This window comes from Triticum dicoccoides, chromosome 5B, assembly GCF_002162155.2.
Source record: "Triticum dicoccoides isolate Atlit2015 ecotype Zavitan chromosome 5B, WEW_v2.0, whole genome shotgun sequence".
Lineage (NCBI taxonomy): Eukaryota > Viridiplantae > Streptophyta > Magnoliopsida > Poales > Poaceae > Triticum > Triticum dicoccoides.
In genome coordinates, this window is record NC_041389.1 from 403,052,952 (window position 1) to 403,125,040 (window position 72,089).

Below are 72,089 nucleotides of genomic sequence, written 5' to 3' on the forward strand. Positions count from 1 at the left end.
CTAGAAGTGCTTTGCATATCTCTCATAGGAAAAATATCCTCAAAGAATGTAGCATCCTTAGACTCTATGATTGTAGAGCCTCATCTTTAGTATTTAACAGATACACATATCAATATCTAATGGAATCATCTATCAATGTCATGAAGTATTTCTTTCCACCTTTAGTCAATACACCGTTTATCTCACAAAGATCAGAATGTATGAGTTCTGATGGTGCCAAGTGTCTCTCCTCCGCAGCCTTGTGAGGCTGGCGAGGTTGCTTAGCTTGCACACATGACATGCACTTAGAACCTTTGGCTAAAGTGAAACTCGGGATTAAATCCAACTTAGCTAGCCGCGTCATAACACCGAAACTTATGTGACAAAGACGTGAATGCCAAACCTCAGATTCATTAACACTCGAATGAATATGGTTCACGACTTTATTACAGAAATCTGCAAGGGAAAGGCGGAACATCCCTCTGCTCTCATAACCTTTTCCAACAAATAGTCCATACTTAGTAACAGCTAATTTATTAGACTCGAATACCAACTTAAACCCTTCTCTACATAGAAGGGAGCCACTAACGAGGTTCTTCTTGATGGCGGGGACATGCTGCACGTTCTTCAGCTGCACGATCCTTTCCGAAGTAAAATTCAGATCGACCGTGCCAACACCATGAACAGAAGCACTCGCGCCATTCCCCATCATTACGGACCCGTGGCCTGTGACCTGGTAAGAAGAGAACAATGAAATGTCAGCACACACATGAACACCTGCACCTGTATCCACCCACCAATCGGTAGGCTGAAACACTGAAAAAACAGTAAATAAATTACCGTACCTAGATGCACCATTCTCATTATTGCCCACAATCATGTTGACAGACTTGGAGCCCTGTCCTAACTTCTTAAACTTGTTTGGGCACTGGTTGGCCCAATGTTCAGCCGAACCACAAGTAAAGCAGCCCTCATCCTTCTTGTTCTTCTTGAAGGTCTTCTTACCCTTCTTCTTGAAGTCGGTATTCTGTTGGACACCATTCTTTCCCTTGAACTTGTGGGAGTTGAAGTTCCTCTGGTTCACCATGTTGGCAACAGAAGTCCCTTTGGCCCCTTTTCCGTGCGAGTCCTTTGCCCTCGAATTCTGCTCAACACTGAGATGGCCAATGACATCCTCCACAGAGAATTCACGCCTCTGATGTTTCAGAGTGGTGGCAAAGTTCCTCCAGGAATTGGGGAGCTTAGCGATTATGCAGCCCGCAACAAACTTTCCCGGTAACTCGCACTTCAGAAGCTCAAGCTCCTTAACAATGCATATTATCTCATGAGCCTGCTCCAGTACAGGACGGTTCTCAACCATCTTGTAATCGTGGTACTGCTCTATAATATACATCTCGCTCCCTGCATCGGCGGCCCCGAACTTAGATTCGAACGCCTCCCACAAGTCCTTGGCGACATGCACATGTAAATATGCGTCGACCAGTTTATCTTCGATCACGCTAAGAACTGCTCCAAGAAACACAGTGGTTGCCTCCCTGAACGCCTTCTCCTGTTCAGGAGCAATCGTTCCTGTGGACACACCGGTGACCCAGAACACGTTCATAGCCCTGAGCCATAAAGTGGTCTTTGTCTGCCAACGCTTAAAATACGTACCAGTAAACTTATCCGGTTTTAGTGCTGCAGCAAAGCCACTTGCCGAAAAATTCCTACACATAATAGGTTTTTGGATCTGCTAAGAAAATAGGCAATTTTTCGACTAATTTAATCCATAAGTAGATAACTAGCATGGCATTCACAGAACTAACAACATACTGGTACTGATCTGAACGAGCACGTACTACACAAATAGTAGACAAATCTACACATGATGCTAGCACTGCTAATACAGAAATTATCATGAGAGGGATAAACACGGTATACCCTCCAGTAGGCCATGTAGAAGCCACCGCCGCGGTGGCAGCAACAGAAGCATCCTCGACGGCCTTCTTGTCGGCCTCGGTCTTCTCGGCGGCGACGCGTTCGGTGTCGCTGGACATGGTGATGACGGAGACGGCGCGGACGTAGAGGAAGTAGTGGATCAGAGACGAGCAGTCGCGTAGTCGCTTCCCAAAAACCTATTCGTCTCTCTCCCGTACAGGAACCAGAGAGACGGAGTTTCAGAGACCTTCTCTCCCGTTGACTGTGTACGTGGCGAACGGGATGGAGTCACCGACGGCAGCAACAGCAAAGGAACGACGGTCGGCGGTGCACGTGGAGCAGATGTGTTCTGATCGTGGCGGCTAGGGTTAGGGGACACAACACACTTATATAGACGCAGCCGCGTGGAGAGATGTGGGCTTGACCCACGTCCGAGTCCGTGACAGCCCACGATCCGACGTCTCGGATCATGGCCCTGCTGTCAGAACCTCTCCGTTAGTGACTGGCAAAAATAAGCGCATAGGTGTGAGCTCGGCTCGGCTCATTCCCGCAACCCGCGGTGCAGCGCATCGTGACGAGGCGAGGCGAGGCGAGGCGTGGCGAGGCGGGCGGCAGAGGAGGAGCGCGCGAGGGCCTCTTCTCTTCTCAAGCTCCAATAGCATGTAGAAGAGCCACCCTTATAAACCACTCCAACTTTCCTTCCACTAGCATGGTGGGACTAAACTTCCCACCACCTTGTCATGCCACCTACATGGGCCCTTAGAGATCAAATCTGAAATTGTCATATGGGCTCTAGGCCTATCTCACATTTCAACAATCCCCCACCAGATCTCAGGGGCCCACTTTGTCCTTTGTTCCAAACGCTGTTTTGATCTACTAGTCTTTCAGTGAAGACCTGTTAAGGTTGAGCTTCACCTAGAGCAAGTAGCTACACTCCTTCACAACTGAACAATGGACTATGCCTTGAATTGTCAGTTTGGCGGAAAGAAGTTTCACCACATGTCTTACTAGTACTGGGCTGCCGAAGGCTGACCCCTCGGGTGGAGCATATAAGTCACACTCCTGGCCTATTCATGAGCTTACTAGAGATCACCCCAATCTCATAGACTGTGACTAGCAGTCGGGCTCACATAGGTGTGTTCCTCCAAAGATCGCTCTGTAGGATAGCATCTTGCTTATACATATAAGCCTTGGAACACATTAAGACAGTAGTCATCCTTCCATACAGTTTCCGAGAGTATTGCATCTTCAACGGAGTGGGTTAGTAAAGTTACTCTCCTCAGTTCACCACTGGCTTGTTTCCTAGGTCCTACTTCACGGGATCTCCGATCACATAGGTTGGGTTACCACCATGGCAACTCATGTGGGTCTCATACCCATCTCCCTCGATGCACTATCTATCACTACACGTGATAGCCCTTTCATAAAGGGATCTGCCAGATTCCTAGCCGTATGGACATAGTCCAGCGCTATCACTCCGGAGTTTCTTAATTTTCTGACAGCTTTTAATCTCATTCTTATATGTTTGTTGGACTTCATGTTGTCCTTTGAACTCTTCACCTTGGTGATGACAGTCTGATTATAACCGTTCATAAGGATAGCCGGAACCGGTTTATCAATCAGTGGCAAGTCCATCAAAAGATCTCGAAGCCATCATGCTTCAACACCAGAAGTGTCTAATGCTGTTAATTCTGCTTCCATTGTCGATCTTGTTAAGATCGTTTTCTTGCAAGACTTCCAAGAAACAGCGCCACCTCCAAGAGTAAACATACACCCAGTTGTGGCCTTCATCTCATCAGCATCAGAGATCCAATTCGCATCACTATACCCTTCAAGTACCGGCGGGTCTCCGGTATAGTGAAGTCCATAGTTCATAGTACCTTTCAGATAGCGCATAACTCTTTCAACAGCATGCCAATGTACATCACCCGGTTCGTAAACAAACCGGCTTAGTTTGCTCACAGCAAACGCGATGTCAGGCCTCGTTGCGCTCGCTAGGTACATCAGTGAACCAATGATTTGAGAGTATCTCAATTGATCTTTAGCCATGCCTTTGGACTTTCGAATCAACACGCTAGGATCATATGGTGTTTGAGATGGTGTGCAGTCTGAATATCCAAAACGACTCAACACCTTCTCAACATAATGGGATTGCAGAAGTGTGATCCCACCCTCATTATCTCTCAGTAGCTTCATGTTCAAGATAACATCAGCCACACCAAGGTCCTTCATCTCAAAGTTCTGAGACAGAAATGATTTGACCTCCTCAATGACTTTGAGGTTTGTTCCGAATATCAGTATGTCATCAACATACAAGCACAGTATAACTCCTTCGTCCCCACCATGGCGATAGTATACACATTTGTCAGCCTCATTAACAACGAAACCAACAGATGTCAGAGTTGTATTGAACTTATCATGTCATTGCTTAGGTGCTTGCTTCAGGCCATATAAAGATTTCAGCAACTTACACACCTTCCTTTCCTGACCATCTATCACAAAGCCATCTGGCTGTTGCATGTAGATTTCCTCATTTAGCTCTCCATTCATAAAAGCCGTCTTAACATCCATTTGATGGACGAGAAGACCATGTGAGGCCGCCAACGAGAGTAATACTCGAATGGTGGTTAGTCTAGCCACAGGTGAATAAATATCGAAGAAATCTTCCTCTTCTTTCTGGTCATAGCCCTTAGCCACAAGCCTGGCCTTGTACTTTTCAATCGTACCATCGGGCCTAAGCTTTTTCTTGAACACCCACTTACATCCCAATGGTTTGCAACCATAGGGACGCTCAGTGATCTCCCATGTCCCGTTAGCCATGATGGAATCCATCTCGCTATGGACCGCATCCTTCCAGTAGTCAGCTTCTGGAGAGGCATACGCTTCTGAGATAGAAGTGGGAGTATCATCCATGAGGTACACGAAGAAATCATCACCAAAGGTCTTTGCAGTCCTTTGTATCTTGCCCCTACCAAGGGTTCCCTCGTCATCCTCCTCAGGATTTTCATCATGTGTTCATTCATAATATTCCATAGGAATGGCAGGCTCAGGAGTCTCCTCAGATTCCTGTCTAGAAGTGCTTTGCATATCTCTCATAGGAAAAATATCCTCAAAGAATGTAGTATCCTTAGACTCTATGATTGTACCGACCTTCTGGTCAGGTAACTCAGATTTCACTACTAGAAATCTATAACCAACGCTGTTCTTAGCGTAGCCCAAATTAACGCTGTCCACAGTCTTGGGTCCAAGCTTACGCTTTTTGGGGATCGGTACGTTGACTTTCGCAAAACAGTCCCAAGTACGCAAGTACGAGAGTGTTATCCTTCTCTTTGCCCATCACTCATAGGGAGTGATCTCATTATCCTTTATCGGAAATTTATTCAGGACATGGCATGCCGTCAATATAGCCTCCCCCACCATGCCTTGGATAAACTCGACGTATCTAACACGGCGTTAACCAGATCTGTTAGAGTATGGTTTTTCCACTCGGCAACCCCGTTTGACTGGGGTGAATAGGGAGGCGTCCTCTCATGAATAATGCCGTGTTCCGCACAGAAGGAATCAAACTCACTCGAGAAGTACTCTGCACCACGATCTGAACGGAATCGTTTAATTTTCTTTTCAAGTTGATTCTCAACTTCTGCGTTATAGATTTTAAAGTAGTGTAGAGCCTCATCTTTAGTATTTAACAGATACACATAGCAATATCTAGTGGAATCATCTATCAATGTCATGAAGTATTTCTTTCCACCTTTAGTCAATACACCGTTCATCTCACAAAGATCAGAATGTATGAGTTCTAATGGTGCCAAGTGTCTCTCCTCCGCAGCCTTGTGAGGCTGGCGAGGTTGCTTAGCTTGCACACATGACATGCACTTAGAACCTTTGGCTAAAGTGAAACTCGGGATTAAATCCAACTTAGCTAGCCGCGTCATAACACCGAAACTTATGTCACAAAGACGTGAATGCCAAACCTCAGATTCATTAACACTCGAATGAATATGGTTCACGACTTTATTACAGAAATCTGCGAGGGAAAGGCGGAACATCCCTCCGCTCTCATAACCTTTTCCAACAAATAGTCCATACTTAGTAACAACTAATTTATTAGACTCGAATACCAACTTAAACCCTTCCCTACATAGAAGGGAGCCACTAACGAGGTTCTTCTTGATGGCGGGGACATGCTGCACGTTCTTCAGCTGCACGATCCTTCCCGAAGTAAACTTCAGATCGACCGTGCCAACACCATGAACAGAAGCACTCACGCCATTCCCCATCAATACGGACCCGTGGCCTGTGACCTGGTAAGAAGAGAACAATGAAATGTCAGCACACACATGAACACCTGCACCTGTATCCACCCACCAATCGGTAGGCTGAAACACTGAAAAAACAGTAAATAAATTACCGTACCCAGATGCACCATTCTCATTGTTGTCCACAATCATGTTGACAGACTTGGAGTCCTGTCCTGACTTCTTAAACTTGTTTGGGCACTTGTTGGCCCAATATTCAGCCGAACCACAAGTAAAGCAGCCCTCATCCTTCTTGTTCTTCTTGAAGGTCTTCTTACCCTTCTTCTTGAAGTCGGTATTCTGTTGGACACCGTTCTTTCCCTTTAACTTGTGGGAGTTGAAGTTCCTCTAGTTCACCATGTTGGCAACAGAAGTCCCTTCGGCCCCTTTTCTGTGCGAGTCCTTTGCCCTCGAATTCTGCTCAACACTCAGATGGCCAATGACATCCTCCATAGAGAATTCACGCCTCTGATGTTTCAGAGTGGTGGCAAAGTTCCTCCAGGAATTGGGGAGCTTAGCGATTATGCAGCCCGCGACAAACTTGCCCGGTAACTCGCACTTTAGAAGCTCAAGCTCCTTAACAATGCATATTATCTCATGAGCCTGCTCCAGTACAGGACGGTTCTCAACCATCTTATAATCGTGGAACTGCTCTATAATATACATTTCGCTCCCTGCATCGGCAGCCCCGAACTTAGATTCGAGCGCCTCCCACAAGTCCTTGGCGACATGCACATGTAAATATGCGTCGACCAGTTTATCTCCGATCACGCTAAGAACTACTGCGAGAAAAACAGTGGTTGCCTCCCTGAACGCCTTCTCATGTTCAGGAGCAATCGTTCCCGTGGACACAACGGTGACCCAAAACATGTTCATAGCCGTGAGCCATAAAGTGGTCTTTGTCTGCCAACGCTTAAAATACGTACCGGTAAACTTATCCGGTTTCAGTGCTGCGGCAAAGCCACTTGCCGAAAAATTCCTACACATAATAGGTTTTTGGACTTGCTAAGAAAATAGGCAATTTTTCGACTAATTTAATCCATAAGTAGATAACTAGCATTGCATTGACAGAACTAACAACATACTGGTACTGATCTAAACGAACACGTACTACGCAAATAGTAGACAAATCTACACATGACGCTAACACTGCTAATACAGAAATTATCATGAGAGGGATAAACGCGGTATACCCTCCAGTAGGCCATTCAGAAGCCGCCGCCGTGATGGCAGCAACAGAAGCGTCCTCGGCGGCCTTCTTGTCGGCCTCGGTCTTCTCGGCGGCGGCGCGTTCGGCGTCGCTGGACATGGTGATGACGGAGACGGCGCGGACGTAGAGGAAGTAGTGGATCGGAGGCGAGCAGTCGCGTAGTCGCTTCCCAAAAACCTATTCGTCTCTCTCCCGTACAGGAACCAGAGAGACGGAGTTTCGGAGACCTGCTCTCTCGTCGACCGTGTACGGGGCGGACGGGATGGAGTCACCGGCGGCACCAGCAGCAAAGGAAGGACGGTCGGCGGTGCGCATGGAGCAGATGTGTTCTGATCGTGGCGGCTAGGGTTAGGGGACACAACACACTTATATAGACGCAGCCGCATGGAGAGACGTGGGCTTGACCCACGTCCGAGTCTGTGACAGCCCACGATCCGACGTCTCGGATCGTGGCCCTGCTGTCAGAACCTCTCCGTTAGTGACTGGCAAAAATAAGAGCATAGGTGTGAGATCGGCTCGGCTCATTCCCGCAACCCGCGGCGCGTCGTGACGAGGCGAGGCGAGGCGTGGCGAGGCGGGCAGCGGAGGAGGAGCGCGCGAGGGCCTCTTCTCTTCTCAAGCTCCAATAGCATGTAGAAGAGCCACCCTTATAAACCACTCCAACTTTCCTTCCACTAGCATGGTGGGACTAAACTTCCCACCACCTTGTCATGCCACCTACATGGGCCCTTAGAGATCAAATCTGAAATTGTCATATGGGCTCTAGGCCCATCTCACATTTCAACAATCCCCCACTAGATCTCAGGGGCCCACTTTGTCCTTTGTTCTAAACGTTGTTTTGATATACTAGTGTTTCAGTGAAGACCTGTTAAGGTTGAGCTTCACCTAGAGCAAGTAGCTGCACTCCTTCACAACTGAACAATGGACTATGCCTTGAATTGTCAGTTTGGCGTAAAGAAGTTTCACCACATGTCTTACTAGTACTGGGCTGCCGAAGGCTGACCCCTCGGGTGGAGCATATAAGTCACACTCCTGGCCTATTCATGAGCTTACTAGAGATCACCCCAATCTCATAGACTGTGACTAGCAGTCGGGCTCACATAGGTGTGTTCCTCCAAAGATCGCTCTGTAGGATAGCATCTTGCTTATACATATAAGCCTTGGAACACATTAAGACAGTAGTCATCCTTCCATACAGTTTCCGAGAGTATTGCATCTTCAACGGAGTGGGTTAGTAAAGTTACTCTCCTCAGTTCACCACTGGCTTGTTTCCTAGATCCTACTTCACGGGATCTCCGATCACATAGGTTGGGTTACCACCATGGCAACTCATGTGGGTCTCATACCCATCTCCCTCGATGCACTATCTATCACTACACGTGATAGCCCTTTCGTAAAGGGATCTGCCAGATTCTTAGCCGTATGGACATAGTCCAGTGCTATCACTCCGGAGTTTCTTAATTTTCTGACAGCTTTAATCTCATTCTTATATGTTTGTTGGACTTCATGTTGTCCTTTGAACTCTTCACCTTGGTGATGACAGTCTGATTATCACAGTTCATAAGGATAGCTGGAATCGGTTTATCAACCAGTGGCAAGTCCATCAAAAGATCTCGAAGCAATCCTGCTTCAACACCAGAAGTGTCTAATGCTGTTAATTCTGCTTCCATTGTTGATCTTGTTAAGATCGTTTGCTTGCAAGACTTCCAAGAAACAGCGCCAGCTCCAAGAGTAAACATATACCTAGTTGTGGCCTTCATCTCATCAGCATCAGAGATCCAATTCGCATCACTATACCCTTCAAGTACCGATGGCTCTCCGGTATAGTGAAGTCCATAGTTCATAGTACCTTTCAGATAGCGCATAACTCTTTCAACAGCATGCCAATGTACATCACCCGGTTTGGAAACAAACCGGCTCAGTTTGCTCACAGCAAACGCGATGTCAGGCCTCGTTGCGCTCGCTAGGTACATCAGTGAACCAATGATTTGAGAGTATCTCAATTGATCTTTAGCCATGCCTTTGGATTTTCGAATCAACGCGCTAGGATCATATGGTGTTTGAGATGGTGTGCAGTCCGAATATCCAAAACGACTCAACACCTTCTCAACATAATGGGATTGCAGAAGTGTGATCCCACCCTCATTATCTCTCAGTAGCTTCATGTTCAAGATAACATCAGCCACACCAAGGTCCTTCATCTCAAAGTTCTGAGACAGAAATGATTTGACCTCCTCAATGACTTTGAGGTTTGTTCCGAATATCAGTATGTCATCAACATACAAGCACAGTATAACTCCTTCGCCCCCACCATGGCGATAGTATACACATTTGTCAGCCTCATTAACAACGAAACCAACAGATGTCAGAGTTGTATTGAACTTATCATGCCATTGCTTAGGTGCTTGCTTCAGGCCATATAAAGATTTCAGCAACTTACACACCTTCCTTTCCTGACCATCTATCACAAAGCCATCTGGCTGTTGCATGTAGATTTCCTCATTTAGCTCTCCATTCAGAAAAGCCGTCTTAACATCCATTTGATGGACAAGAAGACCATGTGAGGCCGCCAACGAGAGTAATACTCGAATGGTGGTCAGTCTAGCCACAGGTGAATAAGTATCAAAGAAATCTTCCTCTTCTTTCTGGTCATAGCCCTTGGCCACAAGCCTGGCCTTGTACTTTTCAATCGTACCATCGGGCCTAAGCTTTTTCTTGAACACCCACTTACATCCCAATGGTTTTCAACCATAGGGACGCTCAGTGATCTCCCATGTCCTGTTAGCCATGATGGAATCCATCTCGCTACGGACCGCATCCTTCCAGTAGTCAACTTCTGGAGAGGCATATGCTTCTGAGATAGAAGTGGGAGTATCATCCACGAGGTACACGAAGAAATCATCACCAAAGGTCTTTGCAGTCCTTTGTATCTTGCCCCTACCAAGGGTTTCCTCGTCATCCTCCTCAGGATTTTCATCATGTGTTCGTTCATAATATTCCATAGGAATGGCAGGCTCAGGAGTCTCCTCAGATTCCTGTCTAGAAGTGCTTTGCATATCTCTCATAGGAAAAATATCCTCAAAGAATGTAGCATCCTTAGACTCTATGATTGTACCGAACTTCTGGTCAGGTAACTCAATTTCACTACTAGAAATCTATAGCCAACGCTGTTCTTAGCATAGCCCAAATTAACACAGTCCACAGTCTTGGGTCCAAGCTTACGCTTTTTGGGGATCGACACGTTGACTTTCGCCGAACAGCCCCAAGTACGCAAGTACGAGAGTGTTGTCCTTCTCTTTGCCCATCTCTCATACGAGTGATCTCATTATCCTTTATTGGAACTTTATTCAGGACATGACATGCCGTCAATATAGCCTCCCCCCACCATGCCTTGGATAAACCCGACGTATCTAACATGGCGTTAACCAGATCAGTTAGAGTACGGTTTTGTCGCTCGGCAACCCCGTTTGACTGGGGTGAATAGGGAGGCGTCCTCTCATGAATAATGCCGTGTTCCGCACAGAAGGAATCAAACTCACTCAAGAAGTACTCTCCACCACGATCTGTACGGAATCGTTTAATTTTCTTTTCAAGTTGATTCTCAACTTCTGCCTTATAGATTTTAAAGTAGTGTAGAGCCTCATCTTTAGTATTTAACAGATACACATAGCAATATCTAGTGGAATCATCTATCAATGTCATGAAGTATTTCTTTCCACCTTTAGTCAATACACCATTCATCTCACAAAGATCAGAATGTATGAGTTCTAATGGTGCCAAGTGTCTCTCCTCCGCAGCCTTGTGAGGCTGGCGAGGTTGCTTAGCTTGCACACATGACATGCAGTTAGAACCTTTGGCTAAAGTGAAACTCGGGATTAAATCCAACTTAGCTAGCCGCGTCATAACACCGAAACTTATGTCACAAAGACGTGAATGCCAAACCTCAGATTCATTAACACTCGAATGAATATGGTTCACGACTTTATTACAGAAATCTACGAGGGAAAGGCGAAACATCCCTCCGCTCTCATAACCTTTTCCAACAAATAGTCCATACTTAGTAACAACTAATTTATTAGACTCGAATACCAACTTAAACCCTTCTCTACATAGAAGGGAGCCACTAACGAGGTTCTTCTTGATGGCGGGGACATGCTGCACGTTCTTCAGCTGCACGATCCTTCCCGAAGTAAACTTCAGATCGACCGTGCCAACACCATGAACAGAAGCACTCGCACCATTCCCCATCAATACGGACCCGTGGCCTGTGACCTGGTAAGAAGAGAACAATGAAATGTCAGCACACACATGAACACCTGCACCTGTATCCACCCACCAATCGGTAGGCTGAAACACTGAAAAAACAGTAAATAAATTATAGTACCCAGATGCACCATTCTCATTGTTTCCCACAATCATGTTGACAGACTTGGAGTCCTATTCTGACTTCTTAAACTTGTTTGGGCACTTGTTGGCCCAATGTTCATCTGAACCACAAGTAAAGCAGCCCTCATCCTTCTTGTTCTTCTTGAAGGTCTTCTTACCCTTCTTCTTGAAGTCGGTATTCTGTTGGACACCGTTCTTTCCCTTGAACTTGTGGGAGTTGAAGTCCTCTGGTTCACCATGTTGGCAACAGAAGTCCCTTCGGCCCCTTTTCCGTGCGAGTCCTTTGCCCTCGAATTCTGCTCAACACTCAGATGGCCAATGACATCCTCCACAGAGAATTCACGCCTCTGATGTTTCAGAGTGGTGGCAAAGTTCCTCCAGGAATTGGGGAGCTTAGCGATTATGCAGCCCGCGATAAACTTGCCCGGTAACTCGCACTTTAGAAGCTCAAGCTCCTTAACAATGCATATTATCTCATGAGCCTGCTCCAGTACAGGACGGTTCTCAACCATCTTGTAATCGTGGAACTGCTCTATAATATACATCTTGCTCCCTGCATCGGCGGCCCCGAACTTAGATTCGAGCGCCTCCCACAAGTCCTTGGTGACATGCACATGTAAATATGAGTCGACCAGTTTATCTTCGATCACGCTAAGAACTGCTCCGAGAAACACAGTGGTTGCCTCCCTGAACGCCTTCTCCTGTTCAGGAGCAATCGTTCCCGTGGACACACCGGTGACCCAGAACACGTTCATAGCCGTGAGCCATAAAGTGGTCTTTGTCTGCCAACGCTTAAAATACGTACCGGTAAACTTATCCGGTTTCAGTGCTGCGGCAAAGCCACTTGCCGAAAAATTCCTACACATAATAGGTTTTTGGATCTGCTAAGAAAATAGGCAATTTTTCGACTAATTTAATCCATAAGTAGATAACTAGCATGGCATTGACAGAACTAACAACATACTGGTACTGATCTAAACGAGCACGTACTATGCAAATAGTAGACAAATCTACACATGATGCTAGCACTGCTAATACAGAAATTATCATGAGAGGGATAAACGCGGTATACCCTCTAGTAGGCATGCAGAAGCCGCCGCCGCGGTGGCAGCAACAGAAGCGTCCTCGGCGGCCTTCTTGTCGGCCTCGGTCTTCTCGGCGGCGGCGCGTTCGGCGTCGCTGGACATGGTGATGACGGAGACGGCGCGGACGTAGAGGAAGTAGTGGATCGGAGGCGAGCAGTCGCGTAGTCGCTTCCCAAAAACCTATTCGTCTCTCTCCCGTACAGGAACCAGAGAGACGGAGTTTCGGAGACCTGCTCTCCCATCAACCGTGTACGCGGCGGACGGGATGGAGTCACCGGCGACAGCAGCAGCAAAGGAACGACGGTCGGCGGTGCGCGTGGAGCAGATGTGTTCTGATCGTGGCGGCTAGGGTTAGGGGACACAACACACTTATATAGACGCAGCCGCGTGGAGAGACGTGGGCTTGACCCACGTCCGAGTCCGTGACAGCCCACGATCCGACGTCTGGGATCGTGGCCCTGCTGTCAGAATCTCTCCGTTAGTGACCGGCAAAATAAGCGCATAGGTGTGAGCTCGGCTCGCCTCATTCCCGCAACCCGCAACCCGCAATCCTTATAAACCACTCCAACTTTCCTTCCACTAGCATGGTGGGACTAAACTTCCCACCACCTTGTCATGCCACCTACATAGGTCCTTAGAGATCAAATCTGAAATTGTCATATGGGCTCTAGGCCCATCTCACATTTCAACAGGATCTAAACTCTTACTCCCTCCGTACCGTAATACCTGTCGTTGTCTTAGGTTCAAATTACAGTGATAGGAAACTGAAACTGCCCTGCCCTGGGTTCCAGCTCCTGAATCTTGCAAGATATAATCCTTAAGGTGCGGTACTTGGCACAAATTATTGTGCTCATCATGCAAGGTTAATAAAAGCTTGCTTGACTTTGTGTGAGCCCACTTGTGTGGGAACCTTAAAACGCAATGGAACTGGACATGCGGTCTCTGTCACTGACACTCACCATGGCGATGATGAATAATTCCAGGGACCATCCATGTATCATGTATGATTCCATGACAGCACATCCAAGTAGGCCAATTTGCACCCTAGATTTCTCGATCGGTGGCGGAAGCAAATCTTGGGGAAATAATCGGAGATGAATTAGACCCGGCCTGGGGCCTGCATTTCCCCACAAATATTGCTACTTGCAAAGAAGCTGCATCGCGAAGCATGTACGATGAAAAGGATGCGCTAACAGTTATATATGCAACTTGATGCCGACTTTTCCCCTAGGAAAATCAAAGACGGTGATGCAAGCTAATTGTTGGTTGCAGGAGCGCTAAAGAGTATGATAAATAAAGCAAAACCAGGGACCAAATCCAGTGTGCAAACGATCATCTTTAGAATCAGTTTTTCAGGTCGCACTCGTCCCAGATACAGTCAGCTGCAGTATTTAATCTGCGTCCACAAGTGTGGCCGCCTACCAATCAAAACCTAATGCTGGAACATGGCACTAATCGTTCTCAACAAACAGCTGAGTTAAGACAGAACCATTTAATATGTGAGCTTGTTGATCTGGTCTTAGATCTCTCTGGATTTCAGATGTCTCACAGAAAGCGAAAGCTAAGCACTCAGCAAAACGCCATTGTAGATAGTACTTAACAATATAAGTACCAAGGTATTTATTTATTAAACTCCAGTCTCCAACATGCACCCAATCATAGAGGCGATATACAACAACAAAATACTTATAAACATGACATACGGTTCCACTGCTAGCAGCATACAGTCTTTAGCATAGCTAGGGTTTGATCCGCTACCAAGCATAACAGATGCAACCTATCCTTCATCCTGGCCACATGCACCACCACTTCTTCATCTTGGCCACATGCAAGGGATCTGGCAATGAACCCAAAGTTAAGACCATTTAAGAACAACAGTTGTATTTTGCGCAAGAAAATCATGGAAGAGAACGAAACCATATGCAGTATGGATGGCTTACATTTGTGCTATCCGCAGACCACACTGACAAGAACCATCAATAACCACCAGCCGCCATGAAGAGCTCATCAAGGCTCCAGAGATCCCCACTGCTTGCCCCGTCCTGCATCGCACCATTCAGCAGAAGGCTGTCCATCGATCCGTCCGAGCTGCTCTCGACATAAGGCAACGAGTACTTCATCTCATGGTCAAAAGCAGGGATGTCTTGTGCACCATTTCCCTGAGGCAGCACGGCTACACCAAAGTTGTTCCTCATTCTCTTTGGAGCTCCACCTTGCAGGTAAGCAGGCTCGCCGTATGCCGGCATGGCAGCAGCATTCGGAACGAAGACGGATGTGTAGTCTGGGGTCATGGCCTCGTCGTCCCACCCAAAGTCAGTGGAGCCAAATGAATTGCTGCTCTGGTCAGAGAGCATGTTCATCCCGAATGTCTCAGTGGGCACAAGAGGTTTCACTGGAAGAAGGGAATCCACACTTTCAGCTGGCTTTGCAGAAACCTTCTTGTCATTGAAGGCAAACATCGCGAACAAATCATTGTCTCCTCTGCTCAGATGATTGAAAGGCTCATCCTCGCAGGCCTTCGGAGGTGGAGCCAGCTTTGCTGATTTAGCAGCAGTTGGCTTCAGGGTGGACTTCTGAACAGCTGGAGCTTCCTCAGGAAAATTGACCTTGGCCTTCTTGCCGCGGATCTTGCGGGCTTCAGCATCATATGCCCTGGCTGCCTCCTCAGCAGTGTCGTATGTCCCGAGCCAAACCCGGACACCCTTGCTAGGGTCACGGATTTCAGCTGCCCATTTCCCCCAGGGACGCTGGCGGATCCCTCTGTACTGATTCTTCCGAACGCGCTTCACTGATTTGGCAGCAGGTCCATCATGTTGAATAGCATCTACAATAATGTTTTTATACTTAGTAATACATCCCAACAAGATAACTTGAATAGGAAACTGGTGGTGCAACAATCCAATTAGCAAATGAGTTGCCGAAAATAAAATCATTCAGAATTTTTACGCTACCCTGATATCTGCTTATTTCTAACAAGTGCACCCATACTAACAGTACATTTTACTCTAGTCGTACAAGAGATGAATTCATATGTTTGACCTGAAATTCTTCCTTATGTCCCATATAAGGACAGAATTTTTTTTACTAGAATTGGAATAATAGTTTCCAGTTCCAAAATACATCTCTAAGATAAATAGTTATATTGGAAAATTAAATTGGAGAGCATTAACCGGTAATGAAAATGTTGAGATCAGAATTGTGTTTCCTTCTGACATAGAGTATGAGCATACTGTCTCTCAGAAAAAGTATGAGCATAGTGTAGAAATATCAATTAACCTTGGGAACGACATGCCTATAGCGGACATATATAAGTAACAGACAAGATGCTACTAGGAACAACATCTTTGAGTTTATAGAAATAATTGATTGGTCTACGATTAGCAATAGATAGTAATTTTCTTCATTTCTCACGGCTATCATGTTTGAAGTATCATCCAGCAATATGATATCCATGATATATAAAAAATAGCATGTCGTTAAGAATATGTTTTCATTTACATCAGAATTAGTTTTTGTTAAGAATATGTATCTAGATGTATTTTAGTTTTACATACATCCCTTTTTGTCCATTTTGAAGACAAGTATTTTCGGATGGAGGGAGTATCTATGATGTGTTTTCATTAACATCAAAATTAGGCTAATGTGTTTCCTCGGGGGGAAAAGAATTAAGCTGGTGTGAATTTGAAGTAACAAGATTCTTTTATTTATATGGATCGAAGAAACTGAAATGAGGTAGTACAAAATTATTATTTTCGGGGATCCCTGGAAGGGCAATAAGGCATACATCTAAACTTCAAGATGGCAATACATCAATGAAAATTTAACAAGAAAATGTAAAAATTAATATAGTGATTTTTTTTACCATAGAAAGACATGTTATAAGAGCATCACCAGAGATAGGTTAATCCTAATAAAATCATAATACAAGTCTGAAGGTTACGAAACCAAACCCCATGATTAGTTATGGAGACGCACAAATACACTCAACAACCACAAAAACTCAACTACATTCGAAGCTCATTAATCCCCCACCTTACTGGCTTACTATCCTAAAACAATTTAGGGTTTCTCGCGAAAACAACAACATTCCAGTGTTAAAAATAAATAGCAGGTTCTAAGACAGAGTTTGTCTACCAAAATCCCCACTGGCTAGGATCTCACGCACTAGAATTAGTCAGATTTGGAGAAACAAGCGAAATTTATCCCTCATACCAAAGATTAAATCTAGTACCAGGCCCTGCCATCGGAAGTGGATTCGTTGGGCAGATACTGTAGAACATCTTTGTCCTCAACGTCGACGCAAAGCAGGCGGGGGTATCTTTTGCCCTCGTAAATAAATAAAGGGAAAGAGAAGAGGAGGAAGGCAAGTTGAATGTGGTCGCCGTGTCTCACCTAGGCGGGTCGGAGCCGGGAGCGCGACCTCGGCCGCGGCGGCGAAGGCGAAGCCCGCCGTGGCCGGCGGTGGGGGGACCTCCTGGACCGCGTCGTCGTCGTCGTTGGAGTCCCGCTCGAAGTCGCGGAAGTCGGCCTCGAAGTCCTCCTCTTCGGCCGGCTTCTTCCGCAGGCCCGGCCAGAGCGAGTCGGCCGTCACGCTGCGCTGCTGCTGCTGCTGCTTCTTCTTGGCTGCCGCCGCCTTGGCCGCCGCGGCGGCCGCCGACGGCGGGATGAAGCCCGCGAGGATGGCTCCGCCGCACATGGCGAGATGCGGATCAAGGCGAGGGTCTGGGCTTTGGATCGGCGCGGGGAGCGGAGGGGAAGCACGGGCGGCACAGTGAAGGAGGAGGCGGGGGAGCTTTGCGGGCGGAGTGGGGGAGGGAGGGAGGGAGGAGGGTGGTGGTGAGATGGTACTAGTAGCTGGCGGACGGTGCTCCCTACTTATAACGGCCGTGTCAGCTGACGCGCTACCCGACAGCGACGATCGAAGCGGCTGGATCCCTTTTTTCACCCCGGGACGATGGGTAAACAATCAGTTGGTCACCGTGCCTCTCTCTTTCGCGCCAAAGTGAAATCCCGAGTCGGTCGTCTTCGTTGTTCGCAAAGAGTGGTAGACATTATTGTATGTTCTATTTCTCTCCTTCTATAAAGGTAAGGTACACAATTTGCGTGTCTTCGAAAAAAAAAGAAATCCCGAGTCAGTGCACGTACTACTACTACTAGTGGTAGCAGTACAGTCATGTGTTTATCACAAGACTGGGCTTCGTGCGTGGTTGTGACACGGCAGAGTACGTGCCTCCGAGTGAGCGATGATAGCTGCTACGACCTACGAGGACCCAACCCTACAAGATACAGTACAGTACAGTTTGTGTTTGGGGTCCGGGCACGGGAACGGGCTAGTGTAACGTGTAAATGCGCTATGGAGGGCGATTAGGATGGCCGTCAAAGCTGCTTTTGGAGCGAGCCGGGCATGTGACCGAGCGAGGCTCCTGCTGCTCCTTGTCCTTGTGTTGTTGGGTGTGCCCAACGCGATGTGCGGCTGCGTTCCGCCTCGCGTGATGCGTCCGTCCATAGCGTCACGCTTTGTTTCCGTTTTTTGTCTCGAGGAAATGAAGGGACAAACCAAAGTGCTTGCGTTACGAGCTTTTTTGGGCGCGATAAGAAACGCGAGAGCGTGTGAGGTGTGACAAAGGTGTCTCTGTAGTGTACTCTGGCAACCGGTGGGCAGGCAGGCTCAAGGGTGGTTTTGCGGCACATAGTAAGTACGTCGCTCCGGCTATCCGGCAGCTCTGACGCATTTAAATCGGCATTCCGGCCGACCTGTGTCCAACTGTACACTATGTCGGCTATATTTAGTGTCTCGGTTTCTCTCCTGTAATTTCTTTTTCATCTGTAGTGTGCGTCACGATTCATGATACGCATTTGTTGTAAAATATCTCCGTGCAGTGCAGTCAGGCCCCATCCGTGACTGAGCAAGCGATATGGACTTCACCGCTCAGCCCACACCGCGGGTCAAACGAAGATCTGCGCCGGAACTCAGCCACCTACGGAGAGAACAAAATAGCCTCGGCTCTGGCGGAGACCTATGAAGAACTATTCAAGGCTAGCCCCAGGGAAGACCACCTGTCAATGTTCATCGTCGCAACCGTGACTCCGTCATCGGATCTTCGACTTCACAACATCAAACAAACCGAGGCAGTCCCACATATACGCCTTCGACTACCAAAACCACTGCCGTGTCTACGACAACACTCAACCTCGTCATGTTGCCGGAAAAGCCCCAACGCCAACACCGCCATCTTCCATCAACCCCGATTGCCGATGCCCAGCTTCAAACACAAAGACCTTGAGAGGGGATAAGACCCATTGTTCTCATTGCGGCTCGGACGGACCTAGCTGTGATGCACTCATTTTGCATCACTGCTTCTTATTATAATTTACTCGTTAACAATTATATTTTTACACATTACTTCTCGGTTCTAATGTGTTTTTTCTTCAATTTGCACGCAAATTCTCGGAAAAATACCGGACAACATGAAATTATAAACAAAATGTACCAGAAGAAAAAGAAATTTTTCTGAAGCTCCAAAAATTCCAAGAAAAATTCCAGAAAATCTTTCGGAAGAGAAGAAGCCAGGATCCCGAAGGTGGGCCAGAGGGGGGCCATAGGGCTCCCAAGCGTCGTGGCCAGGCGGGCCCCTGCCCGCACGGGGGCCCATGTCCACCGCCTATATTTTTCCTCTGATCGAAAACTACAATAAGGAATTTGCGGGATTTTTCCGCCGTCTCTACGAGGCAGACCACTTTGGACATCCGACGGGTTGATTCTGCCGAAGATTCATGAATTTGAAGACATTGTCTTCACCAACACTTCGATCATCATTGGATCATCATCTCCATCAACATCTTCATCAGCATCGTCATCTCCTTCAACTGCCTCAACACTGACTTTCCGAAATGTGAAATTTTTGTCTCAGATACTTTGCTGAGTATAGTTTCTGGAGTTTATTCCTCCATGTAGTTGATGCTTAGAAGTCCTATTGGTGAACGAATTCATTTGTTCAGATTGTAATTCATATATTTAACCATGTGTTGTGATTAGTCAGTGATGTTCTTGAGGGCATGGGATAAACATTAATGCTAGTAATCTTGAGAAGTTGAATCAAGTTCAGTGTTTTGATATTATGTTGTGGTGTAATTATCTAGTAGTGATGTGTGAACATCGACTGCATATCACTTCACTTTTAAGGACTAAAGGAGATCATTTTGTGATTACTTTGTCCATGGATGGGTGGCTGGAGTGACAGAAATTACAAAACCCTAGTTTATGAACTATTGTATGATGGGTTGTTGGAATCCCAAAGTTTATGGTTATGGTTAGATGTTATCTTAATTATTATCTTGTATTTGCGGATTCTTGTATCGAGGGTATAATCATAAGTGTGTTGTTTGTTCAAGTGAGAACAATACATTATCATAGATTCCACCGCACAACAAATTATCAAAAGCAATGAGCGGTGACTGAATGAAGCTTGATGAAAGCCACTTGGTGAAACTCTTGTATGTCCTCGAGAATGACTTGATTCCTATAAGTAAAACCATTGGCTTGTCCTTGCCACAATTAAGGATTGGACTCTCGCTACAACGTTGCACTTTTTTTTTACAGTCTACCTTCTTGCGATTAATCTTGCTTTCAAACAAACCATCAAACTCTCTTTGGAGCTTTACAATTAACTATTCCTAGTTTCCATCAACCAATTCCTTCCGCTCCTCATTGGGTTTGACACTCTTACTTATCGAAAAGGCTATGATAGATCCCCTGCACTTGTGAATTATCAAGTAGCCATAGCCCGAGCTCACTCTCCTCCTTCCTTTCTCTAGATGCCATTAGCCTAAGCTCGTGCGGCCGACGGTGATGATCGGGCAGCTTCTCATGAAGTGGCGTGTTGTCTTGGTGGGGGAGCTTCGCGCCTCCAACGCTTGTGCGGCTCCCTGCGTCTTCGATGAGTGGCCACACCTTCATCCCTCAATGGCAGCTCTGGTGGTCGCTTAGGCGAAGGTGCAATGCTTACTCTTTAGGGACGGTGTCCTAGTAGATCTGGCTAGCAACCCCCTTCCATGCTCACGGGGAGGTGCTTACTGTTTCCTCTTTTGGCTTCCCATCGGTTGATGGTGGCCAGATTTTGTGGCGCCCAGACCTAACCCGTCAAGGGCTCCCGTCGGGGTTCCTAGCAACAAGGGGCAATGCTAGTTTTCGCGCGATAGTGGTGTTGCTGAAGGAAATATGCCCTAGAGGCAATAATAAAGTTGTTATTTATATTTCCTTATATCATCATAAATGTTTATTATTCATGTTAGAATTGTATTAACCGGAAACTTAGTACATGTGCGAATACATAGACAAACAGAGTGTCCCTAGTATGCCTCTACTTGACTAGCTTGTTTATCAAAGATGGTTATGTTTCCTGACCATAGACATGTGTTGTCATTTTATGAACAGGATCACATCATTAGAGAATGATGTGATGGACAAGACCCATCCGTTAGCTTAACATAAATGATCGTTTAGTTTTATTGCTATTGCTTTCTTCATGACTTATACATGTTCCTCAGACTATGAGATTATGCAACTCCCGAATACCGGAGGAACACCTTGTGTGCTATCAAACGTCACAACGTAACTGGGTGATTATAAAGATGCTCTACAGGTGTCTTCGAAGGTGTTTGTTGAGTTGGCATAGATCAAGATTAGGATTTGTCACTCCGAGTATCAGAGAGGTATCTCTGGGCCCTCTCGGTAATGCACATCACTATAAGCCTTGCAAGCAATGTGACTAATGAGTTAGTTGTGGGATGATGCAATACGAAAAGAGTAAAGAGACTTGCCGGTAATGAGATTGAACTAGGTATGATGATACCGACGATCGGATCTTGGGCAAGTAACATACCGATGACAAAGGGAACAACATATGTTGTTATGCGGTTTGACCGATAAAGATCTTCGTAGAATATGTAGGAACCAATATGATCATCCAGGTTTCGCTATTGGTTATTAACCGGAGATGTGTCTCGGTCATGTCTACATAGTTCTCGAACCCGTAGGGTCCGCACGCTTAACGTTCGATGACGATTCGTATTATGAGTTATGTGATTTGATGACCGAAGTTTGTTCAGAGTCCCGGATGAGATCACGGACGTGACGAGGAGTCCCGAAATGGTGAGGCATAAAGATTCATATATTGGAAGGTTACATTCGAAGACCGGAATGGTTTCGGAAAGTATCGGATGAGTTTCGGAGTACCGGGGGTTACCGGACCCCCCCGAAAGTTAGTGGGCCATACTTGGGCCTTAGTGGAGGAGAGAGGGCCGGCCAAGGAGGTGGCGCACGCCCCCCTTGCCAATCCGAATTGGACAAGGGGTGGGGGTGGCGCCCCCCCTTCCCCTCTCGTACTCCTTCTATTTGTCCCTCTTTGCTTCTCCGGAAAAAGGAAAAAAAGGAGAGGGAATCCTACTAGGACTAGGCCCCTTGGGCCGGCCACCTCCTCCCCCCTCCTTTATATATGTGGGAGGGGGCCCCCCCAAAGGCACACCAAGTCTTCTCTTAGCCGTGTGCGGTGCCCTCCTCCACAGTTACACACCTCGACAATATCGTCATAGTGCTTAGGCAAAGCCCTGCGCTGGTAACTTCATCATCATTGTCACCATGCCGTCGTGCTGACGGAACTCTCCCTCGTCCTCAACTGGATCAAGAGCTCGAGGGACGTCAACGAGCTGAACGTGTGCTGAGCGCGGAGGTGCCGTATGCTCGGTACTTGGATTGGTTGGATCACGAAGACGTTTGACTACATCAACTGCGTTACCAAACACTTCCGCTTTCGGTCTACGAGGTTACGTGGACACACTCTCCCGTCTCATTGCTATGCATCTCCTAGATAGATCTTGCATGATCGTAAGATTTTTTTTTGAATTACTACGTTCCCCAACAGTGGCATCCGAGCCAGGTCTATGCGTAGATGTTATATGCATGAGTAGAACACTACGAGTTGTGGGCGATAATAGTCATACTGCTTACCAACAACGACTTACTTTGATTCGGCGGTATTGTTGGATGAAGCGGCCCAGACCGACATTACATGACCACATTCATGAGACTAGTTCTACCGACGTGCTTCGCACATAGGTGGCTGGTGGGTGTCGGTTTCTCCAACTTTAGTTGAATCGAGTTTGACTACGCCCGGTCCTTGTTGAAGGTTAAAACAACACACTTGATGAAAAATCGTTGTGGTTTTGATGCGTAGGTAAGAACGGTTCTTGCTAGAAGCTTGTAGCAGCCACGTAAAACTTGCAACAACAAAGTAGAGGACGTCTAACTTGTTTTTGCAGGGCATGTTGTGATGTGATATGGTCAAGACAAGGTGTCTAGCTGGTGACGATGGAGATCATGATGGTGCTTTGGAGATGGAGATCAAAGGCACAAGATGATGATGGACATATCATGTCACATATTTTGATTACATGTGATGTTTATCTTTTATGCATCTTATTTTGCTTAGTTCGATGGTAGCATTATAAGGTGATCCCTCACTAAATTTCAAGGTATAAGTGTTCTCTCTAAGTATGCACTGTTGCTACAGTTCGTCGTGCTGAGACACCACGTGATTGAAGGAAATATGCCCTAGAGGCAATAATAAAGTTGTTATTTATATTTCCTTATATCATGATAAATGTTTATTATTCATGCTATAATTGTATTAACCAGAAACTTAGTACATGTGTGAATACATAGACAAACAGAGTGTCCCTAGTATGCCTCTACTTGACTAGCTCGTTAATCAAAGATGGTTAAGTTTCCTAGCCATAGACATGTGTTGTCATTTGATGAACGGGATCACATCATTAGAGAATGATGTGATGGACAAGACCCATCCGTTAGCTTAGCACTATGATCGTTTAGTTTATTGCTATTGCTTTCTTCATGACTTATACATGTTCCTATGACTATGAGATTATGCAACTACCGAATATCGGAGGAACACTTAGTGTGCTATCAAACATCACAACGTAACTGGGTGATTATAAAGATGCTCTATAGGTGTCTCCGATGGTGTTGGTTGAGTTGGCATAGATCGAGATTAGGATTTGTCACTTTGATTGTCGGAGAGGTATCTCTAGGCCCTCTCGGTAATGCACATCACTATAAGCCTTGCAAGCAATGTGACTAACCAGTTAGTTGCAGGATGATGCATTACGGAACGAGCAAAGAGACTTGCCGGTAACGAGATTGAACTAGGTATGGTGATACCGATGATCGAATCTCGGGTAAGTAACATACCGATGACAAAGCGAACAACGTCTGTAGTTATACAGTTTGACCAATAAAGATCTTCATAGAATATGTAGGAACCAATATGAGCATCCAGGTTCCACTATTGGTTATTGACCGGAGATGTGTCTCGGTCATGTCTACATAGTTCTCAAACCCATAGGGTCCGCACGCTTAACGTTCGATGACGATTCGTATTGTGAGTTTATGTGATTTGATGTACCGAAGGTTGTTCGGAGTCCCGGATGAGATCACGGACATGACGAGGAGTCTCGAAATGGTTGAGACATAAAGATTGATATATTGGAAGGTTACATTCGGACACCGGAATGGTTCGGGTCATTTCGGAGTACCGGGGGTTACCGGACCCCCCCCCCTCCCGGGAAGTTATTGGGCCTCATGGGCCTAGTGGTGGAAGAGAGGAGGCAGGCCAAGGTGTGGTGCGTGTCCCCCTATCCCAAACCAAATTGGACTAGGGCTGGGGGGTGTCGGTGTCAAAACCGGCGGATCTCGGGTAGGGGGTCCCGAACTGTGCGTCTCAAGCTAATGGTAATAGGAGGCGGGGGACATAATGTTTACCCAGGTTCGGGCCCTCTCGATGGAGGTAATACCCTACTTCCTGCTTGATTGATCTTGATGATATGAGTATTACAAGAGTTGATCTACCACGAGATCGTAGAGGCTAAACCCTAGAAGCTAGCCTATGATTATGATTGTTGTTGTCCTACGGACTAAACCCTCCGGTTTATATAGACACCAGAGGGGGCTAGGGTTACACAGAGTCGGTTACAGAGAAGGAAATCTACATATCCGAATTGCCAAGCTTGCCTTCCACGCAAAGGAGAGTCCCAAGCGGACACGGGACGAAGTCTTCAGTCTTGTATCTTCATAGTCCAATAGTCCGGCCAAAGTATATAGTCCGGCTATCCGAGGACCCCCTAATCCAGGACTCCCTCAGTAGCCCCTGAACCAGGCTTCAATGACGATGAGTCCGGCACGCAGATTGTCTTCAGCATTGCAAGGCGGGTTCCTTCTCTGAATACTCCATAGAAGATCTTGAATATGAGGATCGTGTCCGGTGAGGGAGTCCTGGATTAGGGGGTATCCGGACAGCCAAATTGTATACATCGTTCGGACTATTGAAGCGTGAAGATACAAGACTCAAGACTCCGGCCCGTGTCCGGATGGGACTCTCCTTTGCGTGGAAGGCAAGCTTGGCGATCTGGATATTGTGTTTCCTTCCTTGTAACCGACTCCGTGTAAACCCTAGCCCTCTCCGGTGTCTGTATAAACCGGAGAGGTTGGTCCTTAGAAGGACGATCACGATTACAATCATACCATCATAAGCTAGCTCTTAGGGTTTAGCCTCTACGATCTCGTGGTAGATCTACTCTTGTACTACTCATATCTTCAATATTAATCAAGCAGGAAGTAGGGTTTTACCTCCATCGAGAGGGCCCGAACCTGGGTAAACATTGTGTCCCTCGCTTCGTGTTACCATCAGCTTAAGATGCATAGATCTGGACTGCCTACCCGAGATCCGCCGGTTTTGACACCGACATTGGCGCTTTCATTGAGAGTTCCTCTGTGTCGTCGCTGCAGAGTCTGATGGCGCCTTCAATCGTCAACAACACGGTCCAGGGGGAGACTTTTCTCCCCAGACAGATCTTCGTGTTCGGCGGCTTCACACTACGGGCCAATTTGCTTGGCCATCTGGAGCAGATGGATAGCTACGCCCCTGGCCACCAGGTCAGGTTCGGAAACTTGAACTACATAGCGGATATTCGTGGAGACTTGATCTTCGATGGATTTGGGCCTGCGCCAGGAGTATCGAATAGTCACGATGAGCACGGCTTAGACCTGCTATCGGACGAAGCTCGGGATATCACCCCCGCAGCAGCCTTGGATCTAAATACGGAGCAGGTTGCGTTGCCTAAGGACAGAGGGGTGGACCCCGCCTCGCAGGCCGCACACTCATCGGTGGAGGAGCCGAACACAGGTCCCACCTCTATGGAGGCCTGTGACCCCGGGCCCCCGGACTCGTATCCGGTTGTTGGTTCCGGTCCGCACATCCTCGAGACAGCCGAGCCAGGTTGGGCTTCGGTAATGGAGTTTACCGCTGCAGACATCTTCCAGCACTCGCCCTTTGGCGACATGCTGAACTCATTAAAGTCTCTCTCTTTGCCAGGAGGCTCTGGGCCGAACTATGTCCGGCTTGAGTGGGAAGCAGGCGACGAAGGAATTCGCTGCCCACCCACCACCCACTTCATTGCCACGGTCGATGATTTAATCGACGTGCTTGACTTCAACTCTGAAGACATCGACGGTATGGACGACGATGCAGGAGAAGTACAGGAGCCACCGCTCGCAGGGCGGTGGATGGCCACCTCGTCACACGATATATACATGGTGGATATGCCCAAGGAGGACGACGGCGGCAATCCGGAAGATAAACCCCCCGGGCAAAAGCCAAAACGGCGGCGCAGACGCCGATCAAAGTCCAGCAACAGTAAAAATAGCAACAAGAGCGCAAGAAGGATCGACATACCAGCAAACTCCGAAGGCAATAACAACCACATGGACCCAGCGATGGAGCAGGATGAGCCATGTCACGCCGAACCGAGCTCGGAGCAGACGCCCGATCACAATGATCCAGAGGGACGAGTCCATCAAACCGCCCCAGGACAAGAACACAGTCCGGACGATGATGCATTCATCATTTCGGAAGAACGCATGGAATGAGATAACCTCCACAGAAAGCTTATGGCCACAGCGAGAAGTCTAAAGAAGAAGAAGCAACGGCTCAAAGCCGCACAGGAAACGCTCAATCGCAGATGGAATAAAGTGCTAGACACCGAAGAAAGATATGGCGATGATCGCCATACAAAGAGCTATCCCAAACGCAAGCTACTGCCAGAATTCGACGACGAGGCCGTTCCACCAAAGAATAATACGACCAGGAGACTAGACGTACCGCTTCACAACCGCAACAGAACAACTACTGGCGTAGCGCACGATCTACGTGAGCATCTGGATAAGCAAGCCGGTGCGGCCAGGTCCATCTACGGATCTAAAGGACACACCCCGGCGAGGGACTATGGTCACCAGAACGATCATACAGACCAAATACCAGTTCGGAATAAGCTCCGGACACAGCAATAGCCAACTGCATGCCACAACGCGTCCAGATACAGAGGGGCTGCTCACTGCTACCTCTTGAGCACTGCGTTGGATTTCCCCAAAGAGGAGAGGATGATGCAGTAAAGTAGCGTAAGTGTTTCCCTCAGTTTTTGAGAACCAAGGTATCAATCCAGTAGGAGATCACGCACGAGTCCCTCGTACCTACACAAAACGATAGCTACTCGCAACCAACGCGATTAGGGGTTGTCCATCCCTTCACGGTCACTTACGAGGGTGAGATCTGATAGAGATGATAAATAATATTTTTGGTATTTTTGATATAGAGATGCAAAGTGAAAAGTAAAAGGCAAAGTAAAAACAAAGCAAGTAATAAAGTAATGGAGATTGATATGATGAGAATAGACCCGGGGGCCATAGGTTTCACTAGTGGCTTCTCTCAAGAGCATAAGTATTCTACGGTGGGTGAACAAATTACTGTTGAGAAATTGATAGAAAAGCGAATAATTATGATGTTATCTAGGTACGATCATGTGTATAGGCATCACGCCCGAGACAAGTAGATCGAAACGATTCTGCATCTACTACTATTACTCCACTCATCGACCGCTATCCAGCATGCATCTAGAGTATTAAGTTAAAAACAGAGTAACGCCTTAAGCAAGATGACATGATGTAGAGGGATAAATTCATGCAATATGATAAAAAAACATCTTGTTATCCTCGATGGCAACAATACAATACGTACCTTGCTGCCCTTGCTGTCACTGGGAAAGGACACCGCAAGATTGAACCCAAAGCTAAACGCTTCTCTCATTGCAAGAACTACCAATCTAGTTGGCCAAACCAAACGGATAATTCGAAGAGACTTGCAAAGATAACTCAATCATACATAAAAGAATTCAGAGAAGATTCAAATGTTATTCATAGATAAGCTAGATCATAAACCCACAATTCATCGGTCTCAACAAACACACCGCAAAAAAGAAGATTACATCGAATAGATCTCCACAAGAGAGGGGGAGAACATTGTATTGAGATCCAAAAAGAGACAATAAGCCATCTAGCTACTAGATATGGACCCGAAGGTCTGAAGTAAACTACTCACACTTCATCGGAGAGGCTATGGTGTTGATGTAGAAGCCCTCCATGGTAGATGCCCCCTCCGGCGGAGCTCCGGAACAGGCCTCAAGATGGGATCTCGCAGATACAGAAAGTTGCGGCGGTGGAATTAGGTTTTTGGCTCTGTATTTGATCTGACGGGGGTACGTAGGTATATATATGAGGAAGGAGTGCGTCGGTGGAGCAACAGGGGGCCCACGAGGCAGGGGGGCGCACCTCCCACCCTCGTGACCGCCTCTTTTGTTCCTTGCAGCAGGATCCAAGTCTCGTGGATCACGTTCGGTGAGAAAATCACGTTCCCGAAGGTTTCATTCCGTTTGGACTCCGTTTGATATTCTGTTTCTTCGAAATACTGAAATAGGCAAAAAACAGCAATTCTAGGCTGGGCCTCCGGTTAATAGGTTAGTCCCAGAAATAATATAAAAGTGGAAAATAAAGCCCAATATAGTCCAAAACAGTAGATAAAGTAGCATGGAGCAACCAAAAATTATAGATACGTTGGAGACGTATCAAGCATCCCCAAGCTTAATTCCTGCTCGTCCTCGAGTAGGTAAATGATAAAAAAGAATTTTTAATGCGGAGTGATACTTTGGCATAATTTCAATGTAAATCTTCTTAATTGTGGCATGAATATTCAGATTCGAAAGATTCAAGACAAAAGTTCATATTAACATGAAAGTAATAATACTTCAAGCATACAAATCAAAGCAATCATGTCTTCTCAAAATAACTTGGCTAAAAGAAAGTTATCCTTACAAAATCATATAGTCTGGCTAAGCTCTATATTCATCACACAAAGTATTTAATCATGCACAACCCCGATGACGAGCCAAGCAATTGTTTCATACTTTAATAATCTTAAACTTTTTCAACTTTCACGCAATACATGAGTGTGAGCCATGGACATAGCACTATAGGTGGAATAGAATGGTGGTTGTGGAGAAGACAAAAAGGAGAAGATAGTCTCACATCAACTAGGCGTATCAACGGGCTATGGAGATGCCCATCAATAGATATCGATGTGAGTGAGTAGGGATTGCCATGCAATGGATGCACTAGAGCTATAAGTATATGAAAGCTCAACAAAAGAAACTAAGTGGGTGTGCATCCAACTTGCTTGCTCACGAAGACCTAGGGCACTTTTGAGGAAGCCCATCATTGGAATATACAAGCCAAGTTCTATAATGAAAAATTCCCACTAGTATGAAAGTGACAACATATGAGACTCTCTATCATGAAGACCATGGTGCTACTTTGAAGCACAAGTGTGGTAAAAGGATAGTAGCATTGTCCCTTCTTTCTTTTTCTCTCATTTTTTTATTTGGGCCTTTTTTTATGGCCACTCTTTTTTTTATTTCGTCCGGAGTCTCATCCCGACTTATGGGGGAATCATAGTCTCCGTCGTCCTTTCCTCACTGGAACAATGCTCTAATAATGATGATCATCAAACTTTTATTTTTCTTACAATTCAACAATTATAACTCAATACTTAGAACAAAATATGACTCTATATGAATGCCTCCGCAGCGTACCGGGATATGCAATGAATCAAGAGCGACATGTATGAAAATTATGAAGGTGGCCTTGCCACAAATACAATGTCAACTACATGTTCATGCACAAAGCAATATGACAAAAGTAATGTATGTCATATGAACGGAAGGGTGGAAAGTTGCATGGCAATATATCTCGGAATGGCTATGGAAATGCCATGATAGGTAGGTATGGTGGCTGTTTTGAGGAAGGTATATGGTGGGTGTATGATACCGGTGAAAAGTGCGTGGTATTAGAGAGGCTAGCAATGGTGGAAGGGTGAGAGTGCGTATAATCCATGGACTCAACATTAATCAAAAGAACTCATGCACTTGTTGCAAAAATTTAGAAGTCATCAAAAACCAAAGCATTACACGCATACTCCTAGGGGGATAGATTGGTAGGAAAAGACCATCGCTCGTCCCCGACTGCCACTCATAAGGAAGACAATCAATAAATAAAATTATGCTCCGACTTCATCTCAAAGCGGTTCACCATACGTGCATGCTACGGGAATCACAAACTTCAACACAAGCATTATTTAAATTCATAATCACCCCAACTAGCATTGCTTTGATATTATCACCTCCATATCTGAAAACAATTATCAAGCATCAAACTTATCTTAGTATTCAACGCACTCAAAAGAAAGTTTCACATATCTTGAATACCAAGTATATTATCTTTAAGCAAATTACCATGCTATTAACAACTCTCAAAATAATCTAAGTGAAGCATGAGAGATCAATAGTTTCTTTAAAACAAATCCACCACCGTGCTCTAAAGATCTAAGTGAAGCACTAGAGCAAAAATTATTACGCTCAAAAGGTATAAGTGAAGAAGTATGAGCAAAACTATCAAGCTCAAAAGATATAAGTGAAGCACATAGAGTATTCTAGCAAATTCCAAATCATGTATGGCTCTCTCAAAAGGTGTGTACATCAAAGATGATTGTGGTAAACTAACAAGCAAAGACGCAAATAATACAAGACGCTCCAAGCAAAACACATAACATGTGGTGAATAAAAATATAGCTCCAAGTAAATTACCGATGGAAGTAGACGAAAGAGGGGATGCCTTCCGGGGCATTCCCAAGCTTTGACTTTTTGGTGTCCTTGGATTATCTTGGGGGTGCCATGGGCATCCCCAAGCTTAGGCTCTTGCCACTCTTTGTTCCATAATCCATCAAAAGAATTCACCCAAAACATGAAAACTTCACAACACAAAACTCAATAGAAATCTCGTGAGCTCCGTTAGTGAAAGAAAACAAAAGACTACTTTAAGATACTGTAATGAACTCATTCTTTATTTATATTGGTGTTAAACCTACTGTATTCCAACTTCCTTATGGTTTATAAACTAATTTATTAGCCATAGATGCATTGAAATAAGCAAACAACACACGAAAAACAGAATCTGTCAAAAACAAAACAGTCTGTAGCAATCTGTAACTAACGCAAACTTCTAGAACTCTAAAAATTCTACCAAAATAGGACGTACTGTAAAATTTGTTTATTGATCAGAAGCAAAAAGAATCAATGCAAAAGCAAGTTTCTGTTATTTATTAAATTTTTTTTGTGAGTGTAAAGTTTCTATTTTTTAGCAGAATCAAATCAACTATCATCGTAGCTTATCCTATAGGTTCTACTTGGCACAAACACTAATTAAAAGATAAAAACACATCTAAACAGAAAGTAGAATTTAACACTAAACAGGAACAAAAACAAAGAGCAAAAAATAAAATTGGGTTGCCTCCCAACAAGCGCTATCGTTTAACGCCCCTAGCTAGGCATAAAAGTAAGGATAGATCTAACGAGTGCCATAATAGTAAGATAGTGTTGACGCTCAAAAGTGGCACGGTTAAAAAGAGTAGCTTGAAGCTATGTCAAGATTAATTCAAACTTATTATTGAAAGTCACCATTTGATGGCTCTCTTCAAGATAATCAACGTAAATGTGAAGATGGATCAAAACGGAGCTCAAGTGCAAAAGATATGCCAATTTCAGAGATACTCGTATTGACATCAGATTAGAGAATGACATGGAACCTAATTAAGATGACCTCTGATGGAAAAAGTTACAACTGCAAAGTTCTTCGTCTCGTCGAAACGGACGGTTTTGATATAAAGATCATCCCCATCCGAGGTCGTATGCAAAAGTTATAGGCAAAACCGTGCGCTGCATCAATGTTGGCCGGATCATCCGGGCCAGGGTCCGGATCATCCGGATAATTGAATTACTAAGATTCCAGAAGGTTGGCGCTGAAGCCGGATGATCTGGGTCAACTCCCGAATGATCCAGGTAAAGGCCGGACAGTCCGGGCAATCGTCCGGACGTCCGGACAAGTTTTTCTGCTGCAGATGTTAGAAAACAGCCCGAAACTCCCTCAAGATGACCTCAGATCAAAAAGTGTTCAACAGAAAAGGTGTGCGTCTCGTCGAGGCGGTTGATTTTCATATAACAATCATCTTAATCCGAGTTCGTATGCAAAAGTTACAGCCCGATTAGTGGACTGCTGTCAGAAATCTGGGCTTGGCTGGATCATCCGGGCCTAGAGCCAGACATCCGGGCCGGAGGTCGTGAGAAGTCCGAATTTGGTTAGATTTTGATGATTTGGACGGCAAGGCAAGTCCTTTTCTTGTACGGGAAGTCCATCCGCCTCTTATATAGACAAGAGGTGACGGCCGATTGAACAACACACAATCGAACAATCATCTACCACTTTTATTTTTACTTTTATCTCTCTCCCTTGTTCTTCTTCTTCCTCATTCTTCGTTCGTTCTTGTTCATTGCAGGGCGGCGAACCTCGAGGTCCTAGGGGCGATCAGGTCGACCTAGGGCAGCCCATAGCCGCCGCGCGCCCTGACGGGGTCCCTCACGGGCGTGTGGGGTTTCGGGTCTTCAAAAGCACCCGCCGAATTGTCTTGCGTACCGCGCTTCCGGCGGGCCTCCTTCGACGCGAGCTGCGGTGCATCACCCTCGGCGTTGGAGGTACACGGTGACGTGTTCATGTGCGAACAGATAGATCTTGAAAACTCATCTCATATTCTCTATGTTCGGCAGCAAGCTTTCTTTGAGGAGGCAAGCAAAAGTAATCAAAAGGGCTAAATTTGGTGGGACAAAGGTCCCCAAGATCAATCAAAGGAGGAATAGGTTCCTCCTTCGGCCCTTCATAGTGCACAACTATTTCATCACTAAAAGCATTCTTTTGGCAAAATTTTATGAGCCTATACTCAAGAGAGTATCCTAGCTCATCGTTTCTAAGAGAAAAATCATTATTAAGTTTGTTAATGCAATCAATCAAGACTTTGGTAGGAACCTTTTTTCTAAGGTTTTCATTAAAAGTGACATAGTTGGAAGATTGAAAATGTCTAAATTCCTCTTGATCATAAAGGATCACTTCTATGGGAGGACGACCGGCGTCCACCCTATAGTGCGCAAAGATTTCTTTGGCCTCTCTAATGATAAATCTAAACTCATGAGCCAAAAAGATAGTAACAGCACGCTTAACAGAAGAATGCTCAATATTAGAAAATTCTAGAAAAATTCTTTGTATGCAAGGATGCATATGCATAAATTGTCTTTCAAGTTCAACTACAAGCATAGCGATAGCATCCGCAAGACTACTAGTTCTATGAAGAATAGAACAACCCAAGGAAGGTAAAGCACCGGCACAAGTGAAGAAATCTTGAATAACACCTTTGCCAATAATGTTACCACTGTCGATTCGAAACTTTTTGGTATGGAAGATAGGGGGTTCATCGGCCGGAGCCTCGGGATTTTCCATGTTATCATTATTGTCCATATTGACGATAATCTCCCCAGTTTCAGACATAACGGCAAACAAAAGGGCAAACGAGAAAAAGGCAAAAGGGAAAGAGAGGAGGAGATTGGGAAAGAGAGGGCGAATAAAACGGCAAGGGTGAAGTGGGGGAGAGGAAAACGAGAGGCAAATAATGTAATGCGAGAGATAGGGATTGTGATGGGTATTTGGTATGGTTGACTTTTGCGCAAACTCCCCGGCAACGGCGCCAGAAATTCTTCTTGCTACCTCTTGAGCACTGCGTTGAATTTCCCCGAAGAGGAGAGCATGATGCAGTAAAGTAGCGTAAGTATTTCCCTCAGTTTTTGAGAACCAAGGTATCAATCCAGTAGGAGATCACGCACGAGTCCCTCGTACCTACACAAAGCGATAGCTACTCGCAACCAACATGATTAGGGGTTGTCAATCCCTTCACAGTCACTTACGAGGGTGAGATCTGATAGAGATGATAAATAATATTTTTGGTATTTTTGATATAGAGATGCAAAGTGAAAATTAAAAGGCAAAGTAAAAACAGAGCAAGTAATAAAGTAATGGAGATTGATATGATGAGAATAGACCCGGGGGCCATAGGTTTCACTAGTGACTTCTCTCAAGAGCATAAGTATTCTACGGTGGGTGAACAAATTACTGTTGAGCAATTGATAGAAAAACGAATAATTATGATGTTATCTAGGTATGATCATGTGTATAGGCATCACGTCCAAGACAAGTAGATCGAAATGATTCTGCATCTATTACTATTACTCCACTCATCGACCGCTATCCAGCATGCATCTAGAGTATTAAGTTAAAAATAGAGTAACACCTTAAGCAAGATGACATGATGTAGAGGGATAAACTCACGCAATATGGTAAAAACCCCATCTTGTTATCCTCGATGGCAACAACACAATACGTGCCTTGCTGCCCCTGCTGTCACTGGGAAAGGACACCGCAAGATTGAACCCAAAGCTAAACACTTCTCCCATTGCAAGAACTACCAATCTAGTTGGCTAAACCAACGGATAATTCGAAGAGACTTGCAAAGATAACTCAATCATACATAAAAGAATTCAGAGAAGATTCAAATATTATTCATAGATAAGCTAGATCATAAACCCACAATTCATCGGTCTCAACAAACACACCGCAAAAAAGAAGATTACATCGAATAGATCTCCACAAGAGAGGGGGAGAACATTGTATTGAGATCCAAAAAGAGAGAAGAAGCCATCTAGCTACTAGCTATGGACCCGAAGGTCTGAAGTAAACTACTCACACTTCATCGGAGAGGCTATGGCGTTGATGTAGAAGCCCTCTGTGGTAGATGCCCCCTCCGGTGGAGCTCCGGAACAGGCCCCAAGATGGGATCTCGCGGATACAGAAAGTTGCGGCGGTGGAATTAGGTTTTTGGCTCTGTATTTGATCTGACGGGGGTACATAGGTATATATAGGAGGAAGGAGTACGTCAGTGGAGCAACAGGGGGCCCACGAGGCAGGGGGCACGCCCTGGGGGGGGGGGCGCCTCCCACCCTCATGACCGCCTCTTTTGTTCCTTGGAGCAGGGTCCAAGTCTCCTGGATCATGTTCCGTGAGAAAATCACGTTCCCGAAGGTTTCATTCTGTTTGGACTCCGTTTGATATTCTGTTTCTTCGAAATACTGAAATATGCAAAAAAAAAACAGCAATTCTGGACTGGGCCTCCGGTTAATAGGTTAGTCCCAAAAATAATATAAAAGTGGAAAATAAAGCCCAATATAGTCCAAAACAGTAGATAAAGTAGCATGGAGCAATCAAAAATTATAGATACGTTGGAGACGTATCACTCACCCCCTGTGCTTCACCGAAGAAGTACTAGACCATGAATTCCCACAAGGTTTCAAACCTGTGAACATAGAGGCATACGACGGAACGACAGACCCAGGGGTCTGGATCGAGGATTTTATCCTGCATATTCACATGGCTCGTGGGGATGACCTCCACGCCATCAAATACCTTCCCCTCAAGTTGAAGGGACCAGCTCGACACTGGTTGAAAAGCCTCCCCGAAAATTCAATTGGGAGTTGGGAGGAACTCGAGGACGCTTTCAGGGCCAATTTTCAAGGGACTTATGTCCGGCCCCCGGATGCGGACGATCTAAGTCACATAATCCAACAACCCGGAGAGTCCGCCCGCAAGCTTTGGAACAAATTCCTCACTAAGAAGAATCAAATTGTCGATAGTCCGGATGCTGAAGCCTTAGCGGCATTCAAACACAGCATCCAGGATGAATGACTCGCCAGGCACCTCGGCCAAGAAAAGCCAAGGACAATGGCAGCCCTAACAAGCCTTATGACCCGCTTTTGGGCGGGTGAAGATAGCTGGCTAGCCCGTAAAGGCACCAGCGACCTCAACACATCCGAAATAAGGGATGGCAATGGGAAGCCACGGCGTAATAAACACAAATGCCAAAACAAGGAAGAGAGACCGGACAACACAACGGTCAATGCCAGATTCAGGGGCTCTCGACCTGATCAGCAAAAGAAGCCATTTAAAGGCAGTAAAGAGGGACCGTCAGGTCTGAACAGAGTCCTGGACAGACGGTGCCAAATTCATGGCACCCCGGAGAAACCTGCCAACCACACGCATAGAGAATGCTTCGTCTTCAAGCAGGCCGGCAAATTAAAAGCCGAACACAAGGGGAGGGAAACTCCAAGTGAAGACGAGGATGAACCTCGCCAGCCGAACACTGGGGGACAGAAAAAATTCCCGCCAGAGGTTAAAATAGTAAACATGATCCACGCGACTCACACATCCACGACAGGGCACGAACGCGCACTCAGAGACGCGCACGACATAGAGCCCATTGTACCCACATCTAACTACTGGACGTCTTATCCGATCACCTTCGATCACACGGACGGCCGAACTAGTATTGGGCGTGGAGGATCAGAGGCCTTGGTGCTTGACCCAATAATCGATGGATACCGTCTCACCCGTGTCCTCATGGACGGCGGCAGTAGTCTCAATCTAATATACGAGGACACTGTCCGCAGGATGAGGATAAACCCATCCAGAATTAGCCAAAGCAACACCACCTTTGAAGGGGTGATACCAGGCATTGAAGCCTACGGCAGGGGCTCCGTCGTACTGGAGGTAACGTTTGGCTCCCCAGGCAACTCCAGAAGCGAAGAACTACTCTTCACCGTTGCACCCTTCCAAAGCGGCTATCATGCACTGCTTGGAAGAACGGCCTTCGCCCGCTTCAATGCATTGCCGCACTATGGCTACCTTACACTCAAGATGCCCGGTCGACGTGGCGTCATCACCGTTAGCGGAATCACAGAGTGCTCTTCACGTGCAGAGGAACACGCGACGGCCCTGGCGGCCGGACTATAAGCGGCCTCCAATATCAGAAAACATGACTGGTCATTAAGACCACAGACACGGTTAGACGAGTCCGGTAGCCAGGATAAAATTAAACCAGGGCACCGTATATGTATACAGCCCCACACTTGGCTCAACCTTATTGGCAGGCCAACATCTTACACTTTTACTATCCATCGCATACTTATGTTGTACTCTCCTACGAGTTTTCCTTTTTCCATAGACAACGTTCGCGCGACACCCTTCCAAGATACGGCACAACGGAGACAAAGGCGCAGACGTGCAGCAGGGCCCCGTTCAACAGGTTTCTTTTTTGATTAAGCCCTTGTGTAAACCTTTTCTATTGCCTCTTGTTGTTTAACCATCCCATGGGTTCCATACCCACAGAGGATACTGTCGTTATTGGCATTTCACCACGACAGATTACCGCACGTACCTGGAAACACAGGGTTTATGATGAATGGGCATTCTTGAGCCCATCTTCTGTTATAAAGCCCGAATACCTTCGGGAGTGTTCGGCGTCACGAGTTTGGCCTTATATGCATCGGCTCCGAATCATGCCTTTGGTCAAATGTTGGGTTTGCCCTGCTCCTGGGTTTGCCGCCTTATGTTCCGTTATTATCGGCTAAGGCGGCCAAAGGAGAACTACTGCGATTGTGCCCTGGTTATTCCGGATGAGCACCTCAGTAGAGAAAGCCGAAAACTGACTGTCATGATACAACGAGAGACTGTTCAACCACTCGAAGACTCACCGGAATCTTTAGGATTCCTCCGCATTAATGAAGGTCCGTTTCCCGGCCATGTACATACACGCCCGTATTCGGATGCATGCGAAGGTACCAGGGGATACATAGTAGCCCCACCTTTAGACTCCCATGGCTAAGCGAAAGTGTTACAGCTATATAGTCTGGTTGCCTATTTCGACGTGCGATCACCTCCTTAATGGACCAAGACGTTGGATCAAGTGTGATTAAGCATATTTTTCGTGAACACCCCCGCATTGTATGCATGGGGGCTGAAGCCAACGACTGCTAACTTTCAGATTACTTATATACATATATAAAATGGCCGCACAGGGGACGCAATCATCTTTTCAGGCAAAAAGTATAAATATAGCCTCATAATCAAAATAAACATTGTTTTACAATGATTCGATTTATCACTCGAACAAGAAATTCTTCGAGCATTGCGCCTCTATTAGCCGAGCACCTTCTGTGACCTGCACCAAGTAGTGCTCGGCCGGATATTGGCCTCCCGCCGGATCCTGGGTTGCTACAATGGTGGCCTCCATATCCGACCAATAGGCTTTAACGCGGGCAAGAGCCATTCGTGCACCCTCTATGCACGCCGACATCCTCATGGCGCCGATCCGAGTCACGGCCCCAAGGAATTGTTGCACCAAACCAAAGTAGTTGTCCGGCTTAGGCCCCTTCGGCCAAAGATGGTCTATTACAGACCGCATTGCAAGCCCGAACAACCTGTGAAGCTCCGCCACAGCAACCATCTTCTCATTTAACGACAGTGGGCGAGTGGGAGCATTGAATTGCGACCAGAAAAGCTTCTCCACTTCCTTATCACCTTGATCCTCGAAGAACTTGGCAGCGTCAGCCGTACTATTCGCCAAGTCCGCATATGCGTCGGCCGGACTCCAGCGTCCATCCAGGGGAGCATACTTCGGATCCAAAAACTTCGTCCACAGTAAGTAGGAGCCCCCAGCCACGATTTTGTCGGCCTATTGGAGCTCCTCCCGCATACCCCGGATCTCGGTCCGCATCTCCTTGGTGGCATTAAGTGCCTTATCCAGCTCAGCTGAGCTAGCCTTATTCTGCTTCTCAAGGAGTACATACCGGTCGGCGGCATTTTTTAACTCCACAACCATTTTGGCTATCTTTTCCTCGCTTCGGCGATGAGCAGCCTGTTCGGATCTCAATTCTTCGGCCGCCTTTAGGGCAGCCGCATTGCTAGCCCGAGCTTGTTCCTTGGCCTGAGCAAGTTCCGCCATCAGGGCCTCCACAGCAGCAGCACCATCTGCAGTACAAACACATTGCATTAATATTATGCCCCTCTCACAATTTCCTATACAACATAATAAGGGAAGCAAAGCACATACCCTGTGACTCGTCCAGCCGTTTGTTCACCAGCGTGATATCGGCATCAATAGATTCGATCTGCCTCCTTAGTTCGGCAACTTCAACAGACTGGTCGGCTACCGGATCCTTAGATACCTGCGCACATGTACAACACAACCATTACTATATGATCCCCCGTTTGCCGCCTATGGCGGGCAACCAGAGTCTCAGGGGCTACTATCCATATGGAGCACACCTAGCGCATGCCTCACAGCCAAAAAATAATGCATTTTTACTACATACCTCAAAGCCTCTGAGCAGGCTCGTAAATGCCACATTCAAACCGCTTGTAGCGGATGAAATCTTCTTAAGCACCATGCTCATTAATGAGAGGTGCTCTGCTAAGAGCGCAGCTTGCTCTAGAAGACCTGTCAGTACGTCCGGCCGGGCATCAAACTGTGCCGGACCCTTCTCATCGCCCCCCGTGGGAGCCAAACGCTCCGGGCTAAGGGCGACTGACGTATTGGCCTCTGGCTTCGGCAGATCCGGACTCCTCCGTGACGACACCTCAGTGTTGCCCGATTCATGAGGCGGAGAGGTGGGTGGGGTCTCGCTCTCCATCATCTCCAGAGGAAGATCCCCCGAAGCCGAACTCTGTTGAGGAGAGCTGCTAGCCGGACTGCAAAAGACGAATCCTGGTTATTGATCTCGGAGAAACGCAGTACCCTCGGAATAGTGATTAACTTACATCTCGGTTGAGGGCTGGCCCATTGGCGGGCCTGACGTGGTGAGAACGCCCATCGAGACAGAGCCCCCCGGGGACACTTTCTTCCCCTCTTTGTGCATCTCCGTCTCCAAGTCTTTGGAGGCGGCCCTTTTCTTCCCGCACGGAGTGGTGGCCTCAGATTCCCCTCCCCGACTATCCTCCTTTGGGGAGAAATCAATTCCCCCAGTCCGGATGCATAGTGTGTGAAGTCCGGCTTCGCTGCCCTTTCCTTCGTCTTTCCCTAAGGGCATTTTGCTAAGCACCCGGCCAAGCATCTTGGCAACGGTTGGACCCGGCGAGCCTTCAGGAAGTGGCGCCGGACACCTGATTCTCTCCGCCTTGTTGAGCCATTCCTGGACAAGGAGGGTTTTTCAGAACAATGGTTATGGAAAATATAAACAGAGTGTCCGGCTTTAAGGTTACTTACTTGGGTATCTAGGCGATTGCAGCTTAGGCCTGCATCCTCGATGGTGCCCGGACACTTTACTTGTGGTCCGAAGAATAATTTACACATCCCTTCGAGCTTCAGGCCGAAGAAGTGCTTATAGTCCGTGGACCCTCCGGATTGAACTCCCACATCCAGAGAGGCCGATGTTTGCACGGCAACATCCGTCGTATTAGCATTACTCGAATTATGCTGACAAGATTTATGTCCCTCTCGATAAGCTCCCGGATACGGCTCTGTAGTATTGGAACATCACTGGCGGGCCCCCAATTCCGTCCTGCATCGGTCCATGACGCCAACTGTGACAGAGGGCCCGAACGGAACTCAGGGGCGGCTACCCACTTTGTGCCTCTGGGAGCTGTAACATAAAACCACCTCCGTTGCCACACATCGGATACCTCCGGGAAAGAACCCTCTGGCCGTGGGGCATCGGCGTTCCTGCTTATTATGGCACCTCTGCACTCCGCATGTCGCCCCTCGATCATCTTCGGCTTCACATTGAAGGTCTTGAGCCATAAGCCGAAGTGTGGGGTGACGTGGAGAAAAGCCTCCCACACAATAATGAACGACGAGATATGGAGGATAGCATCCGGAGCCAGATCATGAAAATCCAACCCATAGTAGAACATGAGCCCCCTCACAGAGGGGTCGAGGGTGAGGCCCAGGCCGCGGAGGAAGTGAGGGACAAACACAACGCTCTCATTGGGCTCCGGTGTAGGGATAACCTGCCGTGGAGCAGGAAGCCTGTGCTGGATATCGGCGATCGGGTATCCGACCTCCCTAAGCCTCGTAATGTCCTCCTCTTGGATCGAGGAGGCCACCGACTGGCCTTTAGGGTTGGATCCAGACATATTGGAGGATCTGGGGTGTTGGAGATTAGGTCTTGGGTGTTGGAGCTCGAGGTGCGAGAAGGTGCAGGGGAGGTGGAAAAGAGGCATAGGCCTCGATCCCTTTATAAAGGGGGTGAATATCAAGAGTCCTCAGCGTGACCGCCTGAGACTTATTCAACAATACACGGAGTCATACCAACGGTCGTCGTGGGGTCACGCACGCCCATACTGATGGAAAATCCCGTAATAAGAGGAACACGATCTCTGCTTTGGCAGGACGTGCCAATAAAACCGCCTCGCAGTGCGAGTCGAGGTGGGGAGAGAAACGCCGGTTCGTGTTGGACCAGGCCACGATGCAAGGGCATGGCATACGAAGATTGCCAGCAGATCAGATTTACGCTAGGTTCCCTACAATGAAATGTGAAAATCCTCTTGTGGATCCGGACACGGTCTATGTGTTCGATAATTACTTTGGAGTATTCGGAGAAGGAACCCGCCTTGCAATGCTGAAGACAAGACTGTGCGCCGGACTCATCGTCATTGAAGCCTGGTTTAGGGGCTACTGAGGGAGTCCTGGATTAGGGGGTATCCGGACAGCCGGATTGTATACATCGTCCGGACTAGTGAAGCGTGAAGATACAAGACTCAGGACTACGGCCCGTGTCTGGATGGGATTCTCCTTTGCGTGGAAGGCAAGCTTGGCGATCCGGATATTGTGTTTCCTTCCTTGTAACCGACTCCGTGTAAACCCTAGCCCTCTCCGGTGTCTATATAAACCGGAGAGGTTGGTCCTTAGAAGGACGATCACAATTACAATCATACCATCATAGGCTAGCTCTTAGGGTTTAGCCTCTACGATCTCGTGGTAGATCTACTCTTGTACTACTCATATCTTCAATATTAATCAAGCAGGAAGTAGGGTTTTACCTCCATCGAGAGGGCCCGAACCTGGGTAAACATCGTGTCCCTCACTTCCTGTTACCATCAGCCTAAGACGCACAGATCGGGACCCCCTACCCGAGATCCGCCGGTTTTGACACCGACATCCGGCTCCGCAAGATAATTTCCACATACCACCATAGAGAGCACAATATTCCACAAATCTAATCTGCTGACGACTTTTCATAGCGTGACATCACGCCGCGGCCAGTCATTACGAACCGTTTTTCCCAGCCTGCCACTGCACGTGTTGCGAGGCGATTTTATTGGCACGTCTTGTTGAAGCAGAGATCGTGTTCCCCATATCACGAGATTCTCATCAATACGGGTGTGGGTAACCCAACCGCGCTTGTTAGTATGACTCCTTGATTTTAGGCAAGTTCCAAACGGCCACGCAGAGGACGCTTGATATTCACCCCCTTTATAAAGGGACCAAGGCGTGTCCTTTTGTTCCCACGCTCGATCCTTCCCTTCCCCCACCTCGAGTTCCAACACCCAAGGCTCAGGCTAAGCACTTCAGACCTTCAACCATGTACGGATCCAACCTTCAAGGCCGGTGGATGGCCTCCTCTGTCACAGAGGAGGACATCAAGAAGCTTAGGGAGGCCAGGTATCTGACCACCAAAATCCCGCACAGGCTGCCTGCCCAAGGGCAGGTCATCCCCACTCCCGAACCCAATGCGAGTGTCATATTTGTTTCCCACTTCCTCCAAGGGCTAGGCTTTAGCCTTGATCCCTTTGTTAGAGGGCTCATGTTCTATTACGGGCTAGATTTCCATGATCTAGCTCCAGATTCCATCCTTCACATCTCGTCGTTTATCGTCGTGTGTGAGGCCTTCCTCCGCATCACCCCACACTCCGGCTTATGGCTCAAGACCTTCAATGTGAAGCCGAAGATGATCGACAGGCGGCACGCGGAGTGCGGAGGCGCTATAATAAGCAAAGGCGCCGATGCCCTATGGCCAAAGGGTTCCTTCCCGGAGGTGTCCGACTTATGGAAATGGGAGTGGTTTTACATCACAGCTCCCCGAGGCACAAAGCGGGCTGCCGCCCCCGCCTTCCGCTCGGGCCCTCCGCCCCAACTGGCGTCATGGGTCAACAAGGGGCTGGACTGGGGGCCAGTTAATGACGTGCTGACATTGCAAAGCCGCATCCGAGATCTCCTCAAGAGGGATGTCAGTCTTGTGAAGGTAATGCAAGTAATGCTAGTTCGTCGGGTCCTGCCATGCCAACGTCGATCTCTCTGTATGTGGGAGTTCAACCCGGAAGGACCGCGAACTATTCAACAATTCTTCGGCGTGATGCTTGAAGATATGTATGGATTGTTCTTCGGATCACGAATAAAGTGTCCGGACACCACCGAGGATGCGGGTTGCCGTCTTTATATTTGTCACAACATCATTCTGAAAAATTGCTCTTGCCAGAACTGGATAAGAAAGACGGAGAGGATCAGGTGTTCGGCCCCCCTTCCCGAAGGCTCGCCGAATCCTGTACTAACTAGGATGCTTGAGCGCGCACCCTATCAGGTGCCATCAGGGGAAGATGAAGGGAGGAGTAGAGAAGACAAAAGCGGGCTTCATACCTTACACATCCAAACCGGGGGAGTAAGTGCCTCCACGAAGGAGGATAACCGGGGAGGTGAATCTAGAATCCCCTCTCCTCACGGGAAGAAAAGGGCCGCCTCTAAAGACTTGGAAACGGAGGCTTCCAAACGAGGGAAGAAACCTTCGCCAGGGGGCCTGCCCTAGAGGGCGTCCTTACCGCACAGCGCCCGCAAGGGGGCCAGCCCTCAACCGAGTTGTAAGTGAACAAAAGTACTTTGGTAAATATATCCTGCTTTATCTCTGAGAACAATAACTGAGACACATATCTTGCAGTCCGGCTCATAGCCCTTCTCAACAAAGTTCGTCTTCGGGGGATCTTCTTCCGGAGATGATGGAGAGCGAAACGCCTCCTCCAGCCTCCCCACCTCATGGAGCGGACGACCCTGAGGTGTCGTCACAGAGGATTTCTCCTGATCCGCCAAGGCCAGAAGGTAACTCTTCGGCCGCCCGAAGTCCGGAGTATTCGGCTCCCAAGGAGAGCAACAGAAAGAGTTCGGGATTGTCCGTCACACAGTCAGGCACACTAATGGGTCTTCTGGAGCAAGCGGCAATCTCAGAGGCACATCGTACCTTAATGGGTATGGTGGTTGAGAGGATTTCGTCCGCAAAAAGTGGGTTGAATGAAGCTTTTACGAGCCTGCTAAGAGGCTTTGAGGTACACAAAGTAATATGTATATCTTTAGCTATACCGCACACGCTAGGTATACTCCATATAGATAGTAGCCCCTGAGACTCTGGTTGCCGTCCAGAGGCAGCAAACAGAGGATCATAGTCCTAGGTAATGACCGCGCTACTTTTATGTGCAGGCAGCTGAAGGTCCGGCGGCTGACATGACTGCTGATTTTGCCGAATTGAGGCGGCAACTTGAAGTGGCGGATGCCGACATCACGCTTGTGAACAAGTGGCTTGACAAGGCACAGGGTATGTATTTTCGGGTGGTCAACAAATATTAAGAGGAGCATGATGCTAGTATCTATAATATGTTGTGATTGCAGATGGAGCTGCCGCCATGGAGACCCTTCGGGCGGAACTTGTCCGAGCCAAGGAACAAGCCAGGAGAAGTGATGCGGCCGCCCTAAAGGCGGCCGAAGAGTTAAAAGCCGAACAGGCTGCTCATTGCCAGAGTGAAGATAAAATGGCCAAGATGGCTGTTGAGCTGAAAGATGCCGCCGATCGATATGAGCTCCTTGAAAAGGAAAACCAAGCGAAAGCGGCTGACCTAAAGAAGGCTTTGGAAGCAGCCAAGGAAACTCGCTCTTAGATCAGAGCAGCAAGGGAGGAGCTTCCTCAAGCCGGAGATATCACGGCTGGGAAGCCCTTTTTGTTGCTGACGAAGTTCGGAGATCCGAAGTATGCCCCTCTGGATCAATTATGGAGTGCTGCGGACGCATACTTGGACTTGGCAAAGAGTGCTGCTGATGCGACTGAATATTTCAAATATCAGACAGATCATGAGGTGGAAAGGTTGTTCTGGTCGCAGTTCAGTGCTCCAAAGCGTCCGCTGCTGTTAAACGAACAAATGGCCGAGTGGGCCGAGCTCCATAGGTTGTCCGGGCTTGCCATGAGGTCTGTCGTGGATCATGTTTGGTCGAGGGGACCAAGGCCGGATAGTTATTTTGGCTTAGTGCAATGATTCCTTTGTGCTGTGCCGCATATCGACACTGTAAAGAGGTCAGCATGGATAGAGGGTGCACGGATGGCTCTTGCCTGTGTTAAAACATATTGGGCAGGGATGGAGGCCACCGCTATTGCAACCCGGGGTCCGGCCGGAGGCCAGGACCCGGCCGAGAACTATTTTGAAGAAGTCCTAGAAGGCGCCCATTTAATAGAGGCTCAGTGCTCGAAGAGTACCATGTTCGAGTGACATGTATCTGAATTGTAAAAACAATGGTATTTTGATTATAAAGGCCGTCTTTATACTTTTGCCCGAAAGTATTATAGTGCCTCCTGTGCGGCCGTTTATGCATGTATATAACGTGAAAGTTTGCAGTCGTCGGCTTCAGCCCCCACACATGTAATGCGGGGGTGTTTGGAATAGCACGTAAGCACACTTGGTCCAACGTCTTGGTCCATTAAGGAGGTGATAGCGTGGCGAACAAGGCAATCGGACTATATAGGCTTAACACTTTCACTTAGCCATAGGAGTTTGACGGTGGGGCTACTATATAGCCCCTGGTACTTCAGCGTTCATCCGAATTCGGTGCACGTATGTACATGACCGGGAAACCGGTCCTTCGTTAATGCGGAGGAATCACGAAGATTCCGCTGAGTCATCGAGTGGTTGACTAGTCTTGCGCTTTATCATGACAGTCAGTTTTCGGCTTTCTCTACTGAGGTGCTCATCCAGATGAACCAGGGCACAATCGCAGTAGTTCTCCCCGTGCCACCTTAGCGATAGAGCAGAACGTAAGGTAGTAAAACACGGGAGCCAGGCAAACCCAACTATTGACCGAAGACATGATTCAGAGTTGATGCATATAAGGCCAAACTCGCAACGCCGAACACTCCCTGAGGTATTCGGACTTTACAACATATACTGGGCTGAGTAACGCCCTCGATAATGAGCCCTGAGTTTCCAGGTACTTGCATTAGTCTGACGTGACAAAATGCCAATAACGCCAGCATCCCTCTCGGTCATGTTAAGTACCCGGAGGGTGGGAAGCAACAAGAGACATTAAAAAGGTTTAAACATGGTCTTAATCTCAAAAAGAAACCCCTGAACGGGGCCCTGCTGCACGTCTGCGCCTTTGTCTCTGTTGTGCCCTATCCTAGAAGGGTGTAGCACGATGATCATCTGAAAAAAGGAAAAACCCAGGTGAAAGACTTCGTGCGAAACATTGGTTATTCTTAATGAACCATGAAAATGCAATCTGTTATTGTATTAATAGGGTCAAGCCGAACTATGGGCCTTTTTACGTGTGGGTAGCCCCTATCACCACTTATGGGGGTACATCCATCGACCCAAGCTCAGGTTTATCTGGGCTGCTACAACTAGTGGTGCGCCGGACTCGTCTAACCGTGTCCGCGGTCTTGACGACCGATCATTTATTCTGGTTGGAGAGGTCGTTCAGTGTTCGGCTACTAGAGCCGCCACATATTCTTCTACACGCAAGGAATGCTCTGTATTTCCGCTAACTGTGATGATGCCACGTGGACCGGGCATCTTAAGTTTAAGATAAGCGTAATGTGGTACTGCATTGAAACGGGCGAAGGCCGTTCTTTCGAGTAGTGCGTGATAGCCTCTTCGAAATGGAGCGCTGTCGAAGATTAATTCTTCGCTTCGGAAGTTGTCGGGAGAACCGAATACAACCTCTAGTACTAGAGAGCCCGTGCAGCGGGCCCCTACGCCTGGTATTACTCCTTTAAAGGTAGTATTGCTTTGGCTGATTCTTGATGGGTCTATCCCCATTTTGCGGATAGTGTCCTGTATATCAGATTAAGACTACTGCCACTGTCCATAAGGACTCGGGTGAGATGGTATCCGTCAATTATTGGGTCGAGCACCAAGGCAGCCGATCCTGCATGTCGGATACTAGTCGGATGATCCCTGCGATTAGAAGTGATCGGGCAGGCCAACCAAGGGTTGAATTTGGGGGCGACGGGCTCTACAGCGTATATGTCTCGGAGTGCGCATTTGCGTATCCTCTTTGGTATGTGAGTTGCATAAATCATGTTCACTGTTTGTTTGACCTCTGGTAGAAAAAAATTCTGTCCCCCAGTGTTCGGCTGGCGAGGCTCATCCTCGTCTTCGCTTTGTGTCTCCCTCCCCTTGTGTTCGGTGTTTAGTTTGCCGGCCTGCTTGAAGACCCAGCATTCTCTGTTGCTGTGATTTGTAGGTTTTTCGGGGGTGCCATGAATCTGACATAATCTGTCTAAAATCTTGTTTAGGCTGGATGGTCCATCTCTGCTGCCTTTAAATGGCTTTTTCTGTTGACCGGGTCAAGAGCCCCTGAATCTAGCATTGACCGCCATGTTGTCTGGGCTGTCTTCATTATTTCGATGCTTGTTTTTATTGCGTCGCAGCTTCCCATTGCCATCCTTGACTTCAGATGTGCCTGGGTCGCTGGTGCCGCTGCGGGCCAACCAGTTGTCCTCGCTCGCACAGAAGCGGGTCATAAGGCTTGTTAGGGCTGCCATTGTCCTCGGCTTTTCTTGGCCGAGGTGTCTGGCAAGCCATTCGTCTCGATACTGTGCTTGAAAGCCGCTAAGGCTTCGGTATCCGGGCAGTAGACGATTTGATTCTTCTTAGTGAGAAATTTGTTCCAAAGCTTACGGGCTGACTCTCCGGGTTGTTGGATTATGTGACTTAAATCGTCTGCATCCGGAGGTCGGACATAGGTCCCTTGAAAATTGTCCCTGAAAGCATCCTCAAGTTCCTCCCAACTTCCAATTGAATTTTCGGGGAGGCTTTTCAACCAATGCCGAGTTGGTCCTTTCAACTTGAGGGGCAAGTATTTAATGGCGTGGAGATCATCTCCACGAGCCATGTGGATGTGAAGGATAAAGTCCTCGATCCAGACCCCAGGGTCTGTCGTTCTGTCGTATGCCTCTATATTCACGGGTTTAAATCCCTCTGGAAATTCATGATCCAGCACCTCATTGGTGAAGCATAGGGGGTGTGCGGCACCCCTGTATTTGGATGTGTCATGGCATGATGTCGATGGTTGTTGTGTTCGGTGTTGATTCCGAGCTGGTATTCGATCAATATGATCATTTTGGTGGCTGTGATCCTGTGCCGGAGCACGCTTCCTAGATCCGTAGGACCTGGCCATACCGGCTTTTTTGTCTAGGAGCTCACGTAAATCGTGTGCTGACTTGTGTGCGGCATCATTAGCCGCCCTGTCGCAGCCACGGGGTGGTCGATCTGGTGGATTGGCCATATTATTTTTTGGTGGAATGGGCTCTATGGCCTCGTCGTCAAACTCGGGTAGCAGCTTGCGCTTTGGGTAGTTCTTTGTGTGGCGATCGCCACCGTATTTTTCTTCAGTGTCGAGCACTTTGTTCCATCTGCGGTTGAGCGTATCCTGCACGGCCTTAAGCCTTTGCTTCTGCTTCTTCAAGCTCCTTGCGGTGGCAATAAGCCTTATATGAAGGTTCTCTTGTTCCAAGTGCCTTTCCGGGATGATGTGTACATCATCTTCCTGACTGTTCTTCTCTCCGGAGAAAAGTTGATGAGTTTTACCCTTGGCATCGCCGTGATCAGACAGCGGCTCCGAACTATGCTCGTCGTCCTCTGGCTCGTCCTGCTCCGTCGCTGGGTCTACGGGGTCATCGTTTCCTTTGGAGTCGATCGGGGTATTATTTCTTCTTGCGCTATTACCATTGTTTTTACTGTGGCGGGATTTAGAGCGGCGCCTACATCGTCGCTTTGGTTGCTTCTCGAGGGGATTATCCTTCGTTGCATCCTTTCGTTCCTCGCCGTTGTTTTCTTTGGGTGTATCCACCATGTATATATCGTATGATGAGGTGGCTGTCCAGCGCCCTGTGGGCGGTGGTTCCTGTTCCTCTCCAGCATCATCGTCCATACTGTTGATGTCTTTGGAGTCGAAGTCAAGCGTGTTGGTTAAGTCATCAACAGTGGCTACCAAGTGGGTGGTGGGTGGGAAACGAATTTCTTCATCATCCGCTTCGCACTCAAGCTGGACATAGTTCGGCCAAGAGTCTCCTGATAGGGAGAGAGATTTCAGTGAATTTAGCACGTTGCCTAAAGGTGAGTGCTGAAAGATATCAGCAGAGGTAAACTCCATGATCGATGCCCAATCAGATTTGATAGGCATGGATGCGCGTGATTCGGAACCCATGACCGGAGATGAGTCCGAGGGTCCGATGACACATATCTCTTTTGAGGTGAAGTCTGTGTTCGGCTCTAGCACCGATGAGTGTGCGGCCTCCGTGACAGGGTCTATCCACCCGTCCTTGGATGGCGCAATCTGCACCGGATCTAAGGCCAGGGCAGCTGCAGGTGCATTCTCCTGAACACCGTCTGATGGCAGATCTAAGTCATGCTCGTCGCGACCGTACGACACACCTGTCGTGGGCTCAAATCCGTCAAAAATCAAGTCTCCGCGGATGTCGGCGGTGTAGTTCAAACTTCCAAACCTGACCTGATGGCCAGGGGCGTAACTATCGATCTGCTCCAGATGGCCAAGCGAGTTGGCCCGCAGTATGAAGTCGCCGAATACGAAGATCTGTTCGGGGAGAAAAACCTCACCCTGGATTGCATCGTTGCAGGTGGTTGAAGGAGCCATCAAGCCTTATCGTGATGGCACAGTGGAACTCTCAATGAAAGCACCAATGTCGGTGTCAAAACTGGCGGATCTCGGGTAGGGGGTCCCGAACTGTGCGTCTCAGGCTAATGTTAACAGGAGGCGGGGGACACAATGTTTACCCAGGTTCGGGCCCTCTCGATGGAGGTAATACCCTACTTCCTGCTTGATTGATCTTGATGATATGAGTATTACAAGAGTTGATCTACCATGGGATCATAGAGGCTAAACCCTAGAAGCTAGCCTATGATTATGATTGTTGTTGTCCTATAGACTAAACCCTCTGATTTATATAGACACCAGAGGGGGCTAGGGTTACACAGAGTCAGTTAAAGAGAAGGAAATCTACATATCCGAATTGCCAAGCTTGCCTTCCACGCAAACAAGAGTCCCACCCGGACATGGGACGAAGTCTTCAATCTTGTATCTTCATAGTCCAACAGTCCGGCCAAAGTATATAGTCCGGCTGTCCGAGGACCCCCTAATCTAGGACTCCCTCAGGGGGGTCGGCCCCCCTTTCCTTCTCTTCTCCCTATCCTTCCCCCTTCTCCTTGTGGAAGTAGGAAAGGGGGGGCCGAATCCTACTTGGAGTAGGAATCCCCCCCCTTGGGCGCGCCTCCTCCTGACTGGCCTCCTCCTCCCTCCCTCCTTTATATACGTGGGGAAGGGGGCACCCAAATACACAACAGACAATCTCTTAGCCGTGTGCGGTGCCCCCCTCCATAGTTTTACACCTCGGTCATATCGTCATAGTGCTTAGGCGAAGCCCTGTACCGGTAACTTCATATCACTATCGCCATGCCGTCATGCTGACAGAACTCTCCCTCAGCTTGATCCATTGATCAAGAGTACGAGGGACGTTATCGAGCTGAACGTGTGCTGAACATGGAGGTGTCTTACGTTCGGTGCTAGGATCGGTCGGATCATGAAGACGTACAACTACATCAACCGCGTCGATATAACACTTCCACTTTCGGTCTGCGAGGGTGCGTGGACACACTCTCCCCGCTCGTTGCTATGAATCACCTAGATAGATCTTGCGTGATCGTAGGATATTTTTTTGAAATACTACGTTCCCCAACAGTGGCATCCGAGCCAGGTCTATGCGTAGATGTTATATGCACGAGTAGAACACCAAGAGTTGTGGGCGCTAATAGTCATACTGCTCACCAGCATGTCATACTTTGATTCAGCGGTATTGTTGGATGAAGCGGCCTAGACCAACATTACATGACCGCGTTCATGAGACTGGTTCTCCCGACGTGCTTCGCACACAGGTGGCTAGTGGGTGTCTGTTTCTCCAGCTTTAGTCGAATCGAGTGTGGCTACGCCCAGTCCTTGTTGAAGGTTAAAATATCACACTTGACAAAAAATCGTTGTGGTTTTGATGCATAGGTAAGAACAGTTCTTGCTAAGCCTGTCGCAGCCATGTAAAACTTGCAAACAAAGTAGAGGACGTCTAACTTGTTTTTGCAGGGCATGTTGTGATGTGATATTGTGATGGTATATAAATTGTTGTATGAGATAATCATGTTTTATAACAGAGTTATCAACAACTGGCAGGAGCCATATAGTTGTCGCTTTATTGTATGAAATGCAATCGCCATGTAATTGTTTTTACTTTATCACTAAGCGGTAGCGATAGTCGTAGAAGCAATAGTTGGCGAGACAACGGCGATGCTACGATGGAGATCAAGGTCTCGCGCCGGTGACAATGGAGATCGTGACGATGCTTCGGTGATGGAGATCATGAGCACAAGATGATGATGGCCATGCTTTAAAATTCTCCGCCGTTGTCACCGCTAGGTGCAATACCCACTGTAGGAAACGGTTCATGCTAAAGGACGAGGTGACGATGTGCGTGGGAAATGGTTCCAAAGTCGATGTGATCGCCGTCGGCTTGCTACCTCTACATCTACCTTCGGTATTAGTTTTAGACCTGAATAATTGTTATTTGGTGCCAGCGTTAAGCATGAACATTATGTCTGGATCTTGTTTGATGCAAGACGGTTATTCATTTAAATCAGAGAATAATGGTTGTTCTATTTATATGAGTAATATCTTTTATGGTCATGCATCCTTGATGAGTTGTCTATTTTTATTGAATCTCGATAGTAGTGATACACATATTCATAGTGTTGAAGCCAAAAGATATAAGTTTAATAATGATAGTGCAACTTATTTGTGGCACTGCCGTTTGGGTCATATTAGTGTAAAGCGCATGAAGAAACTCCATGCTGATGGGCTTTTGGAATCACTTGATTATGAATCACTTGATGTTTGCGAACCATGCCTCATGGGCAAAATAACTAAAACTCCATTCTCCGGAACAATGGAACGAGCAACAGACTTGTTTTAAATAATACATACTGATGTATGCGGTCCGATGAGTGTTGAGGCTCGTGGCGACTATCGTTATTTTCTGACCTTCATAGATGATTTAAGTAGATATGGGTATATCTACTTGATGAAACATAAGTCTGAAACATTTGAAAAGTTCAAAGAATTTCAGAGTGAAGTGGAAAATCATCATAACAAGAAAATAAGGTTTCTACGATCTGATCGTGGAGGAGAATATTTGAGTTACGAGTTTGGTCTTCATTTGAAACAATGCAGAATAGTTTCGCAACTCATGCCACCCGGAACACCACAGCATCATGGTGTGTCCGAACATCGTAACCACACTTTATTAGATATGGTGCGATCTATGATGTCTCTTACTGATTTACTGCTATTGTTTTGGGGTTATGCTTTAGAGACGGCTGCATTCACATTAAATAGGGCACCATCTAAATTCGTTGAGACGACACCTTATGAACTATGATTTGGCAAGAAACCCAAGTTGTCGTTTCTTAAAGTTTGGGGCTGCGATGCTTATGTGAAAAAGCTTCAACCTGATAAGCTCGAACCCAAATCGGAGAAATGTGTCTTCATAGGATACCCAAAGGAGACTGTTGGGTACACCTTCTATAACAGATCCGAAGGCAAGATATTCGTTGCTAAGAATGGATCCTTTCTAGAGAAGTAGTTTCTCTTGAGAGACCTGAGTGGGAGGAAAGTAGACCTTGATGAGGTAACTGTACCTTCTCCGTTATTAGAAAGAGTTCATCACCGAAATCAGTTCCAGTGTTTACTACACCAATTAGTGAGGAAGCTAATGATGATGATCATGATCATGAAACTTCATATCAAGTTACTACTGAACCTCGTATGTCAACCAGAGTAAGATCCACACCAGAGTGGTATGGTAATCCTGTTCTGGAAGTCATGTTACTTGACCTTGACGAACCTACGAACTATGGGGAAGCGATGATGAGCCAAGATTCCGCGAAATGTCTTGAGGACATGAAATCTGAGATGGGATCCATGTATGAGAACAAAGTATGGACTTTGGTTGACTTGCCCGATGATCATCAAGCCATAGAGAATAAATGGATCTTCAAGAAGAAGACTGACGCAGACGATAATGTTACTGTCTACAAAGCGCAACTTATTGCGAAAGGTTTTTGACAAGTTCAAGGAGTTGACTATGATGAGACTTTCTCACCCGTAGCGATGCTTAAGACCGTCCGAATCAAGTTAGCAATTGCCGCATTTTATGATTATGAAATTTGGAAAATTGATGTCAAAACTGCATTCCTGAATGAGTTTCTGGAAGAAGAGTTGTATATGATGCAACCAGAAGCTTTTATCGATCCAAAGGATGCTAACAAAGTGTGCAAGCTCGAGCGATCCATTTATGGATTGGTGCAAGCCTCTCGGAGTTGGAATAAACATTTTGATAGTGTGATCAAAGCATATGGTTTTATATAGACTTCTGGAGAAGTCTGTATTTACAAGAAAGTGAGTGGGAGCTCTGTAGCGTTTCTAATATTATATGTGGATGACATATTGTTAATTGGAAATGATATAGAATTTCTGGATAGCATAAAAGGATACTTGAATAAGATTTTTTGTATGAAAGACCTCGGTGAAGTTTCTTACATATTGGCATCAAGATCTATAGAGATAGATCAGGACGCTTAATTGGACTTTCACAAAGCACATACCTTGACAAAGTTTTGAAGAAGTTCAAAATGGATCAAGCAAAGAAAGGGTTCTTGCCTGTGTTACAAGGTGTGAAGTTGAGTGAGACTCAATGCCCGACCACTACAAAAGATAGAGAGAAAATGAAAGTCATTCCCTATGCTTCAGCCATAGGTTCTATCATGTATGCAATGATGTGTACCAGACCTGATGTGTGCCTTGCTATAAGTATAGCAGGGAGGTACCAAAGTAATCCAGGAGTGGATCACTGGACAACGGTCAAGAACATCCTGAAATACCTGAAGAGGACTAAGGGTATGTTTCTCGTTTATGGAGGTGACAAAGAGCTCGTCGTAAATGGTTACGTTGATGCAAGCTTTAACACTGATCCTGATGACTCTAAGTCACAAACCGGGTACATATTTTTATTGAACAGTGGAGCTGTCAGTTGGTGCAGTTCTAAGCAAGCGTTGTGGCGGGATCTATGTGTGAAGCGGAGTACATAGCTGCTTCGGAAGCAACAAATGAAGGAGTCTGGATGAATGAGTTCTTATCCGATCTAGGTGTCATACCTATTGCATCTGGTCCAATGAAAATCTTTTGTGACAATACTAGTGCAATTGCCTTGGCAAAGGAATCCAGATTTAACAAGAGAAGCAAGCACATCAAGAGACGCTTCAATTCCATCCGCCATCAAGTGTCAGAAGGAGACATAGAGGTTTGCAAGATACATATGGATCTGAATGTTGCAGACCCGTTGACTAAGCCTCTCTCACGAGCAAAACATGATCATCACCAAGACTCCATGGGTGTTAGAATCATTACTATGTAATCTAGATTATTAACTCTAGTCCAAGAGGGAGACTGAAGTAAATATGCCCTAGGGGCAATAATAAAGTTGTTATTTATATTTCCTTATATCATGATAAATGTTTATTATTCATGCTAGAATTGTATTAACCGGAAACTTATTACATGTGTGAATACATAGACAAATAGAGTGTCACTAGTATGCCTCTACTTGACTAGCTCGTTAATTAAAGATAATTAAGTTTCCTAGCCATAGACATGTGTTATCATTTGATGAATGGGATCACATCATTAGAGAATGATGTGATGGACAAGACCCATCTGTTAGCTTAGCACTATGACCATTTAGTTAATTGTTATTGCTTTCTTCATGACTTATACATGTTCCTACGACTATGATATTATGCAACTCCCGAATAAGAAGGATGGCAAAGTGAAAGGTATATTTGATATACATGTTATTGATGTGGTTGTTCTATTTATATGAGTAATATCTTTTATGCTCATGCATCCTTGATGAGTTGTCTATTTTTATTTAATCTCGATAGTAGTGATACACATATTCATAGTGTTGAAGCCAAAAGATATAAGTTTAATAGTGATAGTGCAACTTATTTGTGGCACTGCCATTTGGGTCATATTGGTGTAAAGCGCATGAAGAAACTCCATGCTGATAGGCTTTTGGAATCACTTGATTATGAATCACTTGATGTTTGCGAACCATGCCTCATGGGCAAAATGACTAAAACTCCATTCTCCAGAACAATGGAATGAGCAACAGACTTGTTGGAAATAATACATACTGATGTATGCGGTCCGATGAGTGTTGAGGCTCGTGGCGGGTATCGTTATTTTCTGACCTTCACAGATGATTTAAGCAGATATGGGTATATCTACTTGATGAAACATAAGTCTGAAACATTTGAAAAGTTCAAAGAATTTCAGAGTGAAGTGGAAAATCATCGTAACAAGAAAATAAAATCGTGGAGGAGAATATTTGAGTTATGAGTTTGGTCTTCATTTGAAACAATGCAGAATAGTTTCGCAACTCATGCCACCCGGAACACCACATCGTCATGGTGTGTCCGAACATCGTAACCGCACTTTATTAGATATGGTGCGATCTATGATGTATCTTACTGATTAACCGCTATTGTTTTGGGGTTATGCTTTAGAGACGGCTGCATTCACGTTAAATAGGGCACCATCTAAATCCGTTGAGACGACACGTTATGAACTGTGATTTGGCAAGAAACCCAAGTTGTCATTTCTTAAAGTTTGGGGCTGCGATGCTTATGTGAAAAAGCTTCAACCTGATAAGCTCAAACCCAAATCGGAGAAATGTGTCTTCATAGGATACCCAAAGGAGACTATTGGGTACACCTTCTATCACATATCCGAAGACAAGATATTCGTTGCTAAGAATGGATCCTTTCTAGAGAAGGAGTTTCTCTCGAAATAAGTGAGAGGGAGGAAAGTTCTTGATGAGGTAATTCTACCTTCTCCCGAATTGGAAACTAGTTCATCACAGAAATCAGTTCCAGTGATTCCTACACCAATTAGTGAGGAAGCTAATGATGATGATCATGAAACTTCAGACCAAGTTACTACCGAACCTCGTAGGTCAACTAGAGTACGTTCCGCACCAGAGTGATACGGTAATCCTGTTCTGGGCATCATGTTACTAGACCATGACGAACCTACGAACTATGAGGAAGTGATGATGAGCCCAGATTCCACGAAATGGCTTGAGGCCATGAAATCTGAGATGGGATCCATGTATGAAAACAAAGTGTGGACTTTGGTTGACTTGCCTTATGATCGGCAAGCCATAGAAAATAAATGGATCTTCAAGAAGAACAATAACGCTTACTGTAATGTTACTATCTACAAAGCTTGACTTGTTGCGAAAGGTTTTCGACAAGTTCAAGGAGTTGACTATGATGAGACCTTCTCACCCGTAGCGATGCTTGAGTCTGTCCGAATCATGTTTGCAATTGCCACATTTTATGATTATGAAATCTGGCAAAAGGATGTCAAAACTGGTTGAAATATGCCCTAGAGGCAATAGTAAAATGGTTATTATTATATTTCCATGTTCATGATAATTGTATTGACCGTAAACCATAATACATATGTGAATACATAGACCACAACATGTCCCTAGTGAGCTTCTAGTTGACTAGCTCATTGATCAATAGATGGTCATGGTTTCCTGACTATGGACATTGGATGTCATTGATAACGGGATCACATCATTAGGAGAATGATGTGATGGACAAGACCCAATCCTAAGCATAGCATAAGATTGTGTAGTTCGTTTGCTAAAAGCTTTTCTAAATGTCAAGTATCATTTCCTTAGACCATGAGATTGTGCAACTCCCGGATACCGTAGGAATGCTTTGGGTGTACCAAACGTCACAACGTAACTGGGTGGCTATAAAGGTACACAACAGGTATCTCCAAAAGTATATGTTGGGTTGGCACGAATCGAGACTAGGATTTGTCACTCCGTATGACGGAGAGGTATCTCTGGGGCCACTTGGTAATGCATCATCATAATGAGCTCAATGTGACTAAGTATCAGTCACGGGATCATGCATTACGGAATGAGTAAAGTGACTTGCCGGTAACGAGATTGAACGAGGTATTGGGATACTGATGATCGAATCTCGGGCAAGTAACATATCGATTGACAAAGGGAATTGCATACGGGATTGATTGAATCCCCGACATCATGGTTCATCCGATGAGATCATCGTGGAACATGTGGGAGCCAACATGGGTATCCAGATCCTGCTGCTGGTTATTGGCCGGAGCGCTGTCTCGGTCATGTCTGCATGATTCCCGAACCCGTAGGGTCTACACACTTAAGGTTCGGTGACGCTAGAGTTGTTATGGGAATTAGTGTGCGGTTGCCGAATGTTGTCCAGAGTCCCAGATGAGATCCTATAATTCCATCCGTCCGTTAGATCGGATCTTCCGCGATTTGAATCGCCGCGAGTATGACTCCCTCATCCGCGTTCTAGTGACGCTTCCGCTTAGCAATCTTCAAAGGTAGGAAGATGCTCATCCTCTCCTCTCTTGTTGCTAGAATCTCCATAGATTGATCTTGGTGATGCGTAGAAAATTTTGAATTTCTGCTACATTCCCCAAGAAAAACTACATTCCTTAATGGATATCTAAACGAAGAGTTGTATATGATGCTGTCGGCGTTCTGGGAACGGGGGTACCCAGACTTGCCTGCCTGCGGCCTGCAGCGTGGCTCAAGGAGTGGCCCGGTACGGCCCATCTTCGTCAACACAAAGCTCAAGACCCTCGCGAGGGGCCAAGCCTCGCGGGGCGGACAACAGGAAGCTTCCTCAGGCGCAGCCTCGTCAGACTGGCTCGCGAGGAGGCGGAGAGTTCAAGGCGGGGTACCTCACGAGGTGCCCGTGATGCAAGTCGTGACGACCGAAGCCAGGCGGGTGCCGACCTGCGCAGTGTCCTTGTTTCCTCTTTGGTGCAAAGGGGGCAAGCAGAGGCAAGGGTATCAAGCAAAGGCAACCATTTCGGTGCAACAAGACCAAGACCAGCAGAACGGCAGGATGGAGATCATCGTGGAGCCCAAGCCGGCATCATCATCAGAGCCTTTGGCAGGCGAGGACCAACTTTAGTCAGGATAAGTGTACTAGATGTTCCCCTTCAAAATGGCCAATTATTGGCGCTCTTCCCGCTCAATATTTGGGAAGAGGACCAGGGCCTCGCTATATAAATAGGACTAGCCACTCTCAAGGCAGGGGGTCGACCAATCGAACCTTAGCCAGAACCAGCACACAAGAACTCCTCCCCTCGCGAGGCAGTTCTTCCTTTGTATTGTTCATCATCAGCCCCTGAGGCAATCCACCACACCACAAACGAGAGTAGGGTATTACACCACAATGGTGGCCCGAACTAGTATAAACCTTGCGTCCCTTGTGTTGTTCTTCATGTAGCCTAGATCCTCTGCGAGGCGACGAGATGTGAGCTGGTAGGGGGAGTGCTCTCTGCGCGCACCCCAGAGTTTGAACCTTAAGGGTCTGCCAGAACCTGAAATCCGACACTTGGCGCGCCAGGTAGGGGTGCGCTGGAATCTTTCTTCCTCCGCCTCGCGTTCCGTCACATCATTATCATCATGTCCGGTGACCCGACGGGCAACCCCGACCCCTGGGCGGCCTGGCCTACTTGCACCGAGTCGCCCGCCCAGAGCGACCTCAACCTTGTGCCCCAGGAAGCCCGTGGTCCGCAGGGCGCTACGGGCCACGGGCGACGCGGCCAGACGTCACCAGCTCTCACGCCGCGGCAGGTGCGGTCAGCAGCAAGGGCTTCAAGCCACGCGGCAGCCACAGCGCCATACACCCGACGGGAGCAGGCGAACTCAAGGGCCGCGCTCATGGTGGCCCGAGAACTACTACGATGCAGGCTGCTGGAGGGCGGCCATGACATGCTATTGGAGCGGGTGGCAGAGCTCCTGGGCTCCCCACCTTGGGGGCTCATCCCTTCTGCGCCCAGCTGCCGCCCCAGGTCCAGGGCGGACCGCACGGAGGCCCCATACGCGCCCGTGCAGCTCCGAGCGGATCCCAAGGCCTCCCCAGCGCTAGCCTGGCTGTCAGCGCCGGGCGACAGACAGTACCGGCTCCGCCTCCAATAAGCGAAGGGGCATTCACTGCAGCCCACGTCTCCGGAGGGCCGCCACGCTACCACCCCCAAGGCAGCACTTCGAGCAGGACTACGTGGCACGTGGGGCACTACGACGAGGCATTCAGGGCGGCAGCCCCGGAAGCTTACGTGCCCCACATGGTAGATCAAGGGCACGCGCTGGAAGAAGACCATGGCTCGTTCATTGGCCCAGGCTGGGGGGAAGAGACGCCGGAAGCTGAACTCTTTCGGGAACCCCAGGAGAGCCTCAACGACTGCGCTGGTGGCAGCGACTATCGCGTACCGCTAATTCCTCAGGAGTAAGCTTACACTAACCATGGGTCACAGGAAGTACAGGTCGCCGCGGCAGATGGCTGCCCCAATCCGGCAGTTTCCTACCCCTCAGGAGGAGGGCACCGGGGGCTGCCGGAGAGGGGCCGAGATCCGGCCTCACCCCACAGCTCCCGGAGCAAGGCGTCCTCGGGAGGTAGGCCCTCTGTTGGGGAGGTGCCCTAGGGCCTGCCCCCGGTAGAGGACCCGTGGTCGTCGGGGGAACCGCTGGCGACCGCTCTATCCCATTGGCGGCGTCCTCAGTCTCCGGCCATCATCGATGGCAATAGAGTGTGGCACAAGGCAGGGCCCTCGTCTGGCAATATGAAGCAAGGCCGGTAGCTGTGAAGAAGGCCCAGTGCCTGTGAAGCTCGCCGCCCCATGACACTCTCATGTAATAATGAGTGGGGTTGTACATGCCCCGGAGTCTCCGGAGAGCTGCCCTCGAGCCTCGGGGGCTCCCGCCCATGCCCAGTGGCAGCACTTAGCTCCGCGCTGGTGAGAAGACATCGAAGACTAGACTAGATGCCGGACGCGGCTTTTTTGCTTTTTTGCCCTTCTCTTTGGTTCTCAATTTCCCTGGTTTGAATTTAAGTTGGATTTGAGCTCGAGACTTGCGTGTGTTCGGGGAAGGGGTGTTTAGTCTCATTCGAGCAATCTCTCGCGTTCTGGTTTCGGCTTTGCGTCCAAAGCTAGCATCAGCTGCCTCCCCTCGCAAGCCCCTCGCGAGTCGTGCTGGGCCAGGCATGTACGTAGCCCGGACTGCTGTCGCTACGTCCTCTCAGGAGGTTCTCATCACAGGATCAGTGGGCTCATTCAGGAGGCACTTGGGACACTGCGGCCCCCCGCAGGCTCGCTCAAGACCCACGCGGGTCAAAGGTAAACAAGTCAACTGACTCATCATGAGGCCAATCGCTCGGCATAAGCATGCATGCGACATCATGTCTACAAATACGCTAACTGCAAGTTTTTACACGAGGGGCTCCCCCTCCCAAAATGCTCTTATGACCTTCAGGGCCAAGCCCGAACTCTCTCTGCGCAGGGTAAACCGCAGGAATGACGTGTGATCAATCGGATAAATCTCCCAATGCATCTTCAGGGGCACCTCCGGAGTCATCACTGGCGTTGCTGGCCTCGCCATCGTCCGCTACGTCGCCGTCATCAGCATCCGTATCATTCACCACACACCCTCATTGGCAGCCACGACCACACCATCGTCATCGGTGGTGAAGGCCCTAACAAGGGCGTCCACGTTGTCTTCCACCCAATGCGCCAGATCACCCCGGATGGCCACGGGTACCGGTGCGATGGCGGCGTCGAAGTCAAAGTGGGGGTCTCTATCCTGAAGATAACTGAAGACGCGAGAGAAAGCACGTCCAAGCAAGGCACGACTCCTCTCCTCCACCAACCTGTCGGCCCTGCCCGACCGAGTCTCCAGCCGCGTCACCACATCAGTGAAGAACTGAAGGTTGCCGGTGTAGTTAACAGCATGGGGCTCCCCAACGTCCGCCTCACAGATGTTGCCCAAGGCCGCGTTAGCCCTTTCCCGGAGCGTGCGAGGCATGGCGCCATGCATGTGCTCCAGGGTCTGCCGCTGACGTATCTCGTCCTTGTGCCGCCGCAGAACAACCTCAGCCTCATCAACCCTCTGATGAAGAAGGAGCACCTCGGCGCGGGAGGAAGCCAGCTCCACCTGCGCAGCGCCAAGGGCGGCCCCGGAAGCGTCCGGACGCCGCGTCACTTCATCCAGCTTGGCCTTAAGGGCGGCGGTCCTACACTCCGCTTCGACCCTGATCAGCTCCAGCCTTTCTCCGTACTCGCGTTCAAGATTCAGCGAGCCTCAACCACGCGACGGTCAACTTCCTCTTGGACTCGGGCTTCCCGCGTGGTGGCATCATCCTCCGCCAGTGCCACCAGGTGCTCCCTCGTCTCCAACCGCTCAAGATCAAGGGTGCGCTCGGCGGCCTCCAGTGCCAGCGCCTCCTCACGTCTCTGGAGCTCCGCCTGGTCAATGGAGGCCCCCTTCAGCGACAGAAGAGCCGCCTGACGCAGTTCCACTTGCTGCTCTAGGGAGTTGCTCCATGCCTGGAGCTCCCATGCGCGTTCCTCTGCAGCCTTGCGCCGTCGGTCTGCCTCCCGTGCCTCCTCAACGGCTTGGGAGCAGGCCTCCCATGAAGCCTCCAGCGACGCTTCGACCTTCGCATTGTCAAGGTCGCGCTGATGACGCGCGAGGGCGACGGCTACCTTCAGCTTGCGCCTTTCCTCAGCAAGGCACAGGCCTTCGGCCTCAAGACGCGCGTCCTCGTCGGCAAGCTCCAGGCCGAGCTGGCTCACTGCATCAGTCGCCCTCTGGAGAAACTCTTGGAGAAGGGCGCGGCGCTCCCAAGCGTGCCCGAGCACGTATTCCGTGTTGTCCTCTGCCCCTGGCGCATGCGAAGGGCCGCGGACCGGCACGCCCTCTCTGGGCTGGGGGCTGGAGGCTAGCGCCCTCGCGAAGGCCAGGCATGCCCCGCCAGAAGCTTGGCCCAGAGCTGGTTCGTCCCCCAAGAAAGAATGCAAGATCGACCTCAGCCAGTCGCTGTCCACGACCAAAGGAGAAGCTCGGGGCAGGCTGGCTGTGCTCCAGGAGAGCTCACGAAGAAGGGGCACGAGGTGCGCAGAATCAGGTTGCTCCGCTGGACGGCTCACCTCTCCGACCGGCCTCGCGACAAGGGCGGTACTCGAGCTCGGGGCGCTCGGAATTTGAGGAGAGGGCAAAGCCTGAGGGGATGGCTCATCAGCCGCCTCCATGAACTCGGCAGGGAGGGCCCTGCAGGGCAATGGTCAGCTGAAGCAATGGGAAAGTAAGGGACTAAGAAAGGAGAAGACTTACTCATCAATGGCAAAGTACTTTTTGCGCTTCAATAGGCGGCAGGGGTAATCATCTCCACCCAAGGCTTCCTTCCTCTTTCAGAGGGCCTCGAAGTCTATGCGGAAGCGACCTAGGAGCTCGGCACAAGGGTCAGTCTACGGCGAGGAAGAAGCATCGAGGTGATCGGCGTCGGAGGCATTGCCCTGGAGCTCACCGCCAGGCGCCGCCTCATGGAGGGTGGCCGGGGCCTCGGGAGCCTCGGCCACAGGAGCCGCAGGCCGCAGCTCGACGCCTGCGGCTGCCGCAGGGCAGGCTTCAGGAGGTGCCACCTCAGGAGTTCCGTGTGGCGTCATTATCTCAACAGCAGCCCCCTCGGCCCTCAGCGGCCCTCGCCTCCCGGCTCCACCACTTGAGGAATGACCACCGCGGGTAACCGGGAGGGCAACCACATCAACTGGGTTCTCATGAGGCCCCGTGAGACCTACTGGGCGCAGCCCCCATTCATCAAAGCTGGGCATCTGCTTCACAAAGTGAGCCCTGCCCGAGCAAAGGTACAGCAGGGCAGCCCCTTGCCGAAGGCTGCCTCGGGAAGGATCACCAGTCAGAATCATGAGGACCTTCCTCAGCACTTCGGGCGCCAGATCTTGCTTCGAAGCCTCATACGGTCTTCACGCCCCCCAAAGGCCCACATCCGGCGGGAGTGACGCTGGAGAGGGGCGATGCGGCTCTGAAGGAACTCCTTCACCACCTTGGGCGCCGTCACGTCGAGCGCCCTCAAGTTCCCAAAGCGACGCCACACGAAGGCGAGCCGGGGGCTCGTGAGCATCTCATGGCCCCAGCTCGAGTTGGGGATAGAGGGCAAGGTTGGCTCCGAGAGCAGGGGGCTGGGCACTCCGACATCCACGTACAACCACCGCTCTCGAAACCCAGCAGCAGGCAGAGGAAGGCTGAAATCAATCCCCAAGGCAATCGCCTCTGGCACGGCAAGGAAGCTCACGCACCCCGAGCATTGAGTGGGGTCGCTAAGGCGCAAAGAGAAGAAATGGCCCAGCAGGGCAACTGAAGGAGGAATGCCCACCATCGCCTCGCAAACAAAGGCGAGAACGACAAGGAGATTAATGGATTCGGGACCCAAGTGCATCATGTGGATCTGATAATGGGAAAGTACATCATTGAAGAAATCGGAAAAGGGGGGAACCAGACCCGCCCACAGGGCATCGACGAAGAATCGGACCTCGGTGACTACTCTGTCGAAGGAGGAGTGAGATGCAGGCCAGACCGTCGTCCTCACGCACTCGTTAAAGATGGTGGCGAGGGCAGAGCTGACCTTGTCCAGGGCTTCTAGATTGAGTATGATTGACTAATTGATGGAAGGAGCCGCCGACGGCGGCGAGCGGGCGAAGGCGCAGGCTTCTTCCCCTTCTCCTTCTTCGTTGGCGCCATGGCGACAGGAAGGGGGAGAGTTTGAGATTGGACTGGAAGCAGAGGTTGGAGCTCAAGAGAGAGGGAGAGCAGGAGACGCGCGAACGGCGAAAAGAGGGATGACTGTGTGCAACCACGGGTCCGCCAAGCCGGGCACAAAATGAGGGGCATGGGGAAACAGGGACGCACACGTCCAATCAACCGCCACGTGGCACCCAAGGCCGTAGGCTGTTGGGGCCCGCGGCGCTTCGCACTTGCCCCTTCGCTTCTTCGCTAAGCCAAGTCCGGGCGCGCCTTGGGCCCGGGGGCTACTATCGGTGTTCTAGGAATGGGGGTACCCAGACTTGCCTGCCTGCGGCCTGCAGCGTGGCTCAAGGAGTGGCCTGGTACAGCCCATCTTTGTCAACACAAAGCTCAAGACCCTCGCGAGGGGCCAAGCCTCGCAGGGCGGACAACAGGAAGCTTCCTCAAGCGCAGCCTCGTCAGGCTGGCTCACGAGGAGGCAGAGACTTCAAGGCAGGGTACCTCACGAGGTTCCCGTGACGCAAGCCATGACGACCGAAGCCAGGCGGGCGCCGGCCTGCGCAGTGTCCTTGTTTCCTCTTTGGTGCAAAGCGGGCAAGCGCAGGCAAGGGTATCAAGCAAAGGCAACCATTTCGGTGCAACAAGACCAAGACTAGCAGAATGGCAGGATGGAGGTCATCGTGGAGCCCAAGCCGGCGTCATCATCAGAGCCTTTGGCAGGCAAGGACCAACTTTAGTCAGGATAAGTGTGCTAGATGTTCCCCTTCAAAATGGCCAATTGTTGGCGCCCTTCCCGCTTAATATTTGGGAAGAGGACCAGGGCCTCGCTATATAAATAGGACTAACCACTCTCAAGGCAGGGGGTCGACCAATCGAACCTTAGCCAGAACCACCACACAAGAACTCCTCCCCTCGCAAGGCAATTCTTCCTTTGTATTGTTCATCATCAGCCCCTGTGGCAATCCACCACACCACAAACTAGAGTAGGGTATTACACCACAATGGTGGCCCGAACTAGTATAAACCTTGCGTCCCTTGTGTTGTTCTTCGTGTAGCCTAGATCCTTTGCGAGGCGGCGAGACGTGATCCGGTAGGGGGAGTGATCTCCGCGCGCACCCTAGAGTTCAAACCTTAAGGGTCTGCCAGAACCCAAAATCTGACAGATGCAACCAGAAGGTTTTGTCGATCCTAAAGGTGCTGATAAAGTGTGCAAGCTCCAACGATCCATTTATGGACTGGTGCAAGCCTCTCGGAGTTTGAATATACGCTTTGATAGTGTGATCAAAGCATATCGTTTTATACAGACTTTTGGAGAAGCCTGTATTTACAAGAAAGTGAGTGGGAGCTCTGTAGCATTTCTAATATTATATGTGGATGACATAATGTTAATTGGAAATGGTATAGAATTTCTGGATAGCATAAAAGGATACTTGAATAAGAATGTTTCAATGAAAGACCTCGGTGAAGCTACTTATATATTGGGCATCAAGATCTGTAGAGATAGATCAAGACGCTTAATTGGACTTTCACAAAGCACATACCTTGATAAAATTTTGAAGAAGTTCAAAATGGATCAGTCAAAGAAATGGTTCTTGCCTGCGTTACAAGGTGTGAAGTTGATTGAGACTCAATGCCCGACCACTACAAAAGATAGAGAGAAAATGAAAGTCATTCCCTATGCTTCAGCCACAGGTTCTATTATGTATGCAATTTTGTGTACCCGACCTGATGTGTGCCTTGCTATAAGTATAGTAGGGAGGTACAAAGTAGTCTAGGAGTGGATCACTAGACAGCGGTCAAGAACATCCTGAAGTACCTGAAAAGGACTAAGGACATGTTTCTCGTTTATGGAGGTGACAAAGAGCTCGTTGTAAATGGTTGCGTCGATGCAAGCTTTGACTCTGACCCAGATGACTCTAAGTCACAAACCGGATATGTATTTATATTGAGTGGTGGAGTTGTCAGTTGGTGTAGTTCCAAGCAGAGCGTCATGGTGGGCTCTACGTGTGAAGCGGAATACAAAGCTGCTTCGGAAGCAGCAAATGAAGGAGTATGGATGAAGGAGTTCATATCCGATCTAGGTGTAATACCTAGTGCATCGGGTCCAATGAAAATCTTTTGTGACAATACTGGATCAATTTCCTTGGCGAAGGAATCCATATTTCACAAGGAACCAAGCACGTCAAGAGACGCTTCAATTCCATCCATCATCAAGTGTCGGAAAGGGACATAGAGATTTGCAAGATACATACGGATCTGAATGTTGCAGACCCGTTGACTAAGTCTCTTCCACAAGCAAAACATGATCATCACCAACACTCCATGGGTGTTAGAATCATTACTATGTAATCTAGATTATTGGTTCTAGTGCAAGTGGGAGACTGAAGGAAATATGCCCTAGAGATAATAATAAAGTTGTTATTTATATTTCCTTATATCATGATAAATGTTTATTATTCATGCTAGAATTGTATTAACCGAAAACTTAGTACATGTGTGAATACATAGACAAACAGAGTGTCCCTAGTATGCCTCTACTTGAGTAGCTTGTTTATCAAAGAATGTTGTGTTTCCTGACCATAGACATGTGTTGTCATTTGATGAACAGGATCACATCATTAGAGAATGATGCGATGGAAAAGACCCATCCGTTATCTTAGCATAAATGATCGTTTAGATTTACTGCTATTACTTTATTCATGACTTATACATGTTCCTCAGACTATGAGATTATGCAACTCCCGAATACCGGAGGAACACCTTGTGTGCTATCAAATGTCACAACGTAACTGGGTGATTATAAAGATGCTCTACAGGTGTCTCCGAAGGTGTTTGTTCAGTTGGCATAGATCGAGATTAGGATTTGTCACTCCGAGTATCGAAGAGGTATCTCTGGGCCCTCTCGGTAATGCACATCACTATAAGCCTTGCAATCAATGTGACTAATGAGTTAGTTGGGGGATGATGCATTACGGAACGAGTAAAGAGACTTGCCGGTAACGAGATTGAACTAGGTATGTGTTGGGGAACACAGTATTTCAAAAAATGTACCTACGATCACGCAAGATCTATCTATGTGATGCATAGCAACAAGCGGGGAGAGTGTGTGCACGTACCCTCGTAGACCGAAAATGGAAGCATTATATCAACGCGGTTGATGTAGTCGTACGTCTTCATGATCAGACCGATGTCAGCACCGAACAGATGCCACCTCCGTGTTCAACACACGTTCAGCTCGATGACGTCCCTCGTACTCTTGATCCAGTTGAGGTAGAGGGAGAGTTCCGTTAGCACGGCGGCGTGGCGACCGTGATGATGAAGTTACCAGCGCAGGGCTTCGCCTAAGCACTACGACGATATGACCGAGGTGGAATATGGTGGAAGGGGGCACCGCACACGGGTAAAGATCAATTTGTGTGTCTCTGGGGTGGCCCTTGCCCCCGTATATAAAGGAGCAAGGGGGAGGCCGGCCGGTCCTCAAAGGGCGTGCCAAGGGGGGATGAATCCTACTCCTAGTAGGAGTAGGTTTCCCCCTTCATAGTCCAACTAGGAGAAGAAGGAAGGAGAGGGGAAAGAGAAGGAAGGAGGGGGCGCCGTCCCTCCCCCTAGTCCAATTCGGACTAGGCCCATGGGGGGCATGCGGCCAGCCCTTGGTTGCCCCTCTATCTCTCCCCTAGGCCCAATAAGGCCCATTTCTTCTCCGGTGGTTCCGATAACCCTTCCCGCACTCCGATATTTATCCGATGACCCCCGGAACTCATCCGGTGTCCGAATAACATCATCCAGTATATCATTCTTTATGTCTCGACCATTTAAAGACCCCTCGTCATGTCCGTGATCACATCCGGGACTCTGAACTACCTTCGGTACATCAAAACACATAAACTCATAATACCGATCGTCATCGAACGTTAAGCGTCCGGACCCTACGGGTTCAAGAACTATGTAGACATGACCGAGACACATCTTCGGTCAATAACCAATAGCGGAACCTGGATGTTCATATTGGTTCCTACATATTCTACAAAGATCTTTATCGGTCAAACTGCATAACAACATATGTTGTTCCCTTTGTCATCAGTATGTTACTTGCCCGAGATTCCATCGTCGGTATCACCATACCTTGTTCAATCTCGTTACTGGCAAGTCTCTTTACTAGTTCCGTAATGCATCATCTTGTGACTAACTCATTAGTCACATTGCTTGCAAGGCTTATAGTGATGTGCATTACTGAGAGGGCCCAGAGATACCTCTCCAAAACACGGAGTGACAAATCCTAATCACGATCTATGCCAACCCAACAAACACCATTGCAGACACCTGTAGAGCATCTTTATAATCACCCAGTTACGTTGTGATGTTTGATAGCACACTAAGTGTTCCTATGGTATTCGGGAGTTGCATAATCTCATAGTCGTAGGAACATGTATAAGTCATGAAGAAAGCAATAGCAATAAACTAAATGATCATAGTGCTAAGCTAACGGATGGGTCTTGTCCATCGCATCATTCTCTAATGATGTGATCCCGTTCATCAAATGACAACACATGTCTATGGCTAGGAAACTTAACCATCTTTGATTAACGAGCTAGTCAAGTAGAGGCATCCTAGGGACACTCTGTTTGTCTATGTATGCACACATGTACTAAGTTTTCGGTTAATACAATTCTAGCATGAATAATAAACATTTATCATGATATATGGAAATATAAATAACAACTTTATTATTGCCTCTAGGGCATATTTCCTTCAGTCTCCCACTTGCACTAGAGTCAATAATCTAAATTACATTGTAATGATTCTAACGCCCATGGAGTCTTGGTGTTGATCATGTTTTGCTCGTGAGAGAGGCTTAGGCAACGGATTTGCAACATTCAGATCCGTATGTATCTTGCAAATCTCTATGTCCCCTTCCGACACTTGATGACAGATAGAATTGAAGCGTCTCTTGATGTGCTTGGTTCTCTTGTGAAATTTAGATTCCTACGCCAAGGCAATTGCTCCAGTATTGTCACAAAAGATATTCATTGGACCCGATGCACTAGGTATGACACCTAGATCGGATATGAACTCCTTCATCCAGACTCCTTCATTTGCTGCTTCTGAAGCAACTATGTATTCCGCTTCACATGTAGATCCCGCCATGATGCTTTTCTTAGAACTGCACCAACTGACGGCTCCATCGTTCAATATAAATACATACCCGATTTGTGACTTAGAGTCATCCGGATCAGTGTCAAAGCTTGCATCGACGTAACCATTTACGACGAGCTCTTTGTCACCTCCATAAAGAGAAACATATCCTTAGTCCTCTTCAGGTATTTCAGGATGTTCTTGACTGCTGTCCAGTGATCCAGTCCTGGATTACTTTGGTACCTCCCTACTAAACTAATAGCAAGGCACACATCAGGTCTGGTACACAACATTGCATACATGATAGAACCTATGGCTGAAGCATAGGGAATGACTTCCATTTTCTCTCTATCTTTTGCAGTGGTCGGGCATTGAGTCTCACTCAACTTCACACCTTGTAACACAGGCAAGAACCCTTTCTTTGCTTGATCCATTTTGAACTTCTTCAAAACTTTATCAAGGTATGTGTATTGTGAAAGTCCAATTAAGTGTCTTGATCTATCTCTATAGATCTTGATGCCCAATATATAAGCAGCTTCACCGAGCCTTTCATTGAAAAACTCTTATTCAAGTATCCTTTTATGCTATCCAGAAATTCTATATCATTTCCAATCAACAATATGTCATGCACATATAATATTAGAAATGCTACAGAGCTCCCACTCACTTTCTTGTAAATACATGCTTCTCCAAAAGTCTGTATAAAACCATATGCTTTGATCACACTATCAAAACGTTTGTTCCAACTCCGAGAGGCTTGCACCAGTCCATAAATGGATCACTGCAACTTGCACACTTTGTTAGCACTCTTTGGATCAATAAAACCTTCTGGTTGCATCATATACAACTCTTCTTCTAGAAATTCATTCAGGAATGTAGTTTTTACATGCATTTTCCAAATTTCATAATCATAAAATGCGGCAATTGCTAACATAATTCGGACAGACTTGATGACCCACAAGTGTAGGGGATCTATCGTAGTCCTTTCAATAAGTAAGAGTGTCGAACCCAACGAGGAGCAGAAGGAAATGACAAGCCGTTTTCAGTAAGGTATTCTCTACAAGCACTGAAATTGTAGGTAACAGATAGTTTTGTGATAAGATAATTTGTAACGGGTAACAAGCAATGAAATTAAATAAAGTGCAGCAAGGTGGCCCAATCCTTTTTGTGGCAAAGGACAAGCCTGGACAAGTTCTTATAATGATAAAAGCGCTCCCGAGGACACATGGGAATTATCGTCAAGCTAGTTTTCATCACGCTCATGTGATTCGCATTCGTTACTTTTATAATTTGGTATGTGGGTGGACCGGTGCTTGGGTACTGCCCTTTCTTGGACAAGCATCCCACTTATGATTAACCCCTATTGCAAGCATCCGCAACTACAAAAGAAATATTAAGGTAAACCTAACCATAGCTTGAAACATATGGATCCAAATCAGCCCCTTACGAAGCAACTTACAAACTAGGGTTTAAGCTTCTGTCACTCTAGCAACCCATCATCTACTTATAACTTCCCAATGCCTTCCTCTATGCCCAAATAATGGTGAAGTGTCATGTAGTCGACGTTCACATAACACCACTAGAGGAGAGACAACATACATCTCATCAAAATATCGAACGAATACCAAATTCACATGACTACTAATAGCAAGACTTCACCCATTTCCTCGGGAACAAGCGTAACTACTCACAAAGCATATTCGTGTTCATAATTAGAGGGGTATTAATATGCATTAAGGATCTGAACATATGAACTTCCACCAAATAAACCAACTAGCATCAACTACAAGGAGTAATCAACACTACTAGCAACCCACAGATACCAATCTGAGGTTTTGGTACAAAGATTGGATACAAGAGATGGACTAGGGTTTGATAGGAGATGGTGATGGTGAAGATGTTGATGGATATTGACCCCCTCCTGATGAGAGGATCGTTGGTGATGACGATGGTGATGATTTCCCCCTCCCGAAGGGAAGTTTCCCCGGCAGAATAGCTCCGCCGAAGCCCTAGATTGGTTCCACCTCGTCGCGGCGGAGTTTCGTCCCGTAAGCTTGCTTATGATTTTTTCCAGGGTAAAAGACTTCATATAGCAGAAGATGGGCACCGGAGGGCTGCCAGGTGGCCCACGAGGCTGGGGGCGCGCCCAGGGGGTAGGGCACGCCCCCACCCTCGTGGCCAGGGTGTGGGCCCCCTCTGGTACTTCTTCCGCTGAATATTTATCATTAGTTCCAAAAATGACTTTCGTGGAGTTTCAGGACTTTTGGAGCTATGCAGAATAGGTCTCTAATATTTGCTCCTTTTCCAGCCCAGAATCCTAGCTACCGGCATTCTCCCTCTTCATGTAAACCTTGTAAAATAAGAGAGAATAGCCATAAGTATTCTGACATAACGTGTAATAACAGCCCATAATGCAAGAAATATTGATATAAAAGCATGATGCAAAATGGACGTATCAACTCCCCTGTCAGTGTCAAAACCGGCGGATCTCGGGTAGGGGGTCCCGAACTGTGCGTCTAGGCGGATGGTAACAGGAGACAAGGGGCACGATGTTTTACCCAGGTTCGGGCCCTCTTGATGGAGGTAAAACCCTACGTCCTGCTTGATTGATATTGATATTGTGGATGTTTACAAGAGTGGATCTACCACGAGATCAAGGAGGCTAAACCCTAGAAGCTAGCCTATGGTATGATTGTTGTTGTGTCCTACGGACTAGAGCCATCCGGTTTATATAGACACCGGAGAGGGCTAGGGTTACATAGAGTCGGTTACAATGGTAGGAGATCTACATATCCGTATCGCCAAGCTTGCCTTCCACGCCAA

General features: G+C 47.7%; 1 protein-coding gene across 1 annotated transcript; it reads right to left on the minus strand.

Moving 5' to 3' along the window:
- Positions 1-14,461: 14,461 nt before the first annotated feature.
- On the minus strand, positions 14,462-17,705 carry LOC119309504 (ethylene-responsive transcription factor 1-like). Its single transcript, XM_037585496.1, has 3 exons — positions 17,268-17,705; positions 14,816-15,699; positions 14,462-14,712 (listed from the first exon to the last, which is right to left on the minus strand). Exons 1-2 carry the CDS (start codon positions 17,569-17,571, stop codon positions 14,852-14,854), a joined length of 1,152 nt encoding a protein of 383 aa, XP_037441393.1. The 5' UTR covers positions 17,572-17,705; the 3' UTR covers positions 14,462-14,712; positions 14,816-14,851.
- Positions 17,706-72,089: the final 54,384 nt, after the last annotated feature.

What these genes read in the sequence shown, in the direction of transcription:
- LOC119309504 (XM_037585496.1), bottom strand. Translation starts at nt 17,571, where the DNA reads ATGTGCGGCGGAGCCATCCTCGCGGGCTTCATCCCGCCGTCGGCGGCC. An exon ending in CCCGGCTCCGACCCGCCTAG is followed by an intron (nt 15,700 to 17,267) that starts GTGAGACACGGC and finishes ACATTATTGTAG; the next exon opens with ATGCTATTCAACATGATGGA.